This window comes from Halichoeres trimaculatus, unplaced genomic scaffold (genome assembly GCF_033239565.1).
Source record: "Halichoeres trimaculatus isolate MK-OKI-2021-1 unplaced genomic scaffold, fHalTri1.1 fHalTri1_scaffold_3, whole genome shotgun sequence".
Classification (NCBI taxonomy): domain Eukaryota; kingdom Metazoa; phylum Chordata; class Actinopteri; order Labriformes; family Labridae; genus Halichoeres; species Halichoeres trimaculatus.
In genome coordinates, this window is record NW_027437181.1 from 41175125 (window position 1) to 41245304 (window position 70180).

At 41.7% G+C, this 70180-nt stretch overlaps 6 protein-coding genes across 7 annotated transcripts in view; 3 read left to right on the forward strand and 3 right to left on the reverse strand.

Annotated features, from left to right (window-relative positions):
* The first annotated feature begins 5839 nt into the window (after positions 1 to 5839).
* Positions 5840 to 8137, forward strand: LOC141788031 (protein C19orf12 homolog). The gene is made up of 3 exons (XM_074666820.1): positions 5840 to 5935; positions 6957 to 7131; positions 7502 to 8137. Exons 2-3 carry the CDS (start codon positions 6972 to 6974, stop codon positions 7765 to 7767), a joined length of 426 nt encoding a protein of 141 aa, XP_074522921.1. The 5' UTR covers positions 5840 to 5935; positions 6957 to 6971; the 3' UTR covers positions 7768 to 8137.
* Positions 8138 to 9477: 1340 nt separating this feature from the next.
* On the reverse strand, positions 9478 to 35306 carry LOC141787785 (AP-2 complex subunit alpha-2-like). Of its 2 annotated transcripts, XM_074666455.1 has the most exons (23): positions 35064 to 35306; positions 31843 to 31911; positions 30143 to 30285; positions 29802 to 29995; positions 28744 to 28873; positions 28071 to 28172; positions 27869 to 27977; positions 24912 to 25062; positions 24622 to 24790; positions 22402 to 22539; positions 22137 to 22319; positions 21768 to 21865; positions 20929 to 21160; positions 19579 to 19743; positions 19189 to 19278; positions 16214 to 16347; positions 15820 to 15902; positions 15621 to 15711; positions 13040 to 13162; positions 12683 to 12799; positions 11478 to 11547; positions 11090 to 11224; positions 9478 to 10852 (listed from the first exon to the last, which is right to left on the reverse strand). In XM_074666455.1, exons 1-23 carry the CDS (start codon positions 35128 to 35130, stop codon positions 10775 to 10777), a joined length of 2871 nt encoding a protein of 956 aa, XP_074522556.1. In that variant the 5' UTR covers positions 35131 to 35306; the 3' UTR covers positions 9478 to 10774. The 2 variants fall into 2 exon arrangements, with proteins under 2 accessions (XP_074522556.1, XP_074522557.1); XM_074666456.1 differs by lacking the exon at positions 19189 to 19278.
* Positions 35307 to 36374: 1068 nt separating this feature from the next.
* On the reverse strand, positions 36375 to 49539 carry LOC141788326 (apoptosis regulator BAX). The gene is made up of 6 exons (XM_074667239.1): positions 49276 to 49539; positions 43585 to 43633; positions 42668 to 42829; positions 41617 to 41749; positions 41388 to 41492; positions 36375 to 39368 (listed from the first exon to the last, which is right to left on the reverse strand). Exons 1-6 carry the CDS (start codon positions 49343 to 49345, stop codon positions 39270 to 39272), a joined length of 618 nt encoding a protein of 205 aa, XP_074523340.1. The 5' UTR covers positions 49346 to 49539; the 3' UTR covers positions 36375 to 39269.
* A 6035-nt stretch (positions 49540 to 55574) lies between these two features.
* On the forward strand, positions 55575 to 62093 carry LOC141788067 (tumor protein p53-inducible nuclear protein 1). The gene is made up of 4 exons (XM_074666887.1): positions 55575 to 55711; positions 57123 to 57266; positions 57361 to 57508; positions 61148 to 62093. The coding sequence occupies exons 2-4, from the start codon at positions 57143 to 57145 to the stop codon at positions 61371 to 61373; spliced, it is 498 nt and encodes a 165-aa protein (XP_074522988.1). The 5' UTR covers positions 55575 to 55711; positions 57123 to 57142; the 3' UTR covers positions 61374 to 62093.
* Positions 62094 to 63310: 1217 nt separating this feature from the next.
* On the reverse strand, positions 63311 to 68899 carry LOC141788369 (uncharacterized protein F13E9.13, mitochondrial). The gene is made up of 7 exons (XM_074667307.1): positions 68840 to 68899; positions 65873 to 66005; positions 65447 to 65529; positions 65186 to 65366; positions 64774 to 64924; positions 64450 to 64577; positions 63311 to 63884 (listed from the first exon to the last, which is right to left on the reverse strand). Exons 2-7 carry the CDS (start codon positions 65943 to 65945, stop codon positions 63694 to 63696), a joined length of 807 nt encoding a protein of 268 aa, XP_074523408.1. The 5' UTR covers positions 65946 to 66005; positions 68840 to 68899; the 3' UTR covers positions 63311 to 63693.
* The window catches only part of ccne1 (cyclin E1), an 11558-nt gene continuing 8634 nt past the window's right edge, over positions 67257 to 70180 (forward strand). Inside the window, exons 1-3 of the mRNA XM_074667306.1 lie at positions 67257 to 67509; positions 68018 to 68067; positions 68295 to 68382. Of these exons, the coding sequence (XP_074523407.1) occupies positions 68051 to 68067; positions 68295 to 68382 (105 nt within the window). The 5' untranslated portion in view covers positions 67257 to 67509; positions 68018 to 68050. The remainder of the gene's footprint in view (positions 67510 to 68017; positions 68068 to 68294; positions 68383 to 70180) is intronic.

The window sequence follows — 70180 nt, forward strand, 5'->3', positions numbered from 1 at the left end:
CTGATAATTCACTATTGATCCTGGCTGGTGGACCAATCCCCACTTGTGTTTAGTGTCAGTGTCAGTCACGCTCTGTGTCAGGGGCTCCTGCCACTCCCTTATCAGGCCCAGAGCTCACACACACAAAGAGTGTGTGGGAAAGATGTGAAGTGAGAGGAAAGTGATGCTAACTTCCAGAGGATAAAGAGAGAGATCATTAGCGGGTAGTGATGAGATCCAGAGTTTGAGAAAAAGCAGAGCGTTACTGGAATTGTGTGAGGTCGAAGTGCTTCTTGCCTTTCCTGTTTATTCCTTTGGTGCTAATGTTTGTGTTTAAAACTGTGAATTTGTTGCAGTTAACTGTTGTGTTTTGGGACAAACTATGAACATTCAGTCACAGGTGCTTTGGCAGGTGTCACAGTAGGAAACATTTCACAGGAAGCTGTTGATGATTTCTGGAGACAGAAAGATCACAGATCATTTTTCAGTCACCAAAAGGCACTAAAGTCCACATTGTGGGGATATATGAATCATTTTATTGTTGAGGAGGTTGATAAAAACAGATAAGCTAATGTAGCTAAGCTACAGAAGCTAATGTTAGTTAACTAAAACTTCTAGTGTCAAAGACAACTTTACATTTCTTCACATCAAAGTCCCAACCTGCTGCCTCAGATACTCTGTCAGCTGATGTTAGAGCAGATGAAGACATCCTTCTTCATTTGATTCTCTCAGAGCTGATGTTGGTCTGCTGCACAACGTTACCCAAAGAAAACACTTTTCTCTGTTCAGATGTGTCTATGGAAAGGCTTAAAATACACACCGTCACCCTGACTCTCAGGATACCTTCTGTCAGAGTTACATGTACAACATAAACACCGCTTGAACATTTTTAAACTAAATCTCACAAAAACTCCATAAAATGAACAAAAAGTGATTTTCTGTAATGCATTCTAATGGACGTATGGCCAAAGAATCTCTGAGTGTATGAGGATGGTTACACTTGCTGTGACTGGCTCGTTGCGCCTGAGAACAGGCCTGAGCCATAGGTCAATTATGCTGCGTTTCCACCAAGCAGTCCGGGTCGGTTCAGTACGGTATGGGACGGTTTGGGACAGTTAAGTCTCATCCCGTTTGCGTTTTCACAGCAAACTGTGCCCTCTCGTGGTGGGCGGCGTGTAAGCCGGATGCTGGAAGCTGCAGCTGTTCAACAATAGCATGACGCCGTAGCAACTTACCCATCTATTAAATCCAACAAAGAAGAAAAACGCAACACAGTAAACAAAGAGCACGGATGGAAGACATGCAGCATTTTGTCTCCTCTGTGATTTTTATGTAACTCTCTGTTACAAAGTGCAACCAAGCTTTGTTTCAGAGAAGTCTGTGTGCGGCCAGGAGAAATGCTGCTGCTGTTGAGGTAAGAGACGACTCTTTCGACCAATCAACGGTCTGCAGTGTGTTGCTCCACCTTCCGAGAGCAGATCGGTTCAGTATGGCACTCATACAGAAGGGTCCCAAAAAAGTGGGACAGCTCGTCTGGGTTTTTAGGGATCCGTCCCGGGATGAGTCGGTGGAAACGCCGCAAAAAGTGCACCATACCAAGACGAACCGAACCGGACTGCTTGGTAGAAACACGGCTATAAAGAGACTTGGACAGGACACACAGAGCTGTCCGTGGTGCTGAAAGGAGGTCACACATAAGCCCCAAGTGGTTCAGTTTGGTTTGTCTTGGTAACACACACATTTTCTGACCTTTCCTTAAACTAAAACTGTGACAGGTCCTTAAATCACAGACCTGTACTACCCCACCTTTTGGTAGCCTTCCATTGGGGAGCCAGACATACCAACCAGGCCGCAGAAGGTGGGGCTAGAAACACTGCAGTCTGTTGATTGGTTAAAAGAACCATCACTTCCAATGTAACAGAGGTTGTTGTATTTCTCCTCATGGCACACAGCCCCCTCTGAAACAAAGCTTGGTTGTGCTTTGTGACAGAGAGCCACATGCTAATTACTGCTACGTAATTACGTAGCTGATGAAGCTTTCAGCATCCAGACTACACGCCGTCTGCCATGAGAGGGCAGGGTTGGCTGTGGAAATGCAAACAGGACCAGGCTCTACTGATCCAAATCCTACCAAACTGCACTGATCCATACGAGACCGCTTGGTGTGAACAGGGGGCTATGAAGACTAGCTGTCAGTCACTCCAGGAGGTCACCAGGGTGTGGAGCTGAATGAAGGTACTGGTGCTTTGTGGTTACATTTGTCAGGATTGGGTCTGTCAGTAGGAATACAATGACCTGCAACACACGAAGGCACAATCTCCTGATACCAGCTGCTCCTGCACACACACACACACACACACACACACACACACACACACACACACACACACACACACACACACACACACAATCACACACACATACAATGAAGCTGCTTCATAGATCAAACCTGCCTTATCTACTTTCTACTCACCAGTCTCACCTCTCACTTCCCATCTCTATCTCCACATATCCCCCACCCTCCCTCTCTCTAAAACAATCAGTCATTATTCTACTGTGATTGTAATACTGAAAGATATGCTATTCCTATCAGTTCATCTCATTTCATCAGAACATGTACACTCGGCCTTCAGGAAAGAGTTGTTTGTTGACAGTATCCTTTGCCATTTTGGTCATGCTATAGAATGATTTATTGCTTGTGTTAAGTGAATAATGCAGAAGATAAATGTCCATCACAAATCACAGTTACAGTATTGGTTCAAAAAAATCACAATCAGATTATTCTCCAAAATCATTTAGCCCTAAAGTGAACTGATGACATTAGTCATTGGTTGTGGAACATCATCTCAAACTAAAGTAAAGTAAATTTAAAACATTTATTTTCCAAACTTGATGATATGGGTTTTATTGTATCAGGTAAGTCAGTGCGCTGTAGCTATCAATGTTTTCTCTCTTGACTGTGTAGTACTCTGCTAAAATCACATTTATAGGAACTTTTTGTGCAAAATCAGCTTTCTATGAGAAACATTGAGCTCCAGGTGATATTATCCCTTGAGGTGAGTTGTTGGCAGGGTTTGAAGGGTTACTTTAAAAGTGTAATCCAGTACAATTACAGACTACCTGTCAAAAATTGTAATCAGTAACTGACTCTAAGTATTATAGTATTAAAGTAATGTACCTGATTGTTTTTAGTTACTTTTGGATTACTTAAATACCAAACATGCACACAAAGACAAGAGGGTATAAAAGATGTGTCATCTGCTCAGTGTATTTTTTTTAGACCAACATAAAACAATAAAATCTTTCACACTGCAGACAGGATATGCTGTTTCAGGTGAACACATAGACTGAGACAACACACAGTATTTTTTAACAAATCAGGTGTCCATATATTGAATTGTAAAAAAGGAACAAAGGAAATTAAAACTATAAAGCAACTTCAGGCAGTACAGCTACTGATCCCAAATTATCCAAGTATTTGCCTAAAAACTGTGTTTTTTACGAAGTTGATGGAAAATGTGTTTTTTTCAATGCAAACTTAAAACGTTTGCCTTTTTCATCATAAATATAAAAATGTGTTCCTTTACACAGGAAACAAAGAGGGCTCTGTTTTAGTACATGTGTTAAGAGCATTAACTGTGTTTTTTGTATTTTTGAACAAACCATGTGTCCGCGCAGTACAGTGCTTACTGACAGGTTAGCAAGCTAACAAACCTGAACTATGCTTACTGGATTTCTGTGTTCTTCAGCAAAAGTTAGCAGTTTGTCTTTGTATCTGTAGATGTTACTTCAAGCTGTATGTGGAGTCCCTGGATGAGAATTTGCTCTGTACTATAATGTTGTTCCCCTTTTCGAAATTAAACTTCAAATGATCCTGCAGTTTCCACCCAGTGAAGGCATGTTTTAGCCTGGCAGTGGCCATAATGATAAATGACCTTAGCTTATGTTATGTTTACTTTCAGCTTGAGGCTACAGGGATGGTCGTTTCAAGTGTTGGTTTGTTGTGGTGTTATGTCATAAAATGTTGCAATGCGTGTTCACTGTACATGTGTCTGCTGTATTGAAGTATATCCCGTTTGATTTTAAAATGTAATCCTGCTAAATAATCCCTGTTTTTATCAAATATACCAATAATCTGATTACATTTTTTTTCCTGTGCTGCAACAGATAACAGTAACTTTTTTTTACCTACGATCCAGCAGAGTCTAGGTGCTGCAGGATGTAGCGCAGTCCCATGTTGGCTGCATCCTTAGCTTACTTGTTTGAACTGCAGGGGGTTCAGCAGGGGTCCTGGATGTCCTTCAGGTGGCTCAACACCAGGTGTTCAACAGACTTCATGCCTACAGATGTCAGAGCGACAGGTGATGAAGGGTTTCTTTAGGACTGGGACTATGGTGGAGCATCTTAAGCAGAGATGAAGATCCAGGGGAAGATGGGGTCAGCTGGTCAGTGCAGACTCTCAGACATGAGGGAGAGACACCTTCAGGTCCAGGAGCCTTTTTGAGGTTTTTGTCTGTGAAACTACTAACAAACAGAAACACCCAACATACATTTACAGGTTCTTACCTGATCAGAGTGTGACAACATCAGTTTAATATTCAACGTTTTATCTTTAATCTTATTTTATCAGATATTGAGTTTATTGTTTGTATTAACTGTAAGCCATAACCATCACTATTTACCAAATAAATGCTCAAGTATTTCACTCTGTGTGCACTGAATCTATATAATATCTGGCTTTACCTTTTTGACTGAAACTATCGGCATAAATGAACCTTTACACAATACTCTCATTTATTGAGATGCACCACATATATTTGTTCTAAGCGGCTATTATGATCAAATTTACCCTTGGCATTATTTAACTACCTTCTTTCTAGCTTTCTTTGGGAAGTACTGTGATATTAATGTTTTTTGGGGTTCTTTTATTCGTTTAGAAATACAAATTGAACTCCAATGAACTGTGATGAAAGCTTTGTTCAACTATTGGAGACAATGTTTTTCCTTATATTTTATTCTTGGTGTGTGGCTTTATGCCAAATCGTAACCTAAGCTGTTGAACATGATCATTTAAATGTTTGTGTTGTTCAATATAAAAGTGCTTTCTGAAGTTTTATGAGTTGCAGTCCTCTTTGCTTTTTACCTTCATCTTGTCCCCGTATGCCGGATAAACTCTTTGTCTGATGTCGTCATCATTGAGCCCCGGAAGAAGCGTGACGGCCAATCGGCATCCGCTGTAAATGAAATGCAGACAGTGGTGATGGGAATTTAAGTTCTTTTTAGAGAGCCGCTTCTTTCTACTCGGCTCACTCTTAAGCGCAGTACCCGAGTTTCATCAAGCAACAGCCCTCAACTCATAAACAAGGGAGAGACGATCTGAGTTATAATATGTGTGATACAAGTTAATAATACATCAGTTTGCTATCTGGCCTGGTTTTCCCCAGACTATTTATCTAGGTGGTCTGTGAGTTTGGGGGAAGAAGTGGTCCTTGGTCTGAACAATCTATATTACCAAAAGTAATGTAATGTAATGTCTACTATCTGGAACACTTTTAATATTCTCAACATGGAGCTCAGTGCTGCAGTAAATTACTACAAGTACAAAAACAAAAAAAATATGTACCTCGAATAAAGGACCATTCTCAAATTGCAGGTATGTTATTGATGAACTTTCACCTATTCACAGTAAACCACATCTCACAGCTTGGCCTATCATCTTTACCAGAGTGAAGGGAAAAATCAGGAGCTGGCTCCGGTTTTTTTTGTTTGTTTGTTTGTTTGTTTGTTTGTTTGTTTGTTTGTTTGTTTGTTTGTTTTACATTAAAGAGCTGGTTCTAAGAGCCGGATCGTTTGCGAATGACACATCACTCGTAGATAGGATCCGGCGTATGTGACAACCATAGAGTGTCAAACATCGACCAACATTTTTTCTTCTTTTTACTGGAGGAGATTAAAGGTAAGACTGAGCGGGGCTGGTCGGAACCGGCTTTAATAATGTCTCTAAACAGAGCTGTCAAACTGGACCATACAGGAGCACACGTACTCTACACGTTAGTAGGATTCAACTTCAGAATGAAACAGAAAGTAGTTCAGTTTTTTATGTTTATACTAACCATCTATTGATTAAACGTCTTTCTTGGTTAGTATTTAAAAAGTGACCTCTCTGAGATCTCGTTGTATCTCAGAGAAGTTTGTCTGGTTATTTAGGTCAACCTGAAGCAGCAGGCGGTAAACACACTGTCAGAGCTCAGACTCAAACACAACAACACGATCTCCACTCTGTGAGGCTGAAAGCAGGAACAGGAAGTCCCAAACAAGCTCATCTGTGAATGATGCTTTTAAAGGTTAATATCACCGTGAAAGTAAAACTGTCAGACTTTCCGGTCTCCTATTTTGGTCACTTTGCCTGGAGCCGGCATCCATCGTGGACTCATCATTACAGCTCCATCATAAACACAGAAGAGGAGCTTAAATCAAAAAGAGCAGATCTCATGACTTCACACCCATCTCTGAAACAAAGTGACAGTGGAGAGGAGACAACAAAACAAACAACAACAACAAAACAACATCTGATGTAAACCACGCAAACAAAAAAATCTTTGTTGAAGACCCCTGAGATGATTAAAAAGGATAAGGACGCTGTCATTGAGGGAAGATTCATATAGGAAACACAGCAACATGTGCACATAGGTAGTAACTGAAGTATCTAAGGCTTTTTGTCTGTTTTGGGGTCGACCTATGCACTCAGCAGGGGCCTCACTGGTCTCTGGCCCCAAAATGAGAGACTGTCCTGGGCGCTGTGTTCAGGGGCACCTCACAGAGCTCATATATGAGCTCTGTGAGGTGTGAACGTTAGCCTCTTTAAACAGCAGTTTAACTTATTTATCTATGGAGTGATTACATGTCTTGGTCTGTTTGTTGAGTGACTGGATTGGGGTCTGAAGTCCAGTCCAGTCCTGACTCTCCTGCCATGTCAGTGTCTCTGTGCAGGAATGGCTCCTCGGATTGATGATGTCATGCGTCTGTGCTGTGAAATTTCGGCTCATGATCAGATCAAAGTGGCGGTGAAAAACTCCACCAAAGGGGCGATGGTGGCGGGAGGGACTGCCTTTGTGGGCGGGCTGCTCGGTGGACCCCCGGGGATCGCTGTTGGTAAGAATAAATGTTTGACAGAGAGTGTGACATCTGTGTTCATGCTGTTTGTATCACAACAGACTCAGAGGTTTTCAGTGTTGTTGCAGTTTTTAAAAATGTTTTTCTTCTTTTTCTGTGGATTTCTGTTCTGCGTGATCTTCTGTGGATTGTACTAAAATAATCAAAAGAATCAGTGTCTCCATAAAATGCTGACAAAATGAGACCCAGGATGTTCAGAGTTTGCTATATAAACCCAACCTAAAGCCTGGTGCAGTTGGTGTCTCCAGTCTTTGAGATTAGCTTCCAGGAACTAAATGTTTCCTGTGGCTTCCTGTTGTCTGAGTTTCTGCATCCTACGTTCCTCTGAACCTGTCTGTCGCCCTCTCAGGTGGAGCGGTTGGCGGTCTGCTGGGCAGCTGGCTCACCAGCGGGCAGTTCCGGCCCCTGCCTCAGATCCTGATGGAGCTGCCCCCCCAGCAGCAGCAGAAGCTCTACAATGACGTGCTGGCTGTGTTGGGGAACCTGGACTGGACGGACGCGGCTCAGCTCATCGCTCTGGTGATGGGAAACGCTACGCTCCAGCAGCAGGTCACTGCGGCGTTACTCAGCTACATCACAAAGGAGCTGAGAGCAGAGGTGCGCTACAGGGACTGAGTCACTGCTGCACTTGGACTGTTGAGCCAAACTCCAGCAGAACTCAAGCGGAAACACTCCGCAGCTCGTTTTGTATTTAATAAGGGAAAAAAAGTGAATCTCAGATTGATTTGAGAGACTGTGCCAAAGCTCAGCTGTGAGAAGGAGGGAATCGCTGCACGGTCTTTATTGACTCTGATACCAGAGGATAAACGTGGGACATAAATCATGTATGTACGAAGAAGAGATGAAGATGAAGTTTATTTTCCTCACTGCTTTTCCTACTCTGTGAAATAAGGTGCCTCTAGAAAAGTCTATTTTGGAACTGGATAGTTTTTTTCTTACTCCCCAACTCCACATAAATGTGTTTTAATGTTCCCTCGTTGTTCCTGTGCACAAATAAATTGATCAATCAAATCAGTGATGAAGCTTTTCTGCCTCTGAGAATTTGTTTTTTAAAGTTCTGAGTGTTTTCTGAGTAGCACCATGAAAAATACCCGCTTTGCAAAACACTGAACTGACACAGGCTATCTCTAAAACATGTAACCTCTGACCTCAGAGTCTGTCTGAAGAAAGTTTGATTCTCTGAGGAGAAAAACCTGAACCTGGACGTCCTGATGGCTTCAACGTTGCTGACATGACCAGGAGATCCCACTGGAGATGTTTTCACGGCGGCACAGTGGAGGGGGCGCCATCATGACCCTTCAATGGACCAATGGAGCTTCAGGTGGGTCAGGGGCGTCAAACAGCAGCAGGCTCTGTGGAGATGCTGCAGGGGGCCTCCTTCATGACTGAGGGCCCTGGTCTGTGCGGGAATGACTGGACTTCTTCTTCCAGAGGAATCAGCTCACTCTTTGGACCATCCTGATGCTCCCCTGATCTAAATCACTCTGAGAACATTTGGGGATGGATGGAGAGGGATGTCTACAGAAACAGACATCAGGTCCAGACAGGGGATGATCCTCCATCAAGACATCTTCACCACTTGGAGCAATGTTCGCCCCAACCTCCTGGAAACATTTGTGTCAAGCAGGAAGTGATCAACGAGCTCCTCTTCACCAATTCCTTTTTTCAAACTTTAATTTCAATTCTAGGGGCTTTCCAGGGTTTTATTTTATTTTATTGAGCTATGGTCTTTAAACTTTTGATCAGCTGATGAACAGCCTATTTCATTTTTATTGTTTCCAATCAATATAACAATCCAACAGTGCAAAATGTAGGGTTAGGTTCGTCTTTTTTAAACTAGCATTCAGATCTTGATCAGGTGTGTTTGAGGTGGTTGGGGGACAAAGATGCAGAAGAGATCAGTCATTGTGCGCAAAAGAAAATGAGAACAGAGGATCGTTCATATCCTGTAGCTTTGATTCAGATCATGACCACTAGATGTCGCTAATGCTCGTCTTTCTGCAGACTGTTCCCTTAACCACTAACTAAATTTGTGCAGAAGACCAAGAAGAGTTTGTATTTAGAGTTTCATTTAAACCATCCTAACCCAGTTTCCTGTGTTTATCAAAAAGTTATTGAAAGAAGAGTTTTGAACCTTTGGTGCATAGATCTTTTTTTTTTCTGACTGGTAAAGAAAATAGATGTTTTTTTGTCATGGTGAAAATAGGTGCACTCTTAAAATGAGCTGCTCAAAGGGAGTAAAGATTATCTTTGGGCCCGTTCCTCAGAGGAGGCTGAGGGGCTGAGCCTGTCTCAAAGCAACACACAGAGGAGCCAGCAGGGATTATCACAAAGGCAACTTTATAAAACAGTTCATACATTACTTACAGAAACAAACAGAGCTTGGCAGTGAGTGAGGGTAGTGTGCGAGAGAGGGCAGTGCTTAAAGAGGATCACTCCAGTCTGTTTGGAGTCCATCCCTTTCACATGCTGACACAGTGATCACATGACACAGGCACACGTGTGTTTGCTCACACAGGTTAAACAATGCATAACAGTCAACTCGTGACATCATGTGCAAAACTTTGTAGAAAAAAAGCTTTCAAATGTACCCACAGTGTGACAGAAGTGGATGAACCAGACACAGACACCACACAAGCCTCAAGTCTCTGATGGCAGGTCCAAGTCCCAGTCCCAGTCCGGTCTCACATATCTGACACGCAAGAAGAAGAGAAATGTCCGAGCTGTGAGAGGGGGTCCTGTTGATTTCAAATACTCCACCTTTTCCTTCAGTGAAATCATATTTGGTTTGTTTCCACATCAGTTCTTTGTTTTACTGTCCTCACACACCAGCATCAGTTTGAGTCTCACTCAGAGGTGAAAAACCTGGAAGTTTTACATTTTAAACAGTAACCAAACAAACTGTAAACCATTCAAAGACATGCACCCCTCGTACCTTTTGCTGTCTCTGCAGTTAGCAGCAGTAGGTGTCGCCCCCTACAGGAGAAGGTTCACCCACTTCTGACACACAAATTTATCAAACACCAACAAACCTGCAGCGTTCAAAATCAAACTTTGCTAAAAATGCCACAGATAAAAGCTCTGCCGTCCTCCTGAGATCACAGAAGTCTAAAACTGTGGATATAAAACTATTCTTTGAAAATGTGTTTTTTTTTTCTTTGTGTAACCATTCTACTTTTGTGATCAAATTCGTTACCTAAAGTGCGAATGAACAAGAAGTTCAGGAAAGCCTCCAAGTTCTGTGCAACGTTTGTTTAAAACACGACAAGAAAAAAAAGATAAAAAGGTTTGAGAGAAGGGCTGATGATATGACTGTGAAGCTTACAGGCTTCGTTAACGTAATCTCATCAGAGAACTTCTCTTCTACAGGTTTGCATAAGAAAAGGCCGTGAAGAAAACACCTCAACCTTTGGGAGCAGGAGCGTCCAGAGCCGCTCGTACCGTCTGCCGACGACACAGCAGGTTTAAAGCAGTAACATACAAATAAAGCTCTGTGCCAAGAGTACAGTTCACTTCTTTTACACAAAGAGTAAAACGAATAAAAAACATTTACACTGTACAAAGATGTCTACAGTGAGGCTGGGACAGTCAGAGAGTAAAAAAGCTGGAGCTGAGTGTGGGTCTAAAACTGCTCCGAGAGGAGATCACAGAGTCTCTGAGAGACCGAGTCCCTGCTGGTCCGGAGGGTCAGACGGTACATCTGAGTGAAAACACACACACACACACACACACACACACACACACACACACAGACACACACAGACACACACAGACACACACACACACACACACACACACACACACACACACACACACACACACACACACACACACACACACACACACACACACACACACACACACACAGAGAGTTACAGAGGCCACATGATGATGCTTCACACAGAGGAACAGTATATGCTTCAGTGTGTGTCTGTACCTGCGCCTGTGTGTTGGGCTCCAGCCTGAGCAGACAGCCCACCTGAGTGCTCTTAGTGTGAATGACTCCAGCTCCAACAAAGTTCTCAGGGTTGGGATCCACACCGTCCAGCAGGGCGACACCAAAACCTAAGATCTGCACAGCCACACCCAGAGAAGTCCAAATGTCAATCATTACAGAAAGACTGGACTCCAGGCATGCTGGACTCTAGAAACCAGTTTCCATAGCAGGGACACCACTCCCTCCACTCAGGTGTGACATGTTCTCACATTTTGTTCATTTTGTTGTTTTTACAACACATTTGCTGTGTAACTCTAATCTTCAGAGCTGAGTTTTACCCCCACACAGTCTGCTGATGTCTGAGCAGATCAGCTGACACATTACTCACCTTGGCCTTGGTGACTTCTGAGTCCATGGCATGTTTGGCTTTGAAGATCTTCTGAACCTCCTGCTGAGGGCTGAGGAGAAAAGGAACACCTGTTACCATAAAGAATATTAAACTCAAACACTTTTTAGACCACTTTTTCATTTTTTTAAATTCAAAACAAATCCAGGCATGAAAACATAACTCCACTGATGCAAACCTGTGAATCTGAGATTGTTTAACTGATGATGGACAACAAAAGACACAGACACAGGCCAGGTCAAACATGAGGTGCAGTCTAAAGCTAAAGATTTATTAGTTCAATGATGCTTGTTTCATCTTTAGTGAATTTTAGAGGGGGGCAACAGTCAGCAACTCTGACTGAAACTACCATGTTAGCGTCTGTCACAGTTGGAGTTCTGATTTAATAAACATTGGTGGGAAAAGTTTTCAGACACCCTGTGCATCTGGGAAGTCACAGCTAATACACACCACAAATCCTAAAAAAGCCATTACAAGCTTAGAGCTAATAAGTCCCATAAAAGTACATGATCAGCTTTACCAGGCCAAGCATCATCATCAGCAGGTCCAGGACCTACTATCAGCATGGTGAGGCAGGATCAGGGTTTGGGGATGCTTGAGAGCTGCTGTTGCTCATCCCCCATCATCTGTGATGGCTCATTTAAGTCTGACATGTTCTGAGCCCTTCTCCAAACCCACACGATCCCTTCTGCACATGCTCTGTTCTGTCCGGGTCACAACTGGATGTTTCATTGAGATAATGGCCCTCTCCACACATCCAGGACCAGGAGAACCTGACTGATGGGGGCTCAGTATTCAGGTCAGCTCTATCCCTGAACATTAGCCTCATTCAAATCTGTGGGGGATTATTTTAAGGTCTGTGTCAAAGCTTAAACCAAAGACTTGAGAAGAATTAAAGCAGTGATTCAATATGAATGGGACAAGATGAGCCCTACACTGTGAAAGGCTGGAGGGGAAGAAGCCGGCCAGGGTCAGAGCTCTACTGCCTGTTGATTCCTGTCTAATGAAGCCGCACACTTTGAACCACACAGAAAAGATTTTTCAACAAATGTTTCAAGATCATATTTGAGACTGTGTAACATTTTAAGGGTGTCTGAAAACTTGTTTCCACCACTGAAGGTCAGAGCTCGTGACAGAGCAGGGGTGAAATAAACCCAGGAAAGAAGCTGAGACAGAGAAGAGCTTACGCTCCCAGCTGCTTCCAGCGCTGGAAAAAGTCCTGGGACGTCATCTCTGTGGGCTGGAAGAACTTGTTCAGCATCACAGGAAGTTTCACTGCAATGTTCTGCAGAGCTCCCCCGTACCTGTTCTCACACACACACACACACACACACACACACACACACACACACACACACACACACACACACACACACACACACACACACACACACACACACACACACACACACACACACACACACACACACACACACACACACACACACACACACACACACACACACACACACACACACATTGAGAAATGATCATCTCTACCAGACCTGACACTCCAAAAAGAAGGGAAGCTTCCAGAAACCGACCTGAACTGGATGGAGAGCACAGGTGCCTCTGTGAAGTCTGACACACACTCAATATTCAGGACCTGCTGGACCTGGGCCCCTCCCTCTATGACAGGGTCTACGGCCTTAGCATGGACACTCAGCTGTGGGGACCACAGTTAAGGATCCTGAAGACGTTTATCACACATAAATAACAGAGAATCAGAGAGCAACAACTCCAGGGCCCATTTTCACATTAAGCTTTATAGTTTTTTATTCCCTTCCAGAAAAAAGGAACTTTTCAACATGAGAAAACCAGCTCAAGTCGTTTCCCCGGGAAGTTCAAACCAGTAAACCTCTGATGTTTGCTTGTGAGGCAGATTGAGAAAGCAGAACTGTGACATGCCTGAGTCGACAAGTCTTTGCAGTGATCACACTGAGTCAAATCTAGACTGAGAGCACGGCTAATGGAGCTAATAGAGCAGTTCTGTACTAATACTTGATATATTTGAACATTTCAAATTCATGCTGTAGTTTACTATTTGTCAGTGTGAACAGACTCATACTATCTGTACTACAGCGAGGAGGAGGAGGAAATCACAACGGTCAAGGTTTCATATTTGTGGACCTGACTGCCTTTGTCTCTCTCTGCCTCCGTATACTTTATTAACGTTAGCAAAGAGTCCTAATCATGTTGATGTCTGTTAATTATTGATATTGATCTATAATATTTCATACAAGTGACTCCTCTCACATTAGGTCAGACTTTTTGATAACATCTTTCTGCACAGAGGTTCCATCATTGAAATTTTCCTCCCCAACCAAATAATCTAACAGGGCCATTCATTAATTATGTTTACACGCTGCATCCTCCAGCCTGTGCCCAGGAGCCAGAGACATGAGCTGTGTCCCAATCCAGGGGCTGCAGCCTACAGAGGCTGGCTCTGTAGACCGATTACATCACAGCGGTGCGTCAGAGGCTGTCCTAATATGGAGGCTCCTTCAAATGCGGCCGATGAATCCGTCCTCCGTTTTGGGGACCGCGAAGGACGGATTCGGTGAATCCTTCATAGCCTCACATATCCCAAGATTCATTGCGCATGAACGCCGAACATGATGGACACGGTCAAACTCCAAAAGGAGTCCTGTTTTATCCAGATATGAAGGATTTCTGGCAACAACTAGCCTATGTGGTTGTGTTTCTAAAACATCAAAGAATATTTTGTTTTTCTGTGTGAAAATGTTTTGTTTAGGCTCTTTTCAAGTAATATACTGAGGAAAACAGTTCTTTATAAATCTTCTCATTATTAGGCTATATAAAAATACGTTCATAAATGTAAATTCTCTTGGGAAAAAAACTTACTTGGTCTTTTTTTAATTTTTCTTTTTACAAGGGAATTCAAAAAAGACATGAAATCATTTCACCAACTTGTATTTTATACTTAACTCTCATGTAAATGGTGGTTCTATACTCTATCAATAAATACAATAATGATAATAATGATGATAATAATAATAATAATAATAATAATAATAATAATAATAATAATAATAATAATGTAAAGTAACAAATAGATAGTAAAAATCATCCTGTTTAAATGTGAGGTTTTGGTTTACGTGAGTTTAAAAGTAATGTAAGCCTGACAGGTGAGGGCGGCACTGTGTGATGTCGAGGGTGACAAGCAGGAAATGCTTCGTAGACCAGACTGTCTCAATTCAGATCGGCCTTTGCGGTCTACACAGGCTACAAAGGCCGGGTCCACCGAAGGCTACAGCCTATGGAGGCTGCAGCCTCTGAATTGAGACACAGCTATGGAGGGAATGCACATGTAGGATGAACAGACACACTTACAGAGCTTGTTCTCTTCCTGCTTTTAACCTTTTTAGTAGGCTAAAATAATCTTTTGTAAATGTTGTAGAACAAGCCCAATGCACTTTGTGAAGGGAAAAGGGTGATTTCTGCAGGAAGCAAAGCAAACTTTGAGACATCACATTACTTTGACATCTGCCCAACATGCTAACAGCAGGTGAGATGACAGAGCACAGAGAAGGAACTGTGGGAGTTGTTGCATGAAATGAAGTAAAATGTAGAAATAGATGCTTGTTTACATTTCCTAGAAATGTGATTGGGTATACATAAACTTAATTGTTATTTTTCAGCTCACACGGTGATGTCGATGCTGAAGCGATATATTGTGCAGCCTTGGATGGGATCAGGAGGTGTGTTTGTTTGTGTTTTACAGATTGTTTTAGCGCACTCGTCCAGGAGCCACAGAGAGCTGAGTTTATCATGGTTGTGACATTGGGTCAAAGTTTCATCCTTTTCTTTACTCTGAGGTTGCAAGAGATAGCTCAAGAGCTGATTTAACTTTTTGACAGAGCGAGTCAGAGCCCAGGGCTTTGGTTTCCAAGAGGTCAAGTGAAATACCTTCAAAGGTCCATCATGTCAAATTTGATATTAGGTTGTATTTGAAAGCTGTGAACTAGTTGAACTAGTGTGTGGTTCCATAACTGTAAAACAATACCCTCCATTAAATCAGCTAGCTAATCCACCATCTGTGGATCAGATGCTGTGTTCAATGGGAATCCTGTACCAAGGAGCTCCAAAGCAGCAGAAAGGATATGAGTGCTGAGCGTGTCCGGGCTTGTGACTGACGAGGAGAAGCTGAGGAACTGGGTGGACGTCTTGTTGCCAAAGAACACGTAAATGCGACCTGGAAGAACACATCAAATCAGTGCCCACGACACTTCCATATATTTAAAGGAACAATCCTTTTTCATTTTTATCGTCTACCACAAACATTCAGAAAACAGCTGCTCACCCAGGTTCTGCCTGTACTCAGACTTCAGCCCAATCTGCAACAGCTGGTTCTCAAAGATGACTCCATTGTTCTTACAAACAAACCTGCAATTGAAAGCATAACAATGAAGGCTAATGTAAATTTGATAACTTCAGCTCTTAATAAAGCTCTATCTTCATGTGTCTGGTTTGTACAGAGTTAACAGCTCAGAAGTTTGCTCATAAAATCAGCCGTGTTGGACAGCTGTTAAGACCAGATGTGTTTGATCGTGTGAAGTTTTTGTCCTATGAACCACTGATTCTGGTCACTCTCCTCTCATCAGCACAGTCCGAACTATTTACGACAATGTTTGGAGATTTCTGCTAATTCCATCAGTCAAGCTGAAGGTGTTCAAGGTGTTAAAGGTGTTTCCCACCTGGAAAAGTTTTCCTCGCACAGTTCCACAGGCGCAGGAGAGGGGATGTCAGAAAAGACGTCAACGAGCAGACTGTTTGCTGCAGGAGGAGGGGAGTTCACATTCAGCAGGTCTGTGAAGGGATGAGCAGAGCCCTTCCAGAGAAAAAAAATAAAAAAGTTACCATTCAGATTGTCACCAAAATAAAAGAATAAATAAATATAGATATAATGAGGTGAATCTTGTGTGTTTCTCTCATTTCTCACACTGTTTGAGTTTCCTCTAAGTGCCGTTTTTTCATAGACTGTGTTTTGAACCCTGAATTAAGTCTGCGACTTTAAAAAGATCAGTGAAGCTATAAAGTTAGGCCAGCAGGTTATTTTATTTACAGCTCACTACTTCTACCTTTCTCCCTCTAGCTCAACGTCACTTCGTCACAGACAGCTCCTGTTGTGTTTCCTTCCTATGTGAAGCAGAGCCTCTAGTTTACATCCTGTTTGGGACCAAGCTGTGGGGATGGAGAATAGCTACACTTCCTAAAATCAGAGCAAAAAAAGGCTCTAGTGGCCTCATTTTCCATGTTCTTCAGTGCTTTCCTCTGTGCTGACCAGACACAATAAAACAAGCAGCGTCTTTAAAATCGAATACTTTGTTTTTGGACAAACAAAAATGTAGCTTCTTATCAGCTTTACATTTATGGGCAGCTCAGAAATCTCTGGTTTTCTCTTCCTGTTTCAGCCTCTGTTTGAAACACTTCATTTCAGCTGCTGTCTCTTTAAGGCTTCCAGCTCCAAACCCCCCTCCCTCTGATTGGCCAGTGGGGAGAACTTGGTGTTTGAGGCCTGCTCTTCAAAGGTTTCATGAACCAGTTAGGAGGTCCTCATCATTTCAGAAGGTCTGTGAAGATCTGGTTTTATTTTTAGACCTGAGTGTTTTGATCAGTTCACAGACAGATCCAGGGATTTTTGTAACATGTGAGTAGGTTTGGAAATCTGCACACGCTCAGTCTGAACATACGGGGTTGATACTTAAAATCCATGATTAAAATATCTGAGGCCTGAACCACACGTAAATAGATATTTTCCTAAACGCACATTTTTCTGCCCATTGGGCCTCTCAACCACACGAACACGGCGATTTCACCCACATAAACGGAGATTTCTAAATAAGGATAAAGAAGTGAAGAAATAAAAAAATATCCGGTTGAGTGGATCCGTGTTGTGGTGTTAAACGGAGCTGGTGCTGACACGATGACATCACGCACCTAGCAACAAGTCACTGGCTGTTTTCGAATTCGCATACTATACTAGCAGTGCCTACTGATTCGACCAAAATGTAGTATGCAGTATGCAGTATGCGAACAAATGTCAGAGTTGTAGTCTGAGAAAAACACCCGGATGACGTACTGAATTGGGAAAAATCCACAGTGTGCATCGGACCAGTCTGCTTCGCATACTGTTACCCACAATGCAACGCGCCTGGTCCCATATCAGAAGTGAAAATGGCAGAGGGTGGAGCAACAACAACCGGAGTAGCAGAGGAATATAAATATAAGAGCCATTTCTTTTTTTAATCTTTAAATCCTCATCATCTCCACCACTGAAAGTTAATATAAAATGCTCTCTCTGGCAATATATTTGCAGATAAGTTACACGTGGTTCATTTATTTTGTACATTTTCAATTAAGTTTTTTTGGGAAAAAAAGTCAGCCGTAGCCAACTTCCGTTTTCTTCGAACTGAAAACCAGCGTAGCATACTACAAAAATTAACCCAACTGAACAGTCATACTACATACTGCTTATGCAAGTACTATGTAGTAGGCAGTGCCTACTACATACTACTTTAATAAGCAGTATGTAGTAGGCGAATTCGAAAACAGCCACTGTGTTTGACTGTGCATGCTCATAACGTTCTTCTTCTATGGTTTTCACATTTTGCTAACCTGCCACTTATTGGCCAGGCATGGCATTGCAGGCTTCAGAGGCGATCGTTTTCAGTTTGGCCTCTTCGTATGGACAGAGATGTTTCTGTGGTGTAGACGGAGATTTTTTTTTAAACGAGGACAAAGATATCCGATCAAAAAAATATCCATATACGTGTGGTTCAGGCCTGAAAGTAGGTATCACACACTTCAGATTCTATACACAGAAAAATCAATTCTCTTCAAACCTACCTTATGTGAAGAATAACGTGAAAAATGATGATAATTAATTTTTTTAACCAATTACTTAGATGAAAATGATCAGTAAAATTAATCAATAACTAAAATGGCAGCTCAGACAGAGACTCTTCTAGAAGATCTAACCATCCATGCATCAGTACCAGAAACTGGTCAAATTACCACGATACTACGGTATTACTGTATATCCTTTGGGACATTTTGTTTATTCAGAGAAAGCTGAAGGATGGAGCTTCAGAGACAAGCGCTAAAAACTGATCACAGCTGGTGCTCTCCATGTTTGGGTCAAACGTGTTTTTAGTGAAAGCAGCCTAAGTTCAACTGCTGGTTACTTCAATTGGAAAAAGGTACAAACAAACTTTTTTTCTCTAATGGAAGAAGAGAGTCTTTTCTTTCTTTTGTCATTTTGGTTTTTACATATTTATAGAACACAATGTTCTGTGGGTCGTGAAAGATCAGAACAAAATGCTTTAAAACAGCTGGCAGCCAATGAGTCACAGAAGCTGTGCCTGTTTGAACCTTAAGTTTGTTTTTTTGGCTGATTTTAGCAGATATTCAGATGATTTCAAATACACCAAAATAATTAAACCAAAAAAGTCTTGGAAATTACATTCTTTATGCCACAAATGTATAAGAATATATAAAAATGTAATTTTCTTTATCAAATAATGAAAGAAAGAAACTTTTGCACAGTATCCTGAACTTTTGAGATGCACCTGTAAATACTTAGAGCTGATGGAGAAAATGTCTAACGCTCCAAAGGAGAGGATAAAGTAAGAGAAATCTCTGTAAGGTGTTGTCTTTTACTACTTGATACCATGGTCACAGCAGAGAGCATGATGGGACTAGAAGAGGCAGGGCGAGGTCTGTTGGTGGGAACAAGGTCTGTCATCAGTAAAGGTGAAGACTGATGGAGAGGAAGACAAGAAAAAAGAAAGACAGGTGAAGTAAACAGAGGAGAAGAGATGAGAAAGGTGGAGATAAAGATGAGAGTCTCAGAAAAGCAGGAAATTAAGATTGAACGGCTGAAAAACAGATTCTCAGTGAATCAGAGTCGTGCAGCCTTCTCTGGGGTACAGAAGTGAAGACATAAGGAAAGACAATTCATTAAAGGCCTGGTTGATCCAAGAAAACTCACATTAAAACTCAAAGATTTCACACCTCTACACTTTTAAAAACAAAACAAAACTTGAGAGTAAAGGTTTACTGTTTTGGGGGCTTCAGTGTTCTCGCTGTGCACGTTGTTGCCGTTGACGTTCCTGCGGGAGTCATCGATGTCGGGCAGGTGGCCGGGGCCTTTCTTCTTCTTCAGCTTGGCTAGGATTGAAGACTCTCTCTCTGGGAACGGAGGCATCTCTTCTAACACTGTAGCCTGTGGAGGGACAGAGGCTGAGAGAGTCAAGACTGGGTGACATCCATACATTATATCAGTAACCGCTGATGGCTAATTAATAAAGAAAATAACACATAATATTAATGAGATGATTTAAAAATGTGTCCACTGAGATCCTCTGCACTTAGACTGACTTATATGGTCATTGTCTGGCATCCCTCATCTTCCTCATAGATTCTCTACGGGTTCAGGTCTGGACACTTGGTTGGCCGCATGTGCACCTTAGTATCATGGTTATTTAACCAGCTGTTGGTACTTTGGCGCTGTGGGCAGGAGCCAAGTCCTATATCTGGTTGTGCATCTTTTTCTCTCACACTTTTTCTTTCCACTCATCTTTTTTTTTGGATAAAACACTCTGTAAACAGACGACCTCTTTATCAATAACTTGGGTGTGTTTACCATGATTGTGTGGCAGACCAAGAGAACATTTAAATGCTCAGGAAACCTTTGCAGGTGTTTCCAGTCCAGAGTTTCACATTTTGAATTGAGCTGCTTGATATAAATTATGTTTTCTCCTCAAGTTAAAATTTATCCATAGCTGCCAAAACTCCTGGTTTCTGCAGGAGTCTCCTGCTTTTAAACTCTTTCTTTGACTGAACTCCAAGTTTGTAATTTTTCCTGATTTTTCACATTGATGCTATAACAGACTGAGTGGGTTGTATATATGAGTTACTCTGTGTTTGAAAATTACAAGGTTCAGTGAATGCATCAACCCTGGTTGACAGTTCAGCAGCCAACGTCTGTGTGTTTGTGTTTTCTGAGAGAGTTGTGGGAAGTTCTCATCCCAGAGTTAAATAGAGAGCCAGGTGTATTGTTTGGTGTGGTTACTACCAACAGTAACTGGTATCGACTAGTTCAGTTAACCTTTCTCATTAAACCTGGATCAAGTCTCAGGGTCTCAGTTTTACACAGCTAAATATCAACGCTAAAGTCAGCACCTGTCTCGTGTCCTCGTAGGAGAAAGGTTAGCCCACAGCTTCACCCACAACGCAGTGAGGACAGAGGATTTCTACAGACGCTGGCCCAGGGGCTGCCTCCCTCTTTTATGAAAATGACTGTTTGTCCACTGGCGACAACAGATTAAAATGTGGGGTTAAGTGAAGGGCCCCTGTGTGAATCATGGGGTCCTAAGTTGGGAGTCTACAGCCTGTATTCCTCACTAACCAGTATGTCGGTGCTGGCGATGCAGCTGAGCCTCAGGTACTCCACCGCTCTCTGCTGGAGCTCCACATCAGCGTTACGGAGCTGACTGTCAGAGCGCAGGACGTCCTGAATCGTGGTCTTCACCTCTGGAAACAAGTTAATGAACTTGATGTAGGCGGACAGCAGCAGAGCCCGAGTTGGCACAGAGCACAGGTGGAACTTGGAGTGGAGGAGGTTAAACTGGACCAGCGGACTGAGGGAGGAAAAACAGAAACGAGCCAAATTCAGAGATGAATTAACTCATTACTTTGTTAACTAAAAAGAAATGGATGGAGTGCTGTCAGGAGAGTGCTGCAAAATGAAGAGTGAGGAAAAATGCTTATGTTAGGCAGTAAGAAAGGATGAATCTATAAATGAGATTTTTTTTGGGAAAAAAGTTTGTTTGGTTTTTTTTCCTAAGAAAGAAAAATTTGTAAAACTAGGGGTGCACCAATCACAATTTTCTGGCCAATCACCGATCTTTAAAAAGCCTGACCTGCTGATACTGATTTTTATTTTTTATGAGCAGTCATGAACCAGTTACAAGGTCCTCTTGTTCGTCATCATTGTAGCAAGTCTTGTGAAGATCTGGGGCTACTTTGAGAACAGTGTTTTGATCAGTTTACCAACAGATTCAGGGATTTTTATGACATATGTTCAGTCTGCACATCCTGTTTATTCATGTTTAAATACAGGAAAGCACAACACCCCCTCTTAAAGAAGTGGGATTTTTCAGCTGTGAACCAGCCCTCAAATGGACAGACAAAATACCTGAGCTGAAACAGAAAAGTGGATTTTGTAATATGGATGTTGTTTTGTACCTGGAACGTGAATCTCCAGCAATGAGGTTTCCAAACTCTCCCAGGATGTATCCCCCCACCTTCACCAGGTTCTCGTGACAGGCCGGGGCCTGGAGCGCCTACAAGTGTTCACAGAGCATGACAGCAGGGGGGCAGAGGAAAACCATGTTAACCACAGTCTTTAACTATTTCAAGGTATGAAAAATGGTTTTGTTAGCTTTCAGTTGGGATTGACTGCAGAAAACAAGAAAGCAGAGATGAAAAACATTAAAAGACACAGGTTCCTGCCCACCTCTACCTGTGCCTTCTCTATATTTAAAAGCTAAAAAAAAATGTCATATCATTACAGAACCCAGGCGTCTCAGATATATTACAAGTCTTCATGCTCACCTCAAAGACAGTCTTGGCAGCATAGCCTTGAACTTCATCCCGATTTATGACGATCTGGATGACACGATACCACACCTCCTCACTGACGTAGTCCCCAGCAATGCGAATGAGATTTAAGATGGTATCCACATACCAGGTGTAGTCCACAGCATATTTCTCTGCCAGGATAGCCACTTTGAGCACCTGTAGAAGACAGCAAAGTGGCTAAGAAGGGTGCAGCACACAGGAAAGTAAAGCAGGGTGTAGGTCTGTTCCAGTGACTCACAATCTCCTCTCTGATGGAGTAGTCTGCAGTCTCCAGGTAACTCAGCATCTCTGCCACGATCTGCTTGGCGTTGCTGCGGTCACACATAGCGTAGAGCAGATCCACAGCCCGCTGGCGAACACTCACATCTCTCTCGGTCTGCATGGAGAGAAAACAGAGGAGGATTCATGAAATGAAAGATTAGGTAGCTGTGGCTGTTTGGACGGTACTGCAGCATCTGAGCGTTGAGAGGGAAACACGGAGTGAAGAGAGGATCCTGACGATAGATTCAACAACTGCTTCCCCAACTCACCAAATGTTGACATACTCACCTTTGTTTGTTTTCTAAAGAGTGTGTTTTCTGCTTTCTCATATCTAACATGTATATTAAGTAACATCACTGGATGTTCAGAGTTAATGCACAGATTTTCACATTTCTGCATCTTCATCTGTTGTAGGAATCCCTGAATCTGTCTGTAAACTCATCAAAAGTCCCTGTTCTAAAAAAAAGTAGTGAGAGATCATCACCTGACCTTCACTAGGCTTGTTGATATGATGAGGTCATAGGGTTGAGTATCAGTGAAAAATTTTACATACCTATACTAATACTGATTCCTATACTCTGATTCCAGTTCCTGGACAGTACTTTTTTGATACCAATTTTACAACAATGACAAAATGAAAATAACACGACACATCATGCTACAAACCTTGGGTTTTATTTTTCAGCTTTAGTATTTTTCCTGCCAGTGCAAAGGGACAGTTGTAAATAAGTGGCAGGTCAGTTTATACTGACTACACCGTAAATGCGTTTCTAAATATAAATGAACTTTCTTCTGTCGGTTCTTGTTTTGATTTTTCAATGTCAAAATAACAACCCTCCTCCTTTATCCGGGCTTGGGACCAGAAACAGTGACCCACAAGACAAGCATAAGTGCAATTCATTTGCATGCAGCAGTCACTTGCTCTGGCTGCAGCTGGGAGAGACTGTGAGTGAGGAGGACTTGTCCGTCTGTGAGTGTTTTGGATAGGGGAGGGGCTCAGCATCTGCTGCTAGTTGAGAATCAGAGGGTGCTGGAGATCAATACATGCTTCACGTCAGTCTCCAAACCACAGAAAAGTTGCTACACTTGTTACCACTGGTTTTCTTTTTTTAATAGTTGCTAAAAAAGTCTGAAAAGTCACTAAATATAGTGGCAGAATTGCTAAGTTCAGATCAGACCAGATCTGATCTTGAGCACGAGATTGACTCTTTGGGTACCAAAACTTGGCACCAAAAGATGAGGCATAGTTTGATGTTCAGTGTTATGGGAGCTTTTTGGTCAACGCCATGAAAGAATGAAGTCCGGTTTGCAGCCTTTCTGCTCATAGCTCCACCCATGACAGTCACCCAGAGGGCTGGGGGGTTTGAGGAGCAGGGAGCCCTAAAGAAACAACTGCTAAAACATTCATATAAAGGAACAGTACCCCTGTTTAAAGATAACACCATTAATAATAACTGATTATGACTGATTCATTTATCAGTGCCAGGGTTTCTGCTACATCTCAATGATCGTGGCGCACCGCCACACCAAAATAAAAGCCGTCATGCCTTCAGGACAATGATCTTTTTTTCCAGATGTTTCAAAGGTGAATTATACTGTACAGAGCTATTATACATGCAACCAAGAGTGCCTGGACTAAAACTCACACTCGTGGAAGGGTGATATCGTGGTCAAAACCAAGAAGAGACAGAACTCAGGCGGGTCTTTACAGTTTACAGTTCTCAGCTTTCTTCATCGGACACAGCAGAACTATGCCCCAATGCGTGCACGTAAGACACGCAGTTACTGGAGAAAGTCAATTCTGAGCTTACTTGGATCATTCATCAGTGTTTGCAGATACGTGTTATCATCTAGCTCCACTTTCGTTTTCTGGCCTGCATCACAGTGTTTCTATCCATATACAAAGTCAGCATGAGCAGAAATTCCCCCTGTCCTCCTGTGGTTAATATTTACTTTACATTTCATCCTGATTAATTTGTGGAGACTGAAACGTTGATTGGCTGAGGGGCTCCTCCACAGTTTAAAAAATTCTGGAGAAAACCCTGAGTGCACATTTTATAGGATACGTGTCGGACACAAAACTTCACCCTGGGACAGATCAGAGTTCGCATGGAGGCACCAGAAACTATCAAAGCTGTAAACACTCAACTTTACAGCAGCTTCTCAAAAGCACAGGAGCAATGGATGAAGGACTTACCTTGAGAGCGTTGATCACAGTTTCTATGTGCGTCTTTACTGCCTCGTGAGAAAACTCAGAGCTGGCCAGTGTGCACATGCTCTCCAGAGCCAAATAACGCAGGTTGGTTTCTCTGTGCTGCAGGAACTGGCCCAGCTGGTTACAAGCTCGGACCAACAGGGTGGGCTCACTGACAGAGGGGAGACCACACAAGCTATGGTTAGCGTTCTGCTTTTTTCAGTGCTTGAGACCAGTTAGAGGAAAAAACAGCACTTCTTCAGCAGAGATGTGTGGGGGTGAATCTGACCCACCTGTCGTGGAGGATGATGAGGGAAATGGCTTCAAAAAGAATAGCGTTCTTTGCGTTGGAGTGCTGGACCTTTTTGGACTTTGGTGGCTCCTGGGCTTTATTAAGGATGGTTTCCAGGCACTCAGTGAGGCGACTCCTCAGGGCTGTGTCCTCTGCAACAACAAAACACAACAACGTCACACTGCTGCTGTGTGTCGCTCTGACAAGTCGTGTTGTACAACTTGGACAGAGTCAGACCAGCTGCATCCATTAACAGTCTGCATTAAATCAAACATCTACGTGCTCATTTTTATCCCAGGTTTGGATTACATTCATTATTCAATCTTAAATAAATCCAATGTGACATCATGATTGACAGCTGTGTTGACCAATGAGGCTCCTGCAGCTCTCTCTACAGGATTATCAGAGTAAAGGAGTAACACCAGCATGAGAGTCATTGAGTGCCTGCCTCAGACCCACACAAGACTCTCTTCCTCTGTGGACTGGACACACCCGAGGGATTTTTAGTGTTTTACATTTTAACACGTATAGTTGTTCACAGCTACAGTGTGGCTTTAGTCCAATGACACTACTAGTCAGGAGGCTTCTGCCTCATGTTCACCAGAGTCATGTGACATCACCCATGGAGGTGATTGCATTGTTTCAACGCTCATAGTGGGCAGGAATGATGTGACATTGTCTGTTTCATGTACCATCACAGCGTCCAGTCTTAATGCTAAGCTACACAGTTCTGAGATTTTAAAGATGGTCTGAGGAGGATCTGTTTTACTTGGGCTGAGTCACCACCCTCTGGCCCAGAGTCTCACGCACACTGATGTAAAGACGTGTTTGTTTTGAAATTAAATGGAGATTGGATCGAAAGGGTTTTTTTGTTGTTCAAGACAACTTTTTACCGGATACAACGCAACGAGGTAAGGTATCTATCAATATAGTTACATAGTGCTACTGTATAAAACGTGACATCAAGCAGCCTTAACTTTGTACTATACATCAGTGGGTGGCTATATGTAGCACTACTAACAGCCCGGGCTATGACATATCTGTAGACCAGCGTGACAACAAGGAAACACTGTCAGTTTGGTAGCCATCCATACACAGTGCTACTGAGCCCGATGTTGTCAGACGTGTCTGTAATGTGTGATGTGTAACATTTGTGAATCCTGGTCATGTCCTGCCAGTCATCTACCAATCAGAGCTAACGTAACCTCACTCTTCATTTTATTGATAGACTCTCAAGTTGGAACAGACCACTGCAGAATAACTGCTGACTGTGGGTTGGAGTCAACATAAGCACAAACAGGTTGGCTCCTCTGTTAGCCTTTAGCTGGTGCTCTATCTCTCTCCTGTTTCTCTTTCTTCTGCTCTTCTGTCCTTTTTCTGTCTGACAGTTAGACTTCAGTATCCACCATCACTACAAAGTTAATCACAGAAATCGTTTTCAACAGAGAAAAACACCAATCTCTCTTCTCACTACTAAACTTCATCAGCTGGTGTGGTGTCATCATAGTGATGGAATAAATCTGGTCCTGCTCAGCCCGATCAGGAAGCTACAAAGTGGCAAGTTGAAATAACCTCTAACCTGTAATATTGGTGCTGAAAATCTCATTTTGGCGTGTGGATTATGACCAAGCATATAAGGAGACTTTATCAGGATCACTTTCAAACCCTTACAGCTCTTTAAACCAATCAAGGCGACAAGACATCCACTCCAAGACAAAACTAATTCAATAAATTGCAAATTAACTGGTAAATGGCGAGGAGTAACATCTTCATAGACAAAGATATACGGGTGTTGTGGAAATCTTCAGACTGGAGTCTTTGCCGATGGAGAAAAAGACTGAATTCCTGGGTTTAGGATTCTAAACTCTAAACCAGAGGCTGCAAACAAAGTCTGAAAGGGAAACTCAAGGGAACTCACAAAGACGTAGGAGGTATTCTACTGAAAATACAGACATTCATTACCTTATGTAGGAAGCTGAAAATATGGCCTGCCAATAGAAAAAAGGGCAATTACAAGAGTTTAAGACCAAAGAATTTATCTGATATTCTGGGGACCACAAAGAGCCAAACATTTATTTCATGTTCAATTTGGAGAGAAACCCCACAAGCTGAAACCCACTTCTTTTTATTTTGTTATTAAATTCACTTTGAAAACAAAGTTAGAAGAGAGTGACTTCAGACATTAGCCTTATGTGAGATGTGTCTAAAGACTGTTCTTTACCCTCGTAGTGTCTGTTTTTAAAGCAAATTAGATGCAGCTCATTGTTTTCAGTGCTTAGTGTCCAGTTGCAGAGTTAGAACACCCCTGGGCTTTTCTATGCACTGCAAAAACTTAAAATTTACACTGAAATCTAATGAAGTGTTTGTCTTATTTTTCAGGAAGAAAAGTCTTATGATACTTTATATGAGCCACATTTAACTAACGAGTCCAGAAAATGTCTTATTTTAAACTTTACAAGACAAAATGAGGCCTGGTTTGCTTATGAGTAACAACTGTCAGTGGGATCAAGAAAATAATGCTGTCAGGATTCTTGAAATTAGAACAATGTCTTCAAACAGAAAAAACTTTTTTCCTACTCCATATGTAGATATTTTTTACTTATTACAAGCAATTCAGACCAAATTTCTGGTCTTTAAATAACTTGAAAAACATTTTTTTGATTAATCTTGTTATTGTGGCTCATGTTAAGTCTAAAAATACTTTTTTTTTTTTTTTTTTGCTAAAAATAAGACATGAACATGAGCTCATAATTCAGTTTCTGCAGCATGTCATGTCCTGATCATTGACCAATCAGAATTGAGAAGGGGCCAGACCTCTAATATTAACTTTGACCATAGGGACGAGGAACCAACCACTCTCTTTGTCAAAAAAAAAAAAAAAAAACAGGATTAGCGGACACAGCCTTTACTGTTTGTCTCCAGTCACTCCCCAGGTCACATGATTGCATGGTTCCCTACCAGGTGGGGGGTAGCACTGTAGGAGGCGTAGCAGTTTCACAGACAACCAGGGAGCAGCAACAAAGTAGTATGTGTAGTCCTGAAGGTCGATGGATGCTGAAGTCACAATCTGCACAGACAGAAAGAGCAGAGGCTATGAGTGGGTTTATCTTTAAGCCAAGCTTAATAAAGATCTTACAGTGTGCTTGGGAAGGACACACACCCTGCTGAGCCTGGCCACAGCCAGCGACACGGCTGTTTTAAAGTCATCAGGACTCTTCTGAGCCAGGTTGGTGATAAGGCTGGTGGCTGCTGTCACCACTCCCTAAAGAAACACAGACAGACAAAACTCAGAGCAGAGACACTTTCAAAAGCGTAATGTAATGATAAGAGAAAAAAGGAGTGAACAAAGCTCTGACAGTGACCTTGGCATTCATGCTGATGGGCTTGTTTCTCCACCTGTCTCTGTGGTTTGGGGATCACACAATCTACCAGTCACTATCTCTAACCAACAACACAGTGTTATGACCTGTATCATAACAAAGAGGGTTCGTAGTCTTCACGCAATGTGCTAAATTTTAAAGATAAACATTTTAACTTCTTATCAAAGTCCTGACATCCTCTTTGCTACAGAAACAAAATAATGTGTGTTAGTTTGACGCTGGTTGTTCCCTCCGAGTTCTCTAAAGCCCTGTGTGGAGCCACTCAGTCATGAGAGCTTGATTGCAGTGTTTAATCAGTGGCAATCAGTCGTAGTGGAAGCTTATTCCAGGTTTGTAAAGTCTAATCTGTGTTTCCCCTCAGCCACAAGAACACCTTACTTTGACACAGAGTGAGTGGACTGTAAAAACCTGCTACCATTCAGGCACAGATGCAGTACATGTGCCCAGTCATACCAGGTGCTGATCATTTAGCAGGTGGACCACTCGTGCTGTCCACTCCCCCATGGGCACCAGGTCAGGAGACATCCTGCTGAGCCTGAGCAGACACAGAGCTGCACTCTGCTTCACGCTGTCCATAGTGTCCCTGACAGAGGCAAGACAAAGACAAGTTTATGAAGGACGGGGTGTTAAGGGTGCCAAAATGCACATCCACTTGAAATCCATGTGGCCCAGGAGAAAAGTTTGAGCTCAGGCAAACCATAATACAAAAAAAGAAGAAGGAAAAAACTTGACTTGAAACTTATCGGGAAAACAGGTCCATGTTTTTTTCAGTTTAATCAAAAAAAGCATATCCCACCTGCTGTAAGAGAAATTTACTTTGCTTTCCAAAGCTCTAGGCAGCAGGGTCTGTATCATTTTTCAGATTTTCTATTATTTGTTTATTATTTTCTCTTTCTGCCCAATAAGCAATACAACTGCCCTGCATAATTAATGATACAAGTTGTATTTGAGTCGCTTTAGTGAAGACTTGCTAAAATATATAATCTGTAACTAATAGGTCTCATCATTGATTTTTAATTGAGGGATCATTGTTCGTTGTGACAGAATTTTAACAACCTTATCCATCAATATGACAGACAGTTAAAATAGCTAGCACAACATCTGAGGTGCTGATCTTGATCCTGAGGGCAAACGGCCCTGGTGTGAGCTGGAAGTCAGTGTTCAAGGTAATTACATTTGTTTAATTGTTTATCCGAACATACAGCCAGACTTTACAGTTCAAGTTCATTTTTTAAACACTGTCCCCAGCAGCTCATAAATAAGACTGTGTCTGGTTTCTAAACCAGGTTCCAGTCAATCAGTGTACAGGTGTAAATACACTTTCACCAATGCACCTGTCAGAGGACTCCATGTAGAAAACCCTCTCCTATCAAATCCTACCTTTTACCTGCTTTCTCTCTTAAAGAAGGCAGAGCCACTCCTGCCAAACAATGAATCAGTTTCTCCAAGTCCTAGTTTGACTCTCAGTTCACTTCAGTTCAAGTGGACATGCATTGAGACCCAGTACATACCCTGCCACCAGGATGTTGGGGATCTGAGATGAGAAAGCCTCAGCCATTTCTCTGCTGCCCACATTAGCAATACAGTGCAGGGCCAAGTTCATGAAGGTGGGGTTTCGACTGGCCAGGTCATTCTTTATACCATTGTTGATGAGACGGATCAGGTCACTGTTGGAGTTCACCAGCACTGAGATGAACAAGTAACCCTGACGAGAAACATAGAAACATGTTTGAGGTCCAGTTCCAGCACATCAACAGAGAAACAAGTCAGAACATCCTCAAACACATTTTTTATTCATGTTTATTCATGAGAAATCAGCCACCGTCCGCACTGGATGAATATAAACACTCACAATCTGTTTCTCTGTGTACTTGTTGGAGCTGAGCAGGTTGACAGCCTCCATGTGTCCAAAGTCGATATCATGGCCCAGAAGAAAGATAAAGAGCAGTTTGCAAACATATTTCTTTTTACTGTAGCCGTCCAGAGCCTTGTCTCCTGTTAAAACACACACACACACACACACACACACACACACACACACACACACACACACACACACACACACACAGACACACACACACACACACACACAGACACAGACAAAGACAAGAGTAAATATCTGATTATAGTTTTAACACATCCAGCTGGAGGAGCACAGAAAAGGAAGACATTGGGTCATTTTAACCATTTTTTTGGCTTGGTTTGTGTAGTGGCTCAAGTTTCTTGCGGTTTACTTAATTCTCATCTTCCTACAAACCACTTCTGGACGAAAAACACAAGACGACACGTGTTTATGAGTTAACAACGGTAAAAAACAGTGTGTCGCCTCTGTCCTTGAAGAAACAGAAAACGAAAGAGAAAACAGTACAGCATCTCTCAATCAGTCAAAGGTAACGACATCATCGCTCACAACCGACTATTAGTTATGCTATGCAGGGCCCTGTTGACTACGCTTGGGTACCAAGAACCATTTTCATACCAGAGGCAGTTCCTAACAGTAACATAAATCTTTCAGTATGAAACCTCAGTCAAGGTTTTGTCAGGACCTGCTGTAACATTGCCTCACATGTGACTCAGCATGTTGTTTACCAATGTTGACAAGAGATGAAATACACAGGGAACACCACAAACCTGGTCACCTTAGACAGTATCAGTATGGTATTAACCCCCTGTATGCTTTGGTGCCTACAACAGATACTATTTTGGAAGCAGTTTCAAGTCTCCTTCTGTTAGATTTGAGTTTAGAGAGCTTTCCCCAAGCCCAAGTTCCTGTGAGGCGTTCCTGTGGGTCTGGACTTTTGTTCATAAAGTCTCTGCACTGAGGAGAGTTTTGTGCTGAGGGGTTACACCTCTGTGTTCCTGCTGAGCCACCTGAGTTAAAGGATGATAAAGACAATAAATTCTTTACGTACGGTGGTCAGGTTTTTTATTGAAAGAAGTTTGATGAAGGTAGGAAGTCAAACCATGTCACAGTCTATAGAAAACTTTAGAAAGCCTGTAAGTTCCTAGAATAATGAGCAGAGAACTGGATTGGTATCAGTGAGAAGGGGTAAATCCATGGTGCCGATCCAGGCAACCAGCTCAGGAGCTCATTTTTAAGTCATCCTAAAGGAGAGCTCCAACTTAACGGCACAAAAGTCTTTAAGCCTCTCCAACCTCCCTGGGCGTAAAGAAAGGTGTAACTTCCAAACTATAGACTGTCACCTTCAGAGATTCGAGTCAATCAAAAGCCAACAGGGGGACATTAGACTGTCTGTGTGTCAGCATGCAGGAAGGGTGTGCAAAGGGACAGCACACTGTGGCAAACTAATAATAGTCAGAGAGGAACAGGTGGCTGGACAAACCACATCAACAGGGGGTTGGGCCTGACATAGTCAGAGGTTTATCAGTCCAGAAACGATAAAGGTCGCTGGAAACAGGGAAGAGAAGTGAGAAGGCCCCAGGCCAAGAGACGGTTCAGAGGTGAGTCAGAAAAGCCAACATCAAGCAGCAGGAAATCTTCAGCTCAATTAACAAAATAACAAACATCCAGTCCTCCGTGTTCAACCCCACCTTTAAATTTGGAACGGATATTTGCCAGTTCTTTGTTTATCCTCTTGATCTCTGCCTCTTTACTTTTACCTGTAAATAAAACAAGAAATGGTTCAGGTTGTGACACAGTCATGCAGGAAGTTGAACAGGTAGTAACTGTGAGCACTGCTCAGTCCATCAGAAATGTCTCAAGTCTTGTCTTGCTGAAGAAGAGTTTGACTTCACAAAATTTGTCTTTGTTTTTAATAAAACGTTCCCAAACTTTGGAAACCTTGGGCTGTTTTTTTACAAACCCCCCCCGCTGTCTGCCATAATTCATGTGAACCTCTTCTTCTCTCTTTCTGTATTTAAATCGTTGGAGCTGTACTGCCCCCGCTACTTCTTGTAATGAACTGCAAGTACAGACGGTTTACACCAGCTGGTATTTAAAGTTTACCAAACCTTTTTTTAGTCAGTGTAATCTTTTACGTCGACTAATCATTGCAGACTGACAAGGAACTAGAGTTTTCCTGTTTGATTCAGAATGGAGAGGAAAATGAAGCTACTCTGAAAAGGGGGAGACTGACTTAAGAAAATGTTCACTGCATCTTAAATCTTGCAATGTGGATCTGTAAATCTTAAAAATATGGTCCAGAATTAATGGTTGGTTTCTTTTTGCTGTTATCCATGTTTAATGAAGTCTTGTCCTGCATTCTTTGACTCCAGTGTTTTCCTTTGGTTGTTGACGTATCCTAAAGCCAACACTCAGTAACTTCTGTTATTATATCAGAAGCCATGGTTTACCACCTGCATGTGGAGCATTTTATGAATCAATGTTTCATGCATTTGTCCCAGTCAAACAAACAAGAACACATCTTTGCCCCGTTACGTCTTGTCCCCAGTGGCATTTTGAAGAAAAATGTCATTGTTGGATTCCTGAGGCTGAGGTCACCATCAGCTTTACTCAATAAGACATTTTCTGCTCCTTGAACAGTGTTTCCTTATCATTTTACTGGGGGGGGGGGGGGGGGGGGGGGGGGGCAGCCCGCCCCTCAGTGGTGGCATCTGCCTCCCCTTGGAAGGCAACTTGATTTTATTTTCTATAAAGCACCAGATCACAGCAGAAGTAATTGAATAATTATACCTGATAGGTCAGGTCTTTACTTTGTACTGGACAGCCTTATCTTATTTATCTCAATACATGATGGGATGTCATTTCTGTCTCTACACAGTCGCCTGTCACAATCGTATTGTGCACAGCACAGTTAGTCCCTGATGCGTACAGACACACTGAAAGTCACACACACATACACCCAACATTGAGCTGTTAGTGGACCATATTACCTGCCCAGGGAGATTTTGTATGTCACATTAGTGTCATAAGTTCTCAGCACCCCAGGAGCCTGACTGCAGACAAAGCACCTGAGATCTATTTTCACTCTCATGTTTTCTTACTTAATTTTGTGCAAGGTTGACTCTGGACCAGATTTCCCCCAGGATAAATGAAATAAAGTATTTCTGACGTCTCAGCCAGTAACATGTTGAAGACAGATATATCATCTGAAAAAGGACATTTCTTGACCTGATTAATCAGTCCAACTAATTTGCTTTAAAGTTTTCATTTGACCAAGGACCCAAGGACATCAAACACTAATCTTCCAGGTAAGTGATAATTTGCCACAGCCATCACTGTGACAACTGGTATGGTGGCAAAGATCAAAGAGACATCCAAAGCTGTCCAGAGCAACAAAAAGACTCCACAGCATCCCACTTAAGTCCACATAATTACATCAGAAAGTATACTTGTCAAGTCAACAAAACAAGAACCAGACAAACAAGTTGTTTTTTCTTGTGCACAAAGTGAAATAAATTTGAGCAGACACTATTGAAACAAATGTCCGCCTATTTTGTTTAAAAAGGTACTGATAAGGATTTTGTCTTTGGCTGGTTTTAATTTAGTCTTTAACTTTTAGAATTATTCAGCCTCAAGTTAGACAGTGCTGCTCTCTGCTGTGGGTAAATGGGTATGTATATCATCCTCAGTGTCACCACAATGCAGATTAAGGGTCAATGCAAAAAACAATACATATAAAAAAAATAACAAAATCAATTTTTAAAAAAATGGCAAAATTAAATAAAAAAAATAAAACAAAACTAGATACACAAATAAAAATTACACATTTAAATAAATAAATAAAAACATAATTAAATTTAAGACAGTTGAATCAGATCTGACTAAGCAAATCCTTAGCCAGGGTCCCGCCCCATCAGTAGAGAAGCAATGGTGAAAGTGAGAGAATGAAAATAGTTCCAAGACATACGAAAACTAGCTTTACTATCTGTAAGAAAAAAAATTCACTTGTGGTTTCACAATTTTACAGCAACATGAGGAGCATTGAAAAAATGTAGTAGTCCTAAAAATCAGAATAACAATCTTATTTTCTATAGATAAACAGACCGTCCCAACCTTTCATGACATCGTATGATAACCTAACCATTTACTGTCAGTCTGTTAATACATAAAATATGAACCAACCTACTTAACAAAGGAAAACATGCATTGTTGTTTTTAACATAATAATTCTTTCACATAAGAAACTGCATTTAACTACTGATTAAAGATGACTGTGTTTTATCTTTTGTAGATCTTAATACCCGCTGATCCGTGAGGTAGTAATGCTTTTCAGGTAACGGACAGTTGTTCGTTTCCAGCTCACTGGCTTGTCCTGTTGTCAAAGTCTAGACTTCTCAGAGAAATGGTTTTGTGAGTAATCCAGACCAGTAAAATGTTTGTCTGTCGTCTGGGATGTTGGAGCTTCTTGAGTCCATTTATGAAATAATAACGGACCAATGCTGTGCACGTCCTTTCACGTCCCGACATGAGTCTGAGTGTGGAAAATGAGTCCGTGGGAAGTCGCTTACATGGAAACATGGAAATGATGTCGAAATTAATATTACACAAACTTTAAACACCGGGGACTTGCGACAGTTGGGTTTTGTGAGCAGTTATCTGTGCGGTCAACGCCCTTCGACGTGAGCTTAGCAACAGAAGCTAACAGCTAACGTTAACTAGCTGGTGCAGACCAGCCAGTTGGAAGGTTTGTCTACTTTGATGAATAAAAGTTATTTAAATGTTTCAAAGAGACAGGAAACACTTTTCGACGTGTTCAAAACATTCAGTTCGCTAACACCTTTAAGTTATGGCAGTTAGCGTGCTCCTGTCCTCACTATGAACTGTGTGTGAATGTGATAAACAAACTTACAGTTCCTGATGTCAGAAATGAACACGGCCAGGCCACGCATCCCGTCCCCTTTAGACACCGCAGGCATTTTGTTCACTCCTTGTGAATCGGACGCCCTCTGTTTTCTATTTCTAATGCCCTAACTATTAAAGAAAAGTTTGTTTTGAAGTTTGCTAACCAGCTAGCAGAGCTCTGTAGTACTACGAGCCCTGACAGATGACGGGGACAGGAACCAGACGGGCTGGGCTGCGTTCAATATCCCTGAAGTCTACTACTACTACTACTTAAAAAAGGGCCGCGTTCCATTAATATTAAGACAGGAAAAACAAGGCAACCCATGGCGAGTTTAATATTTTTACAAAGTTTAGGATTTGAAAAGAAATGAAATGCAAAATGTGCAGTTAAAAAACACTTAAAATTTAGATTTATTCATGATGAAATTAAAAATGGGCTTATCATCCATGCCTGACTCAACCATATAGCCAGAAAAATCCTTTTTAACTGATATGTTTACTTATCCTTTTCACAAAATCTACTCAAATATTGTTATATCGTTTAGTTTATGTTTTTTTTTCATCACATTTGATCAATTGGATAATTTTGGCAACTTTTTGAAAAAAGTTTCTTTTAGTAAATATGCAATCTTTCACCCTCCCTCCCTCTCTAACCCCAACAGTCTCAGCAGATGTCTGTCTGTCCAATGTGATTCTTTTTCTGCTTGAGATTGGTTAAAGGAAGCTTGTCCTAAACACTGTAAGCTAGTAGATGCTGCAGATGTCTCTGCTCATGGTGGGTCAAGATGAGATCAGACTGAGTCCTGCCTGTAAGATGGATCTAAATCTTATCCTGTCTTCATTTTTGAATCAAGTATAACTTAAGCAGGTTTATCCCTGTTCTGTTTGTAAAGTGTCTTAAGATAACAATGGTTGTAAACTGGCTATATTTTACTATAAAATAACCGAGCGACTGATAGATTTAGCGCATATTACATTATCATGGCTCTGTAGTAGAAGGGTGCTGAACTGACCTGCTTGCAGTCCTGACTTCTTACACATTGTTAGCATTTTGAGCATCATGAAATAAAAATTATGACCCTGAACTCTCTCATAAACTGGTATCCAAACATTTACATTTTGACAGTGGCATACGTTCATATCGGGATATTTTGAACAATTTGGAGCCAGACCCATGGATAGCAGAGGCTGTACCTGGTAGCTTTGTTGACTAAAATCCATCCTCAGTTGGTTCACACTGACTTCCCTAAGCTACTGATGCCTTGCTGCACATTTCTTTGTGTGACAAGTCATTCACAAAGACAATCGTGTGGTATAACACATATCAGATTTATTCACAGAACTTGAGATCCATTAGATCATTTTACCAACTATTAAATAAGCAGTCATAGTGAAAAACAACACCTCAAATCTGTAGATAAATAGTACAGTATCCCTTTTCAAATTGCACAATCATTTTGACAGTAAAAATACTTTAATAAAAAGGCTAACTTGGCACTAAATCACAGCACCTAAAGCTACTAACTGTCCCCAAACAAATCACTGAATTAATCACAAAAACCAAAGAAGAAGCATTGAAAACATTTTACATTTATTGAGAGATACAAACAATTCCTGTTTTTTTACTGCAGACTATAAAAGAAGACTGGAGATGTAAAAAGTAGATAAGAGATTTTTTTATATATAAAAGACCAGAAGAGGCTTCAGATGGTTATGAGTCTCACTATCACCCATTTCCCTTAAAGTCTGTCATGAGGTCTAAATTCTGCATAGAGACTGAGCAGCTGAGAGACAGTCATGTATGATGTGATTTGTGAGCGTCATCTCAGACTTTGGTTCCTTCACAATGGAAGACAGGTGGGAAACAGAAAAAAAACGTCTTTTCACCTCACTTATAAACTGTTGCATTGGAATGTTAAAGCTCTGGCTTCTCACTATCCTTTTTGCACCATTCACCTGCCAACAGAAGCATTTTGCATCCTCATTTGGGCCAGTGCTGCAGTCGTGTAGGTAACCCACAACTTAAACATGCATGTTTCTGTGTAACCAGCTGTATGGACTAAGAACAGGAAGACTGCAGAGAGACGAATAACAGGAAAACACTAGCTGCTGCTGATACACAAAATTTCCCCTCAAAGTTTGCCCTCAAAGCACCAGTTTGTTTTTAGTTTGGTTAGAAAAGCAGGCTGCATTAATGCTAAAAGGAGGATGTGTCACATTCAGTCCGAGTACTTAGCAGGTGTGTTCACAGTACAGAGTGGTCAGCTGACCACGTTCAGTAGTGTCCAAACTAACAGACTGAGTCTGCAAATGCAGATTTAGAATTTCAAAAAAAAAGCATTGACCGCTAAAAACCCTCCCCACAGTGTCTGATGTGTCGTGCAGGTCGCATGGCGTTAGCTAAGACACAGGTTTTAAGATTTTTTAAACACCTCTTTAAAGTGTTTCAGCAGATCAGGAAGATGCTGGTGCATGTGATGGAAATACTTAAAGGGTGAAGGTTGTGTTCAGGTTTGTCTGAGTGGCAATGAGAGATGCTGTTGAGAAAATGTGGTGATCAGTTGTACAGTGTGCGAGATAAATAGGTAATAAAGACTTTTCACATCTTCAGACCTTGAGCTTGCCACTGAAAATAGCAGCCGTGTTCTAATGCTGAAATATTTGCCAGTAAGCTTCCCTAAAAGCTGGATGTGAGGTCGGGGAGATTCATATGTCCAAGGTTTTCAGAAATTAAGTTAAAGTTTGAGTTAACAGTTTAAAAAAAATGTATACACTGTGTTTTTACACAGAAAGCAAAGTAAAAGACTATGTCATAAAAGTGATGAAACAAAGACTCAAAACTGGTATTTTGGAGGAAACATCCAAGAACTGGCTTCTAAATTTTAAAGAGTGTGTATTTTGCTTTCTCATATTTTAAAAGTGGATATGAAGTAACAGTGCTGGGTACATGTGTGCAGATTTTCAGCCCTTCATATTCACGCTCAGGTCCAACAACAGCATAAGATCCACGCCAAACTTCCTGAAATGAAGAGGTCATCACATAAGGACCTCCTAACTGGTCCATGACACAATGGAGGAGCAGGCCTCAAAGGCAAAGGTCTGCCCATAGCTCCGCCCCCAGAGGGCCTCCAGAGAGGTGGCCAATCATAGGGAAGGGGGTTTGTGGACTGAGAGTCTTAAAGGGACAGCAGCTTGAAAAGTGTTTCAGACAGAGGCTGAAACAAAGGGTTTCACCAGAGAGGGAAAATAGAGATTTTATGAGCAGTAAATCATGTAAAGGTACTACGGAAGCCCCAGAGGAGACAAAATACAAAATGAAAACAAAAATTAACAATACCACCTCTATAAGTTTGAAGAAAAGACTTTGAGAGTTGACTTTCATTTTGTTATCCTACAGACTCTGGGTCTGTTTGGGTGATTTAGCAACTGTGGTAATTTTTTTTTCCATTTTGTAAGAGCAATGACATGTTATTAGGCGAGACATTTGAATGTATTTAATTAGAGCTGTCATCTAACACTGTTATCTGCTACTCTTGAAGCCATAAAAGGTCAGAAATCGGTTTTGTTACTTTAACATGTCTCTGACCTGTTTTGTCTCTTTGAGCACTGTAGTTGAGCCATCCCCAGAACATGAAACACATGACAGATGGGAGGTGACGGGAGCCTCTAACCAACCAATCAACCATTTAACCATTTAACCATCCATCCATCCATCCATCCATCCATCCATCCATCCATCCATCCATCCATCCATCCATCCATCCATCCATCCATCCATCCATCCCCCCCCTTTGGGTTGCTTTAAATCATACTATGTAGCATTACATTTTGAAACGATCTGAACAGCAATATGTGGGGATTTAGACATGAGATCAAAAATGTGATTAATTGATTTTAACTGCGATCCTGACTGTGTTATGTCCCATTGTTTGTTAATCATGCTGCTCTATGACTGCTGCAGGTGGTGTCTCAGCTAAACATCATAATCCATGAAATGTGAGAAGTTTCTGCTAAAATGAGGGTTTTTGACAGACAGCAAACAGGAAAAGCACTTTACTGGTCTTGAAATCCTGAGAAGGTCGGGAGGTTTCTGCCTTCAAGTTCAGCACTTGGAAGATGTAGTCTTAGGAGTGGTTGCACACATGTTCCAGAAACTTCTCTATTAACCAGCTGCATTGACCCACTGCAACTCTGGGTGTGAGGTCTGAGGCTTTCAGCGCGCCTTCCTGTAGTAAACAATAGTTGCCACCAACAGTACCGATGCAACTAAGGTTACCGTCCTCCAGCGAGAAAAGCCACGGATCACCCCCGCCTGGAGAGGGACAGAGGGAAAAAGAGCTTTGGTTTCCACTCAACAGTAAACATGCAAAAAGTAAAAACTACAACTACAACCACTCAGGTGTCGTATTTTGATCCATGACTCCAGATTTTGTTTTTATTAGTTCTAGTTCATCAGTGGTTGAGGAACTGAACTCCACTGAAGAAACATGGACCTCGTTAAAAGCCAAAAACCTGCCCCTGGATGAACAATGTGCAAATAGTCATGTATTGTCATGTATAACCATGTGAGTTCATCTGATCAAACAGTAAACTCAGTATGATCCAACCATCAGATGCTCCCTCGAGCCCATTACCTCCAGAGAGCTGTAGCCATCAAAGCCTGGACTCTCTGGAACATCCCCCCTCAAATCATTCCCAGCTCCCAGCCCCTACAACATGTGACCTCTACTCCATTCATATATCTGTAATATCTTTCTGAAATCAATACGTATTTAAGCACTTTATAAGTTCTATAAATTATAATTATTTGACAGAGTCTCCATTTTTTTTAACATTACAGCATGGCAAACTTGGTCATAGAGATGATCTGTGCCAGCGTGATGGAGTCTAATGTAGAGATTACAATCATCGAAGAAGATTTCCCCTTTTTAATCTTTTGGGTGACTGACAAGACACCAGAAATGTGTTAGAAATGAATACTTACAGCGCCAAGGGCACTACCTGATAGTTTGTTAACATACACTGTGGTAAAAAAATGGACGTCATCTTACTCAGCGCCTGTGCCGGGGGTATTTTGGCTTGAAATTGGTACAATGGTAAAAGGCAGAGCCACACTGTCCACTCTATATACAATCTGTTTATAAACTGTGATGCTATTGTGCCTGACTGGCCAGCAGATTCAACAGACCTGAACCCTAAATCAAGGATTCAGGTCTGGTAATATCCTGATATTTGACAAGTAAAGGATGGGAAACACGGATTCAATAATACAGAAAAGCTGAAGGTCACGTTGTATAACATCAGCAGTGCCACAGGCATTGTAGAAGATGGACATCTCTGTACTTTAATCTGTTATTAGTAATCTGAGGATATACTATTATCTGAAATAATGTTGTTCTGATTTCCATGCGCTGTGAATAATAATTAACAAAATGAATGAACAAAAAATGGATACATATTTCTTTACTTAAAATGTAATGAATGTGGAAAATTAGAAGTTTTTGAACTAATTCAAATAGAAACAGACATTTTTTAACAGTTATCTCATTGCTGGAGCTGCATCAATACACTAAGTCTAATCAAGTGGTTATGTCTTATTTTAAGTTTAAAAAAAAAAAAAGTCTTATTAGACTAAACATGAGGCACACTTGACTGTCAAGTCCAGAAAGTATGAATTCAAGATATTATAAGTCTGCCAGTGGGTAGGAAAAAATCACTCTTCAAGTTTCTTGAAATTAGAAAAAGTCTTCATACATAAACTTTCTTCTTACCCCATTGGCAGTGTGTTGACTCGTAAAAAGTGATTCAGACCTCATATCTGTCTTCAGATAACATGAAATGAGATATTTTTCTGGACTGGTCTAGTGAATGTGGCTTGTATTGAGTTTTAAAAAGACATTTTTTTAAATCTAAAATTGGGACAAACACTTGCTTAGATTTCAGTTTTTGCAGTGTGTTACTCAGTGTGAGAGCATTGTGAAGTGTGAAGCATTCTACCAGCAGGGGGCACTGTTACCTGACAAATTATCCTAATTCAAAAGCTACGAAATTGCCTATTGTTCCAGCCTTTTAACCAGTATTTAATCATGATTCAAAATGAAGAAATTATTTCTGCTCTTGTTTATCCTTATCACAGCCTTCTGTCCTATCGTGTTGTTAATTTTGAGATTTAAGCTCTGGTTTTTCTTTTTTTCTGTATCTTTCTGAAACGACCCCCCAGTGTAATCACACAGAGCTGTTTACGTCAGTTACCTGTCGACCCCCTGCAGACATGAAAGACTGTAGAAATGGATCAAGCCCACAGCTGACAGGTTTTTAGGTCGTCACTCACCCAGCCTCCCTGCTGTACAAGCCAGGAGTAGAGCTGCTCTCTGATGACCTGGAGAACCCAGCTGATGATTGTCCTGATGTTCTCCAGATGGTTCGTCGTCAGCGCCTTAAAAACAAAGGACATATTTGTCAAAACAAATGAGAGGGGTTGATTTGTTGTCTGTGTTTTCTCTCCCCAGATGTGTTAAAAACTCTGCTCTGACTGAGGGATGCCTGTGTCTGTGGTTTACCTTGTAGATGAGTCTATAGGCCAAATGGAAGAGAGCCACCACTCGACCCCAGTTGATGCCATCAGCAAAGATGCTCCGGGCCACCTTCATGAAAATGTCTTGAGCACAGTTTCCTGGAACCTGGCTGATCAGCCTGTGGGACAGAGACCACACATTCAGCTGTTACAGTGACTGACCTGATTCTTTGCTCCAGGAGGTTGGCATCATGTTTATGATGTGCCAATGGCTGACAGCGTTCCCTCAGCATTTCATTTGCAGCTCATATTCTGAGCCTGGCTGAGCAAGCCAAACAAGATGTATTGATCCAGTTACACTGTAATTTGGGATTCACCGATACTGATTCTGAGACCGGGTATCTGTGTATCGGCGCCCCTAAAGCTGGATCAGTCTCAGTGGAAAAGGAGCCAATCCAGTCTACAGAATATAAAAGTTTACCACAGAATGGAAATTCCGTAAGTTCTGAAGCACTGTTTTTTACCAAAATGCTGCTTATATATATTTTTAAGCTATTAAAAGCTATCTATTATAACTATAGAATATATATATATATATATATATATATATATATATATATATATATATATATATATATATATATATATATATATATATATATATATATATATATGCACAGCAGTGCATGCAGGTTATCATTTAACACTGGTAATTGATCAGTTGTGATATCCAAAGCACGGGTATCCGTATGGGTATCCGAACCAGAAAAATTGGATTGATGTGCATCCCCAACTGTAACTTCTATATTGCAGAATTGGACACACGTCCCGCCTCTAACAAGGTGAAAGCCAATCACAGGCCGGGATTTTTAAGGCGACACCTGGGGTGTATGTGAATGTATGTTTTCAGATAAGTTGTGTTTTTATCTTTTCAGGTCCTTTTGGGTCCTGTCCCTGACCAAATCAAAACAGGCACTGGCATTAAAAACAGCTCTGTAAATCAACTGTTGTTGATTTAAATCCTGATTTTCAGCTCTGGTCTCTCCAGACTGATTCAGCCGTGTTGTTCGTGAACTCCATTCATCTGCATTGCTTACCGCTGCAGCTCAGCATTCCTGTTCAGCTCATCGGCGATCTTGAGCAGCTGATCCACCACCTCTTTGACTTGTGGATCCTGTTGTTCACTCGACCGCCCTCCAAGGTCCTCGGAGGACACTCTGCGACCGGGCTCCTCAGTATTAATGCGTTCGATCACATATCTAAGACAAACACAGAGAATGAGGACCAGGATCTGTCGCACTCATCAGGTTCTGTGAAGACTCAGCAAAGCTAAAAGCCGGCTGCTAGGCCAACCCAGGGAGCTCAACTCTACTTCCACATCCATCAACGGTTGAATCCATGGTGTGAGTTTTTCTGATTGCAGTCAAGACTCAGAAGGGTGTGGAATGGTAAACTTTTGTGTTAGAGGACAGATGAACAGACTGTCAGTGAAATCATTTGAAGCTTAGTTATGCTGCTTATCCAGCCAGGGTTCCAACCCACTCTAACTCATTTTAGATTTATTTCAAAGAGGTGGTGTTGCACTTCATTCTGTATCTTACCTTGTGTCTTTATTCGGTAGCTTTATATGATTTACAGCTCAGAGATATCTCCATTTTTCTCTCTGGTGTTTCAGTAAAACCTTATTTCAGCCTCTGTCTGAAATACTTCATTTTAGCTGCTGTCTCTTTAAGGCTCCCCACTTCATAAACCTCCTTCCCTCTGATTGGCCAGCCCTCTGGAGGCCCAGTGGGGGTGGAGCTATAGGATTCAGTGATTTCTACAACATGTGAATATGTAGAGGTTTGAAAATCTGCACATGCTCAGTGTGAACATCCAGCATTATTATGTTGTTATTCTATGTTTAAAATAGAGGAAAGACAACAATTCATCCCTCAACTTCATTCCATGCTGTCAATCACTAAATTCATATGATCATGACACGTTTCTATGGCAGAGTAAAGAGGACACTCACCCTCTGAGGACCACTGCTCCCTGCTCCAGGATGGGATCATCAATCACATCTACAGCCATGACAAGATAAAGAATAAGATACGGTTAGAATCTCTGTTACTATTTCCTCCAGTTATCACCATCAATACTTTGTCATTGCAAAACATCAATTTGAATTGTGCATACCTCCTACACAGAAACAGAGATAATTCTGGCGAGTGGTAACAGTGTGACCGAGAGAAGATCAAGAAAAACATTTTTTCAAAGGAAGAAATGGAGGTTTTATAACCAGAGTATAGAATGAACAAACAGCTGTTGTCAGCAAGCCAGTCAGATAACAAAGAAAGAAAGGCATCGTTCAGAGAGAATTAAATGTGGGATGTGCAGGGTGGAAGACCTACAGGGTAAAATAAGCAATATGAAAACTTTAAGGAACAAGCTCCAGTAACTAGATCAACAACCCTATGAGCAGCTGTTTGATGAACTCCAACATTTCACCACACACATCTCGGAAAGACCCAGACATAAAAGCAAAAAGCCAAACTTGCAAAATTGACAGCAGTGGGCCTTACTAGTTTGAGTCTTCCTTCGCTTCCCTGATCTCATCTGTTGAAAAAAGTTGTGTCTTCTAAATCTAAATTCGCTGTATATCCCTCACATTGCCATACTTTCCAAAAGATGTGTTTGATTCTTAAATATCCGTTTTCCTCACATGTTTTGTCTTTGTCTTTATCTAACGCTCTATTTGGGACATTGACCTGGCTCATGCATACTGCTAATCAATTTTCTTTACCAATAGTACAGTCAGTTTTCACTGCTCATGGCCGAAGTGTATACGCGCCCCTGCATCCAAACAGAAGTTTGTCATTTCAATCAAATATGAAGCCAACATCACAAAAAGAACATTATTTCGGACCTCTCTGTGAGGGAAGAGGAGATAAACCTTACACCCATGTTCATGCATCTTTTTAACATTTACAGCATTGTTTTAGCATTTACTGAACAGATTAATACAATCCCAGGGTTACTAGACTGAAAAAGAGTCCCGCCCATGCCATCACAGCATGCTGTGTTGGCAAACACTCCACTGAACACAGGCTGAAATTTGAAGTCTTCGAAACCAAATGTTTAACTACAAGACAGAATGCTTATTAAAAAGCTATGATGACTTGTTATAAACTCTTGAGTTATGGCTCAAAAATAAATAATAATAAAAGCACATTTGATCCAGGAAATAGACCAACACTTCATGAATCCCTTATAGGAAATTCCCCTGTTCTTGTTCACACTCAACCCAAATAAAATCATTGGCTTCAGTAACTCACAGTTTTCACGAGAATGGTGAAAATTTAAAACACCTTCAAAGCTCTACTCGCTTCCTTTACTCACTCCCAAGAGTTCAAACATCTGGACCCCAGAGAATCATTAAAACCGTAACACCCATTCTTCATGGAGACCCTTTATCCTGTCCCTTGATCTCTGCTACCAGCCATTCTAGCAAGTTATCACTGTCCCAATTAGCATAACCAGCTAAACCACACAATGTAGTCAGACCAACCCTGTTTGGCAACGACAGACTGGTGTGGACTTGAACAAGTCTGTGTCTGTTTTCAGAAAAATAATATTGTTTATCGGCAATAATATTTTGGAAAATTATCATCTAGCAAAATTTGTTATCTTGACAGGCCTACTTTCACGTCATTTTTTAGCAAACGCCTGTGTACGGGCACATTTTTAAACTATCGGTCACCACTTATGAAATGACTTCTCCCTTAAAAATCAGTATCAACCAGTACCAGCAAATACATGGCATATCAAATGTCAGCTACCATCTTGCATATCTGGGCACCAAACTCACCATTAGTGGCATCAGGCCCATATCCAGATTAACTGAAGTGACTAAACCAGCAAATGATCCAAAGGAGAAGCAACATTTCCACTCTGAGCTAACCTTTTAAAAAACATACACTACTAGTCAAAAGATTTAGTTTGTCTTTAGAAGATGATGCAGTTAAATGTCTCATTGCACTCTAAGATGAAAGCATGAAACAAATAAACAACTTGAGTTAAAAAAAAACATAATCATTGAAACAATTTATAAAGTAAAATGTATTCCACACCTTTAACTTTCAAAGTGTCCACCTTTGTCAGATTTAATAGCTGGACACACACTCCTGGCATTCTTTCTCTGATAGAAATCAAATGTCCAGAGCCGGGAAAACAGCCACAGACCGTCCTGCTTCCTCCTCTAAGTTTAGATGTGATGTCCCACTCGGAGGATCCATCCTTTCCTTAACCTCCTCTACATAAGACGTACAGAAATCCTATCCTAAATAGCTCTATCTTCCTGTCTTCAGTAGTCCATTGGTGGGGTCTGATGGTCCAGTCTCTGGTTCTTCTTCTGCCTCTGTCTCAGTGATGGATGTCTTTCTTTCTGCAGTCTGACCTGTCAAAGCTGCAGTTCAAAGTCTCCTCTTCACTGTAACTGAAACCGAGTCTCCAAACATGTACTTCTCCACTTACACTTCCTATTTTGAGTGTATAATTGTGTTCCCACTGACGGTATGGAAAAACACAGAGCACTCTGATTTCTCAGCCAGCGCACTCTGAGCAGTTAAAGAATTGAGTGTGGAGCGGTGGACACTTCTACCCTTAATGGCCACCGTACTGGCTTCACAGAGGAAGTGGTGGGAAACAAACAAACAATGGTTGATTGTTGTAATGAACAGCAGAAATAACCTGTGAATGGTTCGGAGATGCTTTTGTCTCTTCCAGTGAGTGTGAAGCAGCAGTCTTTGATTTGGGACAACACTACCCTGTTGAAGCTAGTGCACTGCTAAGTACACGGTGTACTTCATGTAAGTGTACTGATGGAAGTATCTCATCTGTGACACAGCATGACACTGCTTGCTTACTTACCACGACCTCTCTGAAGCTGTCGTCCTTTGAGCCGTCCGTCACACAAGCTGTCGACTCTCAGAAACTGGTCTTCTGTTTCTGTTGTGGCTTAGGGTCGGCCAGGCCTCTTCCTGTCAGTTTGCCCCAGTTTCTGGGTCTTTTCGTGCTGAAGGTAACCCTGATGTACTCACTAACATAGCACTAACTAGCACTAACTTTCAAGGCTTGATCGATCAATCAATTTTTAACCTCTTGCAGATCACCTTCTATCTTTACAAGCTATTCATTGGACTTGAACTGCGGTAATTTCAATTTAAAAAGGAAAAATGTTGGTGTTTTCTAAAACTTTTAAACAGTTGAAAATGGGGTGTTGTGAAATATACATTATAAACCTCAGTCCCTACATGGTAGTCCTAACATGAAGCCAATGCAAACTTGTGGCACCTGTGAATTATTACAGATATAAGATTTCTACCAGGGCTGCACGATTATCGCAATTGCAATCGCAATGTCAGCACATGCAATTACGTAATCGCAAAAGAGGTTATCGCAATCGCAATCGCAATGTCAGTACATGCAATTCAGATTTTTCTCCATGATAACCAAGCAAGTCAGTAGACTCATCATGACACAACTTTTTTTATTAAATCGCAAGCACAATCGCAATCGCAATATTGTCCACCTAATCGCAAATCGCACCTTTTCCCCAAATCGTGCAGCACTAATTTCTACATACACTTATCTGTAATCAGACTCTATTGCAGACCAAAATCTGTCACAAAACGTGACTTTACTCTCTGTCCAAAAAGAGCGTCTTAAAGGAGGGGAAGAGATTCAGGCACACTGCCCCCTCAGCCCGGAGTTTACGACAGGAAGGTTTGGGTTTTAGTGAACTGGTCTCTTTAAATAAATGGTCAGCCGCTGTTCACAACAAAGACATTTCATCCTGCCTACAGCTGTTCAGAGCAGGGGTCACGTTACTCGTTTTTTAAAATTGTGATGAAAACATCTGTAGGCTGTCTGTCATTATGACCACAATCACACCCCGACCAGGTGGAGGCAACTGAGCACATTAATGAGCTAAAGGCTGTGTTATGCTTTCTGCGCGGAGATGAGACACACAAGCTCTGCAAGAGGCTTTTATGTTTTTTAACACCCTGTGCGGCATCTGTTGGTGTCCACTCCCAAACTGCAGGGGGCAGTGTATCACAAACTTGCATCTATCAGAGTACTGAACGAGAGATGAAGAAGTTTGCCTTTGTTTACAACACATTTACATATCTGTCACAGAGAATTTTCCAGGTTCTTTTAAACCATTCCTCTTCAGTGCCTGGAGTGGCTGCAATTTCTCGCCATTACGTATTTACCACTCAGTTATCACGGTGATCTCTGTGTGAAGAGTCATACAGATGCTTGTGTTTCTGCACTTTGACCACTTCTGCCATCATGTCTGCGTGTCTCTGTCCAGCAGGTTAGAAATATTACAATGTTCATTACAGATATTTCCGCATGAAAAGGAGCCCGTGAGGGGGCATAGGTGTGAAAATGACATTGTCACCTGAACAAAGCCGCGTGGACCACGCGGGTGCGTCAAGCATACATCAGCCTTTAGTTCATGGCCTTGATGGCTCCAATCGGAAAAATGTCACAGCGGCTGAGCGTCCAAAATTTTTTCAAAGAGTCCAATGATGATGACGGTGTTGATAAAAAAGGTGAAAAAGAAGGACTGATCCAGTGAAAGATGAAGGAAAGACAATCATCTCTGGGCAGGCTGCAGGAAAGAGTTCAGGAGGGAGTACAGCGAAATGTTCAGTTTGTTTGGACTAAACATTAATTTAAAATGAAAGTTAAATGCTATTGAACTAGTCATTATTATCATTTTAAAAATTAAGGTGGGTGTTAAAATAGATTATGCCAGGACCTTTATAACCCTGTCGGTCAAAAAGGACAACAAAACAGTCCACCGCAACCTCTGGTTCAGACTGAGGTTGATTTTCTTTCCCAGAGACTGTAAATGTGTTTATCCCTGCTGTAAAGATCAGTTTCACTGAATGAATGAGTGTGAGTGTGAGTGTGAGTGTAAGTGTGTGTGTGTGTGTGTGTGTGTGTGTGGTCTCAGGTGCTTCTGCAGCCAGCCTCAGGTAGACACTTGGGGGACTGCAAGTGATGACTCTTCCACATCGGCCTCATTTCTGCAGCCTCACCATCACCCGTGGATTCTGGGAACTCACTCCACTGAGCACTAACAACATCCCTGCTCCACTGCCAAAGATTTCCATGTCAAAGAGATAAATACTCCTTTAAACTGACTTTAACATTTACCTGTTAAACTCATTTAACTCACAACATAAACAGGACTGTATAACTTACTTTCCTTCATGTTGTATAAGTTTTTAAATTTTGTTCTTATCTCCCCAAGAGGAGTGTGTGACTCACCGTCCTGACTCAGATATCTGTCTCTTTATTACCTTGTTTGTCACAGTTGCATTAAATGACCAGGCAGGGCATGAAGTCACACTGTTTCTCATAATGCTCACATTAACAGAGCACATACACCAGAACAGTAGCAGCGATCTTTGAGGCAAACTTTCACCAGCTGTGTGACACACACCGACATGATATTACAGCGGAATTCTCACACACTCTCATGCTCTCTCATGACTTTGTACCCAAACAAAATGTACCAAAGTTCCTTAGACACTTTAGCCTGAAGCTCACACTTTACTTTTCCCAGTAATGAAACGACCAAAGAAGTGACTCGGTGTCTCAGGGCCGCTGAGCTCAGACTGAGGTAGGCAGACATGACTTTACATACCTTCCCCACCCACGGCGCCCTGAGGCTCCTGCTCTGCGTCTTTCTTCTCCTCTTCTCGGCTGTCGGCCATGGCTCCAAACTTTCTGTCAGCCCGTGTGGAAGGAGCTGGGGCGATGGATAAGGGATCGGTTGATAAGTTAAAACATTAAACGCTACATCAGTCGAATGGAGTCACTTGTCCGGACGTATCCAGGCCGCGGAAAGTTTCGCCCCCTCCACAGAAGAACCAGGAAGAGACACGGAAGCGCGCACAGGCCACCGGCCGGCACGCCTCTTTTCAGGCCGGGCGGCAGTCTCAGGTTCTCAAAAGTGAAGACAACTCAGGCCAAAAAACTGTGGTTCAGAAGCTATTACCATCTGTTTCCTGCTTCTGTTCCCTGTCCACAACAAACATCACAATACAAACTTTTTTTTTTCTGACGGTACTTATTCAACTTTGAGAGGAAAAGCAGAGCATCACATACACATTTTTAAAGGGGACATATCATGCTGATCAATGATTTAATACTTACATATAAAATAATAAAGTTGAAAACAAGACCTTTCACCCCCTGAATTTCAAAAAATGAGATATTGTATTTTTTCTGATATCCTAGAACGAGATTTGATGCCTCTGAAAATAGGTCATTGACATTTGGCCGCGAGATTTCGACCTTCATGACAACTTGAGGATCCTTTCTTTTTATTGGAGTAATCTGATGAAGCAGCTCCTCCTCTGTGATGTCAGATAGTCACACAACCGCCACCGAAGGATACACCCACCAAGAGCTGAGCATAAATAAAGCTCCCTTCTATCTCTGGCTAACTTGACTGAATGCTAACATAGTGACACACTGACGGTAGAGGCAATCTTTAGACTACACTTTCAGCATGATGGATAAAACAGACAGAGAAAAGTGAAGGAGCAGGATGGAGCCCTGTTATAGAAATAGTTTATTGGTGAAGTCTGCCTATATTTCCACGTATAAACTATACATGTTACAGTACCGCTTTGACTCACCACACTGAAGCGTCCTGAGATGATCTGTGTCCAGGTGGATTTTCTTCCTCCTGAGCTGCAGAACCGTCCAGGTCTGACTCGGGGTCCAATACAAAAGGATGTATCCTACACTCTACCATTTTATTAGTGCTATCAATGCCTAATGGTGAAGTTTTGGCAAACAGCAAACTCGCTCAGTCTGCCCCATTCAATATGGCGATTTTGTAAATACTGCCATGCTTCAAAAACCGCCCACTGGCTCTACCCCCTCCCCCCCTCTGATTGAACTGACCAATCAGAGCACAAAGGTCTGTGACGTTGCGAGGTTACTGGAGGTCAATCTGGAAACGGAGCGTTTCAACGAGATCTTCAGAATGGCCTAAAATGAGGATATTGAGAACACTATTGTGGGGCAATAAAGGAACTAAATGACTTGTACTGAGGGCAGAAATGCTTTACAGGCATCCTAGTCTGGCATAGTGAAAAGGAGAAACAATCATGATATGTCCCCTTTAAGCTCAATAACTCTTCAAAAAAGATTCAGATTATCTGTTCACATAGAAAACAAATGAGCTCAAAGCTGCATTTTGTGACACGTCAAACAATTTATCCTACAACCTCCAGGCCAAAGCGAGAGTCGGTTTGAAACAGTGATGCGAACAACCTGTTTCAAAAAGTTTCGGACAAATATAAGAAAACAGTGAAAAATACAGCTCAGGATTGGGCCATAGGAAAAAAAATTAAGGTCCATTTTATTATTATTATTATTATTATTATTATTATTATTATTATTATTATTATTATTATTATTATTATTATTATTATTATTATTATCACAAGAAAAAAGTCACAACAGGGGACAAGAGCCAAGTCAAAAATAAATAAATGAATAAATAATTTATATGATTAACATCATAAATAAAGGTTTATCTTGTAAAACATATGACTTTACTCTTGTGATACAATTTTTTATAATTATTGTGGCCATAATCCTCTGTTGTAGAATTCTGAGATTACATTCAGAATTTGGCTTTATTTATTTTTTTAAGAATAAGAAAAATAAAAATAAAGAAATGTACACATTGGACCTTGTTTTTTTCTGTCACCATATCCCTGTTCTGTATAAAAAGTTTTTTTTTAAAAAGAGTTTAAAAAAAGTTTAGAAAAAAAAAAAAAACATCTGTAGGAAAATTTTGAACTGGCCTGGTTAATGATCATCTGGTTTGCAAAGAGGGGCTGAGTCCCTCTGGAGTGCTGATTTTAGGAGCTTTGCCTTTCTATGACAGACTGACAAAAAGTTGAGCTGAATGTGGTGTCCTCTAGCAGCCAGCCTGTACAGTGAAAGTGTCTTGATCAGCTCGGCTGCACCAGACGCTGGTCTGTCATCTGTTAGATGTGCTGTTCATGCTCATGTTGCTCCAGGTGTCCCAGAGCGGCCTCTGGCAACTCCTTCTCAGGTCTCCTGAGGTGACAAAAAAAAGAAGTCTCATCCTTACCTGTGTGCTGGGGTCAGAGTCCAGGTCAGACACACTCTTTGTATCCTGACTGTAAACGCTGTCTCAGTCTCTGTGTGGGCTGGAAGGAGGAGCACTTTCACAAAAGTTCCAGATTTGTGGTCTTTACTTTCTGCAGCAGGTTCTTGATGTTGTGTGTTTTTGACTTTGCACTGTGTATCTGTTGTTACACCTTCTAACAGGCCGTGTGTTTTAGGATTTGCACTGTTTGAGTCTTTGCAGTGGGCTGCATGGTGGCGTAATAGGTAGCACTGCAGCCTCACAGTGAGAAGGTCTCTGGATCGATTTCCAGCTTGGCCAGTGGGCCTCCCTGTGTGTAGTTTGCATGTTCTCCCTGTGCATGCATGGGTACTCTCCAGGTACTCCAGCTTCCTCCCACAGTCCAAAAACATGCTCATTTTAAATTGTCCGTAGGTGTGAGTGTGTGCATGAATGGATGTCTGTATCTGTGTCAGCCCTGTGATTGGCTGGCGACCAGTCCAGGGTGTAAAATGGATGGATGGAGGGTTTATTTCTGCTGATGAAGATTGTTACAGAGTTTTGGCTCTTCCTTGGGTTTAAAATGACAGTTTTTGATGTTCCCTCTGAGCTTAAGCACATCAGTGGAACATCCACCTCCTGGGCACCAGATCGTCCATAACTCCATTAGTTGGACGGATTTGATGACATCTGTCTCACTGATTCTGCTGAGAATCAGGATAAAAGGAGTATTTTATCTGAACGTGTGCATTCGTTTGACCTGAAGCCAAAGACACGAGATGACACAGAGCAAAAGATGCAGCAGAGAAGCTCGCCTTGTTTCTGTAACCGTCCTGTTCTTGAAGCCACCAAACTGTGACAGGCATGTGAGAGGGGGAACCTGTTTGTGGTCCTGTATGTTTGCATCTTAATCCCTTGTGTACATGGAGCAGGCTGCTCCAATAGTGCTGGGGACATGGTGTGACATTTGTAGATGTGTGCTGGATGGTTCGGGCCATGTGGGGTGAGAAAAGATGATTCTAGAGCACACTGTTCACTGTTAGTGTTTATTTGTCCTTGTAAACAAGCTGAACGGTCTTCTCCAACCCCTGTTTACCCATGGTGCATCAGTCACCCCGAGGCTGGGTGTCACTTGAGGATAAGTTGCACTGATGGAAGTGTTACAACGAGGACAGAGCCAGCTGCACTTCCGGTGAGACGTCCCCCATGCTGGAGCAAACCAGTGCTGCACTGACAGGAGAACTATCAGGAAGGTGCTGTCCCACAGTTTCACAAGTGATACTTCTGGTGACTCTTTGCACCAGTTTTCCCATCTTTTTTCCTTCTTTCAGTCTCTCTGCCTGGCTGACCCTCCTCGCTGGCTGGTTCTCATAGTGCTGTACGTTAAACTCTGCTGGCTGTCTCGATCTGGCTCCTTTTGATTAATATCATATGGTTCTTGTTAATTTGTTTGTTTTATGGTGAGGAGCAGGCTGCTGGTTGACCTATCTCACTTTAACCATGGTCTGATTAATTTACAGACATAGTCTCTGTAACTTCCTCTGTCTGTTTCTGATACACAGTTTTGAAGCTCTCAGTCTACAGAAGCCACGCTGGACATGCTGAACTCAGCCTTAAAGTTCAGAGTTCAAGAGTTAGAAGAAACAGTACTGAACGGCAATGCAGAATAATACTGTTCAATAATGCTCACCATGAGGGTCTGGTCCCACCGTGTGCTTAGCTTTACTTTTATAACATTAAAACGTGATACTTCACATTATACAGGCAATTAAGAATTACCAATTATTCTGACGAGCATGTTTTTGGATGATTGATAATACCTTATTATTCTAATCTGAATCGAAAGCAAAATTAGTTCAGACATTAAATATTTATTCACTATTCACTTTTCACTGATTTCTTTCTTTAATAATTAACGTTGCATTATTTATTTATTTACTTATTTATTCATACATTCTTTGCTCATTATTGAGTGACCCATAACTGATTGATTGCCCACGCTTTTAAGTCTGGTCAGATTCACCATTTCCTTAGCGTCTGACCGTGGTAAAGCTTGTTTTAAGCTGGATATCTGACAGACATTTGCTCAGTGGAAAACTCTTCTGTACCATTCAGTCCAGCTCCAAAGCAGCACTGTCAGGAAAATTCTTCCTGTGCCCTGACTCACAGGCGGCAGCAGAAATGATCACAGAGAGCAGAGTAGTCTGTTCAATGAACTTTTACTTGCAAGGAGTGAGCAGTTTACAACAAAGGCAACTTCCTCTCACTGAAGATCAGGATCCTTAGTGTAAATCTTTCTAGCCACTTGGTGTCCACCCATATGCTAATACATTTCACACTACAACAGACATGTTCACTTATGACATCATCTTTGTCGCTCTCAAGAGTAAATACAAGGAGGTGTGAAGGTCATCTCCTCAGGCCACTCATCATCTGGGGGGAAGACTCTCCTCAGGATATAAGTTGAAGCGTTCACACAAAGTTCACACAGATTTACGCACAGCTCTTCCTGTGGGACAACACGATGAAGGGGGGACCGTTCCTCCAAGCTAAGATTGACCTCCTGAACGCGATCAGTGAACTAGTAAATTCTCATGTTAGTACGGTGCTATTCAGTGAACATAATATCTTTCTGTGCTCATAATATGTAACGAATGACTGTGTGCACCTCCTGAACTTAACATGTGATAATCAACACATAGGATTGTTAGTTAACATAATGATAATGTAATCAACATTATGATAATATATGAAACATAATGATAATATATAAAACATAATGGTAATATATTCATACAATTTTCCAACAAGCACTTCCAACATGTGGAGTGCGCCTGTGTAACAGACTTTACTGTAAACCCATTTTGGAAAGCTGTAGGATGTAACTTTCTGTTTTCAATATAAAAAATTTGGATATTTTAAGCAAAGACACTGGCAATAAAAAAAGACATATCACTATGTTCCAGTATTCATGTTATATTGGGATAATTCAGCATCACACAAGATAGTTTTAAAACACGTTTTAAAGTGATGTATGTTTTTTTTTTTTCCAGGCATAGCAGAAATACCCATATCAGCAATGAACAGTATTAATTTAAACACAGTTTTATATGATTATGGGCTTTTGTCATTGAGTCACCAGTCTATGGTCAAAACAGTCTCTTTCACAGTAACGAACAAAACTGAGCAAAGCTGCCATCTAATGGTGAAAATGCAACACAGCTACCCAATCCAAAATGTACAGCTCTTACTTCAAGGTTGGAAAGTAGCTATTTAGACGGTTCTGCTATGTTTAAGGTTAGAAAGTTACAGTGTGGTGAAATGTGACATGCTACATTTCACCAAACTTGATAAAACCAAGGCCTTAACAAAGTTTATTCAAGTGTAAGCTTTAACTGGTGAATGGTTTACAACAAATGCAATAAATGCGCAAACCCCAAACCAAGGACTTAGTGTTTGGGAACACTGGGTTACCTTAAGTTTGGAGCTTTTTATTTTCTGGTAAAGTGCCAAAAAAGTTTGAAAGTATAAAAATTAGATGAAGGAAATCAGTTTTTGATGAATTAAATCAAAAACTAATTTAATTAAGTTCAAAGTTTCCAAAGTGTTGTTGCATTTATTCTGCCTCATGCCTTTTATTTGAGTGGTTTCAAAGTCATCTGAAACTATAGAATAAAAAAAAAAGACCATGAATTTTGATCTCTGAGCAGGTAATACGTTTTTCCGGCCTACATAATTCAAAAATAAAATAGGCGGGGCTTCAAGCTGTTGACAAAGTCATGTCACCATGACTCACGCCGACTCCGCCCATAATGGGTGGAGTTAGTGACGTCTTCGGTGCACGGGCTGTGGGAGATAAACAACTTTCTGATCAAAACAATCTCCGAAGAACAGCGAACAGCAGCAAATCTGGACCTTTTCTGAACAACAGCTCACCTGAAGAAGCGACAGTTTACCTCCTCAGGTAGGAGAAGTGACTTTTGTTCAACACTCAAACAGAACTCAACTTTCACCAGCTGTGGTTCATTCTTCTTTTGTTCTCTCCCAGTCTTTGCTTTACTGCGATTGGCCACCGTCAGCCGTGTCTGTTTGGCTGTAACAGAATCAAAACACATTTCCCAGAAATAAATCGTATAATGTTTGCATCGGGTTCAGGGTCGCACCACAGCTTCAACATGTTGTTCTCACTGTAGGTGTTGAAACAGTTATTCCACAGACGGTCTGTGGTGTGTTATTGAGTAGATGGGTGTGTGTCTACTGTACAGAGAGACTAGACTGCAGAGACTCAACAACAAGCAGGCACGAAGGCATCCAGACACTCGGGGAAAACACGGGTCTATTTATGGGTCAATGAGTTTCTATTATACAACGGCAGAGACTCTAAATATACTGACACATCTTGTGTTTCTGTAGCAAAGTACACGTCAAGTATCTCTACAAATGCATATTAAATTTGATTTGATATTTTGATGTATTTTTAGTCGGGAAAACAAAGTGATCTTCTGCAAACAAGCAGCCGGTTAATGTGGATAACTACAGCCAGTGCTGCTTTATTTCCCCTCACGTATTGAGCTGAATTTATCTGACCGTTAACACTGACTGCTTTTGCTTGTTGTGACCTGTAAGTGTAAGTGTGGGTGTTGTTGAGCTAATAAAGTGGGTTAGGGTTAGCTGGTATTAAAGTGGACCATGGCATGAAGGCAACTGAAAAGTCCTGAAACATGTCTCATTTCGAGATATTTGAATAGAAAGATGAGGTCTGAATTGCTTATTATGAATAAAAACATCTGCCAGTGGGGTAAAAAAAAAATTTTTTTGAGATTTCCTCTTTAGTTTAGACCTAGTTTTGAATCACCTTGTTATGGTTGTGGTTCATCAAAAGAAAAAAAAAGCAAGAATGACCTTTTTTGCCTATTCAGGTGCCTTTAAGTGTGCTTGTAAAACTACAACCATCCAAAACTAAATGTTTTGCGCAACAAGCAAAGGGTTGATAAGTTTGATGGCCGAGGTCAGTCTGCTGAGGTCACTGCCCTCCTTCAAGGAAAAGCACAGAGCAGTATCACAGCTTATGTAAGGGCTCTGAAATCAGTGTAACCTAATCCTCCTGTGAGTCACCGTCTCTACGTCACAGCAGCATCACAACCTGCTCGGGTCTCTGAGGTGGGTGGACGAAGCAGTTGCTGATATGAAGACATGACAGCTCAGAGGGGGAGTTTAGAACAGCCACTAGAGGGAGCTGTTGTTAGTAGTGATTCACATCAGACACGAGCAGAAGGAAAAGTTTGCTGGGTCAGCTCAGTGCTCCGCTCTGAACTGAAACCTGGATTGATTTGAATCACCAGCTCTGATGTGAATGTTTCTGTCATGTAACACAGAACTACACCAAGGCTTCAAGATGATCGGAAAGATCCTCTCCCACTTCCTGGGGAACTCCAGTGATGACTTTGGGGTTGCAGATGATGCTTATAATGACCTGATGGAGTTTGAGGAAGGAGGATGGGTCATTGTTGATCTCCCAGGTAAGATTTAAATCTCAGATAAAAGTTTGGTTACATGTCATTCAGGCTGTGGTATGAAACTGACCTGCTTGGACTGGGATTTTCCCTAAACCAGAGACTGGGGCCCTGTCAGCCCCTGAGGTGCATCCTCTGGAGAACCTGCTGATCGAGCACCCCAGCATGTCTGTCTACCAAATGAGGCACAGGATGGGTGGAGCAGAGGAAGAGGAGGGCTCTGACGGAGATGAAGAAGACACCTCAAGGTTACTTTCTGTGTAGCTCAGAACATTTCTCTGAGATTTGATCCCTGAATGAGAACCTCGGTTCATGATTCCTGCTTTGTGTAATAAGAGGGAAAGATGTCACATGTTGAAGAGTCGAAGCCTGCACGACTTTAGGAAACTACAAGTATTTCGATCAAAGTGCCAGAACTTATAAAAAAAAGGCAACACAAGATGTTTCACAGTGATGCCAAAAACCTTTCATTAGTATTGACCTGTTAGAAAAGAATCATACATAAACTGAGTATTGAATTTAAAAAAAAAAAATAAAAAAGATGATGAAATGAAGCAATGCACGCCGCAAACACACATGTTTAAAGTGTCTGCTAATCGGATTTATTTAATAGGACTTTTTTCTTATATTTAGCTAAGGAGAAAGATCCAGTTTTAAATACTGAAGCCTGTGCAGAAATGCTAAAAGTTGCAGCTGATTATGTGTCCACTTGAGGCTGGCCGCAAAAAGACCAGAAACCACATTCACCCCCAGTCAAAACAACAGACCTTTACCGCATTAAAACATGTTTACAGCCTGGTTTGGATTGGGTCTGAACTGCTTATCTCTTTATTGGCACACGCTGTACGACGCTGAATTTTTTCCTCACTCAGCAGTTTAGAAGATATCCAGAGCCTGAGTTTGTCCAATCAGAGACCCAGCTGACTGTCAGGTCTTGCACCCCGTAGCGGTCGGTGAGGAGGCTCAAAGCCTGCTTCTCTATAAGGCCCCAGCCTAGGATTCACTTCATGTCTGAGTTCAGGAACAGACAGGGGAGACTACGTTCACTGAGACTTCATCCAGACTTAATGAGGCTGTTAATGATTTATTAATGATATCTGAACAACATTAGGTGATACAGATAATATTATCTTATATCCCACAGGTATCTTGGACATTTATTTCTCAAACATTGGTAAAAAAATAATACTAATCAGGTGTAGTGGTGCCTTTACCCTCAAAGCATTAAATCTTTTGAGTCACAAATTGAAAGCGTGCCTCACGCGGTGTCATTCCCCGCCACAGTGAAATACCTGATGATGTTTATGTTAGCATCTTCCAAATTAGTGTAGATCCCAATTTATTTAAAGGGAAATACCAAACACTGGTAACACCAATATTTAGATGCTGATTCAGTGTTTCTTAAATGGAAGGGGGGAGGGGCTAAAAAATAGGGCTCAGAAACATCAGTCATTCTGCGTTACATCATCCATCCATCCATTTTCTATACCGCTTATCCTGTTACAGGGTCGCGGGTGGCTGGAGCCTATCCCAGCAATCATTGGGCGAGAGGCAGGGTACACCCTGGACTGGTCGCCAGTCAATCGCAGGGCTGACACATAGACAGACAACCATGCACGCACACACTCACACCTAGGGACAATTTTGGTGTGACCAATTAACCTGGTGAGCACGTTTTTGGACTGTGGGAGGAAGCCGGAGTACCCGGAGAGAACCCACGCATGCACGGGGAGAACATGCAAACTCCACACAGAAAGGCCCACCGGCCGAGGTGGGGATTTGAACCGGTGACCTTCTTGCTGTGAGGCTGCAGCGCTAACTGTTGCACCACCGTGCAGCCCGCGTTACATCATTCTGGACCATATTCACACCACAGCCTTTGACCTCTGACATTACTCTCAGGGTGTGAAGCTCAAATGTCATTTCAATAACATGCTACTGATTTCCTGACTGCAAAAGTATTAATTCAGTGAATCCATCACAAGACTAAGGACTAAGTAAGGAACTACTGTACTGATCCAGTCATAGGATGACGCTGATTATAAGACAACCCCCTCTTTTCGAGACCAAGCTTCAGAGAAAGACTCTGATAACCAAAATTCAGTTTGTTTTAAACTATTTTTTTAAATCAAAATGCAGAGAAATTCACTGAAATAATAATTAGAGACTGCTTTCACTTTGGCTTTAAATACAATCAGTAAGAACTGTGTGATCTGATGACAGCTCTGTTAATGATCAGGCCTTTTTTTACGTTTCTCAATAAACTCACACACCCTCCTGTCAGTCTCCTGGAAACGGTCTCTTTGAGGACTACGATGAGCTTTTCTTTTACAGTTTGCACTCTTTTTGGATGCCCTTTCTTCAGACTTTGCACTCCGTTACTCTGTATTATTTTGTCTGCCTGACAGTTCCAACATCTCCTGTTACTGCGTCTCTGCTGTGATTGACAGATCACCTCAGCCACTGAAAAGTCTCTTAGTGCGTCCCAAATTGCATACTTCCATACTCAAATACTCAAAATTTTGAGTATACTGCGTCAAAATGAAAAACAGTATGCATAGTATGCGAGAATTAAGTATGCAAAAGTACCAGGATGATGTACTCAAATCGGCCCGGATTTTGAGTATGCAGCTGTGGACACTTAACAAACTCATTTCATCCTCTGGCAGCAATGTATAAATGTAACTTATTGATGTTGTTTTTTACATGTGTTGTTTCCACCAAGCACCATCAGCTGTTGACGTTGTGTATGTGGTGTAACTTGTTTTTGTTTGTTTTGTTCTGCGAATGATAGGCTATGCCAGTGTTTCTCAAATCTGGTCCTGGGGACCCCCTGCCCTGCATGTTTTAGATGTTACCCGACTCCAACACACCTGATTCAAATGATCAGCTCGTCATCAAGCTCTGCTCGAGCCTGATAACGAGCCATTCATTTGAACCAGGTGTGCTGGAGTGAGGTAACATCTAAAACATGCAGGGCAGGGGGTCCCCAGGACCAGGATTGAGAAACACTGGGCTATGCTAATGCTAGTTGAGCTAACAGCTATCTCAAATGCCAAAGCTCATTGGGCTAACAGTTACCGGGGCCCTAACATTACCCGGTGAACCAGGTAAATATAATAACAAGCTGGTTAGACCCTGCACAGTGAATACATGACCAGAAGCACCACTCAGACATTTAATTTGTGGATGTATTTTAACTGCCACAGCGCCTCGCGTAGCTCTCTTGGTAGCTTCAGTCAGCTGCACCGACCCCCATTAATAAACTCTACACTGCTGATCGTGTTATTAGCTGTGTTTAATATACTACTGAAAAGGCTTTGAAAAATTTGCTGGCAAATAGTGGTGGTGTTTGGCAGAAACGCGCTGGAAGCCGTTCACAATTAGACGTAGAAGAAGAAGAGGTCGACATCATGTCATCGTTCCCGGTATGTACGGCGCTCGGCAGTATGCGATTTGAGACAGCACTACACCCTCAAAATTTGCGCACTAAGCCAGTGAGTATGTAGTATGCTTAGTACACTCAATTTAAAAATTTTGAGTACACAGTATGGAAGTATGCGATTTGGGACACAATGTCTGTCTTTATAAAAAGCTGGCGCCCTCTGCTGTTGTGGTTGTGTAGTGACCCTGGACAACTGTCAGCCTGTGTAACAGTTAGACCCCTATCATAAGATGATGCTTCAAAGCAAAAATAGAATAAAAAATTGGGGTCTTTTAGAACCAGGGTCTAGATTGAGTTAGGGTTATACTCTCCAGAGGTCCAGGAACTTTAGGGAGTAGGGTCTGGGAGCTAAATGTTTCTGATTGTGGTGTTATTGTTCAATGATTGAGTCAAGATTTGATCTCTCAGTCATGGCTGTAACATCTGCCCTGTGTCTGTTCAGGCCTGTGGTGGTGAGGAGGCACGTCTCCTGGTGTCTGGCTGCCTGGGGGATCCCTCTGCCCTGCAACATCCAGCTGGCCGTCCAGAGGGCTCAAACTCAGCATGAGCGCAGGAAGCTGAGCCGCAGCGCCCTCCACAGACAGAATCTGGCTAAGACGCGGTTCTCTCCGTCAGAGAAGCATTATGGTCACTTCAAACAGCCCTGCCAGCGCCTCTACAACTACTGAACAGCCATGATGGGTCTGTTTGTGGGAGGGTGTTTCTCAGCTTAGTGCCTTGACTCTCAGCGACTCAGGTTTCCGTCAGTGTTTCAGGTCTGTGTGAGAGAATCCACAGGTGATCCACATGTGCCCGATGAACCACAGCTGCAGATGCTTTTATTTCATGCTCCATGTCAACCACGTGACGCTCGGTCCTCCAAGTTAGGAGGTAATGCAGTTATTTTCATGTCAGAAATTTACGGCCTTGTTATGATAACAGTTGTCTGTTGATAAATATTTGAAAAAAGCTTTTGAAAAGTTTGTGTTGTGTTGAAATTTTCGTGATAATGTTACTGTCACAGTGTGTATTTTTGGCACATTTGAGTGTTGATTCTTTCCTTGTACTCAGAGTGTATTTTACTGTGTGTGTGTGTGTGTGTGTGTGTGTGTGTGTGTGTGTGTGTGTTAGCATTTCTTTTGAGATGTGTTTGTTGTGTTGATTTCAGACCATGTTGACCTGAGTGATATACATGATGACGAGAACAAACACAGAATGTGAATTTCCTCAGTGTTTCCTTCGTTTGTTAGAACGCCAGGGGAACGATTACTAAACCACTGTTCATTAATTTTTTTAATGAGGTTAGTCTCTATTTTGGTGATACACAGTCTGCTCACTGCAGGTGCATTCGTGTAAATAAGGTTGAATGTGATGATTTTCCATTTCTGTATTTATGAAACGTTAAAAAAAGTGCAAATAAATCTTGTTTTCTTAACTTTGTGTTTATAATTATCATTCATATCACCCAGCTCTCTCTTGAACCACCCTGGAGTATTCAGTACCAGCGCTGGCTGTTGAGACTAAACGTGCAGATTTTCAAACTGCTACATGATCATATGTTGTAGAAATCACTGAATCTGTCTGTGAACTGATCGAAACACCCCGTTTTTCAGTCCAGTTTGGATCAGTATGGTTTGGTACAGGTTTGATCCTGATCCTGTTTGCGTGTCCACAGCCCGGGGGCAGGGGAGTTGGCGTGAAAGCCGGATGCCAGTAGCAGTGGGTCAGTAATTTTGAATCCATCCCAGTTTTAACCGCTTGGAGGAAACGAGACTACTGCCACCAAGTGATTCAGTTTGGTTTGTCGTGGTATGGCATGCCATTTGTGGTGTTTCCTTTGACTGACACCGGAACAGGTCCCCAAAGTACGGCCCTGTACTGTCCCACTTTTTGGTTCCCTTCTGTTGGGGTGCCAGGCATACTGATCAAACCCCAAGAAGGTGGAGCAAGAAACACTGCAGTCTGCTGTTTGGTCAAAAGAATCCTTACTGCCTGTGTGGCAGCCGTAATAAGGAACATATAACCCCCGTCATGTCATGTTTAAATCTCCAGTCGAATTCATGTAGGGAACTTTGTTTTTGTTTGAAAAATGGCGTCACCAAACATCGTTGCTCTTTATTTACTGGGTCGCATTCTTCTTCTTCGTTTGATTTATAAGTGGGGAACGCTGTTGCGCTGCTATGGTGACACACATTATAAATATTACCTTACTAATTGTAAACCTTTTCTATCAATTCATTTTTCCTTATTTTTATTAATTTATCTATTTATTCATATATTCATAGATTGGGTGGGGTATGGGGGTTAATTCATATTTTATTTGTGGGCTAACTGCAAATTATAATAAATCGTGTGAAGCTACCACGGGGGCACCAGGGAGACAGAATGAAGACTTGAAAAACAACCACAACATCCCCTTTTCAAAAACTTGATGTTCTGAAGTTGGAAGCTGGATGACACTGCCTGGAATGAAAACATAAGACAAACAGAGGAAAGAGGTTGGCTCTTTTTCTTTTATTATTATTCTCAATTTATTGAGAAAGAAAATAAGTTCAAATTGGTGAAAAAGAAGATATGGAATTCAAACCAGGGAGGGATTTTTTAACATATGATAAGCTGAGTGACAGGGACCAACATAAAGTTAAAAAAGCTCACACAAGCTGCAGCACAGAGCTCTGGGCTATGTGCTATAAAGAGGCTGTTCTTTTCAATCTGCAGGAATGAAAATAGGAAGTTCAAGTTTTTCATGTTTTTTTTTTGCTTCAGGTGCTGTCATCTCTGTTTTAAAAATATTTAAGATCATCTCTGTGTTTATGATTTTTATGTCAGGTCATTAACATGAAAGCATTCATGATTATGATGAGACTGAGGAACAATGTTTCAGCTACATAGACATCACTTTACTGTAGAGCTGTACAGTGACACACTGGTTAGTGATGCTGCCTCACAGCTAAAGGTCACTAGCTTGAATAAGTTTGGAGAACACTGAGTGGCTTTTCTCCTTCCCTCTCATTTACGTAGCTCAAACATCTTCCTCATGAACCTCTCCACCTGCTCCGGGTCCACCGCGTTGGCCCAGTGGCCTCCAGCCTTGAAATGAGAGCCGATGATCATCCCGTTTGCTTTAGTGTACAGTTCAATGTTGTCATAAGTCACACCAGAGCCGACCAGCACCGGGATTCTCACCGACTGGGAAACCTCTGCAGAAAAGAAACAGAGCTGACTAAAACCATTAGTGAGACTACTGATAAAAAAATGAAACTATAACTAGGCCATTTATAGTAAGAGCTGCAGTATGTTTTTTTCTATCCTTGTCCTGCATGTTTGTGTAAGGGGTGAAAGTAAAAGTACCACAGAGTAAACCCTAGGACTTGGAACAGGGGTCTGCAGCTTTTATTATCAAAAGAGCCACTTTGAGTCATCTCACCTTGAGTCACGTCATTCTGGAGCCACAAAATCTAATTTGTCCTCCCAAAACGCCAAAAGTGTATAAGATTTAAAACATAGTTAAAATATATTGAATAATTATCCAAACAAGAAGTTTTTTGAATTCATAAAACCCCATAACACTCCTGTCAAACCCCAGTCCCCCCCAAAGAAATAGTTTTGGTGCATCCCAAGCAGCTTTAATTTCATTTCTGATGTCTCACCTTAGCCCTCATCAATCAAATCCAGTTATTTAATCTAGACTCATTTCCAAGTGAACAAGTAAAATGTCAAAGTCTGAAATCACTGATATGGTTTAGAGAGTAAAGAGTGAGTTACTTCGTAGCTCCTCTGGGTCGGCCTGCTCTCCTGTGGCTGTCCCTGTGACGATGAGTCCATCTGAGAGGAAGAACTCTGCAGCACGCGCTGTCTCTTCAATGCTCACATCTGAGGTCAGAGCATGGGCGCTTCACACAAACACACAAACACACACAGGGTAAATAAACTCATTCACACACCAGGTGTTGTTATTTCTGAATTAAACTGAGACCTCGCCTGCACATTTGGCCAAAGCTAGGTAGCTACAGGGTAAACAGACATGTTAAAATCTCATGTGGGCAGAAGCAGCAGTGTGTCATCTGCTGCTCAAACTGTTGATCTCACCTGTGCTTCTTCTTGATGTCAGTCAGGATCTGCACGTGCTCAGCCCCGATGTGTCTGCGGTATCTCAGTAAGTCTCCAGCGCAGGCGTTCAGAAGGCCTTCATCAGCCACATGAGAGAAGACGAAACCCTCCGCCCTGATGAAGTCCAGACCTGTGACCATACAGAGACATTGTAAAGCAATGGTGGATGGCAAGACCCCCTGAGGGACATAATCCTAGACCTTCTCCAAGTTCAGAAAACATGTTGGATGCGAAAACTCCCATGTCCCCAACAGAGGTCTTGCCAGGCGAAACAGCTGGTTCATTACTATCCACTGCTATCACAATTTCTGCATTGCTCTTCCTCAATCTGAGGTTGGAGTATTTCCTTAGCCTCTCAAAAACTTTTTGATGATGCTGAAAAGAGCTGAACCTGAAGCCAGGGCCACAGCCAGAGCCTGCTGGTTTGCAGAGGACAGTATCTGCACTCCGAGCGGCAGGGATGGACAGATGTTCCTCACTGCAGAGCACACCGCGGTCATACAGGCACACACTTCAGGGCCCACTGAGAAGGTGTATGGGATGTCATGCATGTTCTCGATGATCAGACCATCCTGAGAAAGAAGGTGAAAGCTGTGGTTACTGGTCTGCATGGGAAGGCCTCAAGATGTGTACAAGGTTTAACAAGACCTACAATCCCTGCGTCACGGTAGATCTCTGCCTCTCTGCATGCTTCTGCAGTGATTTCAGACATTTTCAGAGATCCAAGGGGCGTGCCTGAGAGAGACGGGAACATGTGTCACACACAGCGGGATACTGAGAGTCACGGTTACAGTCTCAACATGACAGAGGTGGAATAAAGTCTTTCTGCCTGTTTTATTCCTCTTCACCAGTTCAGTCCCTGTCCTCTCACAGTAAGCAACAAAACAGTACAGCACAATGTCCTTTACAGCTTTACCATTTAAAAAAGTTAATAATCATACAATATAATGGACAAAGGGACAGTCTTCAACAAAAAGCCCCTCTGCTTCTGGTGTTTGAAACAAATTTGCCCTGTAATTGAATGCATTGAATACATCAGTTTGAGCATCAGAGTGCATGGGCTGCTGCTGTAGTTTACCTGGTAAAGCTTTGACATGAATCATCCCGATGACCACTGACTTAAGACGCCCAAAAAGGTCCAAAAACTTCATTATGAGGAGTGCAGGAACCAGAGAGTAGAAGGGGAAACCTTGTTCTTTGTCTCTCCAAACCTGATGATCACGTGACCGGTCAAAGGTCAGCTGTGTTAAACAAACTGCCACCAGAGTTTACAAAGCATGCAAGAACCATATAGCATAAGTTAGCCCAAAACTAAATGATAAATATTTAAAGCATGTGCAGTATAAGCTTTTTGATAATCAGGGACAGCTGAAATGTCTGATAAAAAGAAAAGCAAGTGCTAAAGTTAGGCCTGGGAGGCCAATCCCTGCTGTTTTTCTATTTCTATTTTCTTAACAGACCTCAGCTCTCATCTAAAATGTTTTATTTCTAGCACTGATATTAATAAATATTTGAAACAAGTGTACATTTAAGTTTTCTGTTGAGTGCACTAAGAAACTAAAATAAGTTCAGAAACATCCCTTAAAACTATATACTGACTTTACACTCTGAAGGCTGCATGAATAAAAGTGTAAGTACTGTAAATTATCTGAAGTACTCTTTAAATCAATTTATTTGTCACAATATGAAACTGAGAGTTTAAAAAACACATTAAGGACACAAGATTAGATTAAAGTTATTAAATGGTTCATGAAGTGTGAAAATTGGAGCTTTGTAAAGTTGTCAAGGAAAAGGCCTTAAAAACATAATGAAATAGGAACGCAATGAAATCCAGGTCCTGATCATGCCATGACAAAACCTGACATATTTTCCCTATATCATCCACTTATGGAGAATATAACTTAATTGTAACTGATTTTTGTCATACCTTATTGACTTTTAATTAATAGTTAGTCAACATATATGTCAGTAGGAGCTGCTGGCCCTAGGCCCTTTTTGAATTAAGTTCAGACACTTCTGGTTCCTGTGGATGCAATAGAGGGATAACGTCGGATATGGCAACCCGTACTGGAAATGGGCGCCCGGCGGAAGCACAGCGAGCTAACATATATCATTATTTATTGCTAAACAATGACGCGCCCAGGGTGACAATGCCTGACAGCTTTCTGTAAAGTTCTGAGAACGAGTTGGCTCTACTTTCTGGCATTTTCTTGGTCGCGTTATGATCAAATTAAGCTTCTTTTTAAAGGACTTCGGCTTTGTTTACATCTGACAGACTAGCCACGCGGTGCCGGTGCACTTCCTGTTCCGAAGCCACGCCCCCGCAGCTGTCACCGCTCACAGGCACGCCTCCCGTTTATAAACTTATATTATTCTTTAACTCGCTCAAAATACAAACATTTTATCCAATAACCTTACTCTACATACGCCAAAGATGTGTCAATGTGAAGAATTTGGTTGAAATGGGACTGTAAAGATCGGTTGGAGCCGGGAGTTTAGCGCCAAATTAAATGTACTCCTCCCTGACGTTAAAGCCTGAAGTCATCTGGTCCTCTACAAGGCGCCACCTCAGAGGAACTAAACCAGCCCGGCCTGCACACACTCTCACAGAAAGAGCAGCTACAGGTCGGAACAGCACACGGAGGAGCCTCTCAGTATTCATTTATTTATTCTTTAAAGAGGGACACAAGTGAACTTCAAGCGCAGACTCTCGGGGTGAGTGTTGAAACCAAACTTTGCCTCTGAAAGAAGTTATTTCACTTTAAACTTGTCCAGGCCACAACTTAAGGATCAAAGCATTTATCAATTGTTTGTGTGGTCATGATTGAATACTGACTTTGTTAAAATGACGTTTTTTAGTGATTATTTTAGTGTGAAAAGATGAATTAAGTATGTAGGAGTCCTTGCTTTGCCTGTTGTTCGGCCATTATCTAGCAGCCAGCTGTCCAGCTTTTACAAGGAAAAATAACATATTTATTCCCCAAAATAACCCAAGTAAGAACACAGAGTGCACATCACGGCTTCTTCTCTGTGCCATCGCTGAGTTTGGTGCCTATATTTGTATCATGTGCTCTTTTTGGGCGATCTATAACATTACGTACCGCCTGCATTTCCCCGCGCCAGGCTGAGCCGGGCTTTGTCAGGAGGAGGGAGTTCAGAGTGGGGGTTGGGAGTGTGTGAATGTGCTTTCTTTCACCCTGAAATAAAAGTTTTCCGTTCACAGGTTGGCTCTGATAGTGATTCCTACCCCCTGTGTATGATGCCAGGAAAAGGGTGAGTTGAACACGGCGTTAAATCAAAGTTTGTGGCTCTTTTGAGCGCGTCATTCAAAGTGTGTGACGACAGAGGAAAGTTGAGCTGATGCTAAAGCCAAAGACCAGTTAGCCTGTTGCTACAGGAGCTCATTTTAACCAGATTAACTCATCCTTTCTGGCTTGTTCAAGTGTTTCATGATGCCTGTGTGGACAGACAGCTGTGATTTGATTCTGATGTTGTTTCAGGGAAGAAACGGAACCAAAGTCAGCAGCTCCGGAGGCGCCGAAAGAAAGTACAGCACGATCGAGGAAGAGGAAGGCAGATGTTGCTATTGTAAGTAGTGTGAAAAGCTCACAGACAAGCCTGTAACTGGACTGAACCACATTTTTAGGTGTTACTGCTACAGGTAGGCCTCAGTGCGAGACAACAGTTAATACATGTGGCCCCAAATACCAGCAACACCAAAATGAAGCAGGTCATGATCTGTGCTGAAGGTTCTCATCTACTGCTATGTTCTGGGCTCACTCAGAGGGAGATCAATTCATCGATTTTTAAGTTTTGTAAAGCATCATATTAATTAATATAGTCCGTACAGAATGGGAACCCCACCCTCAGAGCAGAAGGGACTCAGAAAGGGTTTGATGAGTTCAGACACAACAAATTACCCTTTGAATCTCTGAGTGGACATACGTCCATATACTTCATGTTTTTGTTTTTCTCCAACACCACATCAGATCATCATCACGTGCATCCTCTGGCAAAAACAAAAACAGAAATAGGCTTAACTTACCTTTTAAAGTTATGAACAGGACCATTGTCCGTCCTGTGAAAACGAGCTCTGCTCTCTCTGGTGATATGGAGGGACTCTCTTAAACCAGATCACTTGTCCAGACTCTGCAGTAACACTGGGCTCTTCATAGTACCATCTCTGTGTCAACCGGTCTTTGTTTTATCTGACCTATGATTAACACGTGTGCAGGTTTTTACCTTTACATGTTAATTTTAATCACATCATACTGTGTCACACCAAGAAAAATCTCTATGTTACCTAATGTTTGGCATAAAAACATGAATATTTTAGTATGCATCAGCCCTCTGCACACTGACATCAGCCTCCCCTGCATTTAATTTCCAGCATGGCTCATGCATTAACACAGTACTGAGTCAGTACACAGTGTTCAACACACTTTTTCGGTCTGTATGTATTAATTAGTTACATGAGACAGGTGCTGGCTACTTTTCATCTTTGCAGCTCTGTCTGGACTTCTCACATTGTATTTCGCCTCTTTGTTAAATGTGTCAGCCACTATAAGACTTGTTTAATCGACTGGACAATGCTTAAAGTTTGAAAAGTAAATGGTAAGATTGGAGAAACATCTTTCAGCTTTAGTGCAGCCCACAGCTGGAAAACTGTAAAGCAAAAAATTGAAACTAAGGTCAATTATTAATATAAGACAATTTGTAACTGTTTCTAAACTGTGCTCCACTTATTCACAAGTATTCATACGCATTTTGATTGGTTGTCTTTGCTCATTTATTGTCTTGCAATTGCAGTTTTAGTGTACTCTCAACCTCACTGGAAATGAGAGCATGCTCTCAGCGGCATCTTAATAAATGCATAGTAAATAAAAACAAAACAGGGGTTTAGGAGCCAGTTTCATAGGAAATAATTGTCTAAAAAAAATGAGATCTGTAGAAAATAACGAGAAGTTATTTGGACTCGTGTGGCATGGAATGTTAAATCCAATCCACTATGAAAGCTCTTACTGACAGTTTTTTAACTATACAAGTCACTACGCTATGAGCACATAATTTGATGTTTCTTCAAGGATCTGTGATAAGGGGGTGTCAGGTACATTCATTGCAGGCTTAACAAATTAAACAATGAATGGACACTAGAGTCAGACATTTCTTTTTTTCCCCACCATTATTGTGCAAGAAAAATGTACTCTACTGCCTCCGTACAGCGCGAAATGAGACATTAAAGTTGTATAACACCATGCAGTGGTGTCACAACAGTCTGCTCAAACCTCTGAGTTTGATTTAGGGTTGAATGATAGATGCCTTGCTCACGCCTCTGTGGCAGGATACAGATATCTCACACACTCCTTGTTTTCTGTAGTGACAAAGG

What these genes read in the sequence shown, in the direction of transcription:
- LOC141788067 (XM_074666887.1), top strand. Translation starts at nt 57,143, where the DNA reads ATGATCGGAAAGATCCTCTCCCACTTCCTGGGGAACTCCAGTGATGAC. An exon ending in GGTCATTGTTGATCTCCCAG is followed by an intron (nt 57,267 to 57,360) that starts GTAAGATTTAAA and finishes TCCCTAAACCAG; the next exon opens with AGACTGGGGCCCTGTCAGCC. An exon ending in GATGAAGAAGACACCTCAAG is followed by an intron (nt 57,509 to 61,147) that starts GTTACTTTCTGT and finishes GTGTCTGTTCAG; the next exon opens with GCCTGTGGTGGTGAGGAGGC.
- LOC141788326 (XM_074667239.1), bottom strand. Translation starts at nt 49,345, where the DNA reads ATGGCCGACAGCCGAGAAGAGGAGAAGAAAGACGCAGAGCAGGAGCCT. An exon ending in GGAGCAGTGGTCCTCAGAGG is followed by an intron (nt 42,830 to 43,584) that starts GTGAGTGTCCTC and finishes TGTTTGTCTTAG; the next exon opens with ATATGTGATCGAACGCATTA. An exon ending in CCTATAGACTCATCTACAAG is followed by an intron (nt 41,493 to 41,616) that starts GTAAACCACAGA and finishes TTTGTTTTTAAG; the next exon opens with GCGCTGACGACGAACCATCT.
- LOC141787785 (XM_074666455.1), bottom strand. Translation starts at nt 35,130, where the DNA reads ATGCCTGCGGTGTCTAAAGGGGACGGGATGCGTGGCCTGGCCGTGTTC. An exon ending in AGTACACAGAGAAACAGATT is followed by an intron (nt 29,996 to 30,142) that starts GTGAGTGTTTAT and finishes GTTTCTCGTCAG; the next exon opens with GGTTACTTGTTCATCTCAGT. An exon ending in AGCCCAACACACAGGCGCAG is followed by an intron (nt 10,853 to 11,089) that starts GTACAGACACAC and finishes GTTTTCACTCAG; the next exon opens with ATGTACCGTCTGACCCTCCG.
- LOC141788369 (XM_074667307.1), bottom strand. Translation starts at nt 65,945, where the DNA reads ATGAAGTTTTTGGACCTTTTTGGGCGTCTTAAGTCAGTGGTCATCGGG. An exon ending in GGCTGTGGCCCTGGCTTCAG is followed by an intron (nt 64,925 to 65,185) that starts GTTCAGCTCTTT and finishes GTATGGTCACAG; the next exon opens with GTCTGGACTTCATCAGGGCG. An exon ending in CGACCCAGAGGAGCTACGAA is followed by an intron (nt 63,885 to 64,449) that starts GTAACTCACTCT and finishes TCTTTTCTGCAG; the next exon opens with AGGTTTCCCAGTCGGTGAGA.
- LOC141788031 (XM_074666820.1), top strand. Translation starts at nt 6,972, where the DNA reads ATGGCTCCTCGGATTGATGATGTCATGCGTCTGTGCTGTGAAATTTCG. An exon ending in ACCCCCGGGGATCGCTGTTG is followed by an intron (nt 7,132 to 7,501) that starts GTAAGAATAAAT and finishes TCGCCCTCTCAG; the next exon opens with GTGGAGCGGTTGGCGGTCTG.